Raw genomic sequence first — 72,089 nt, forward strand, 5'->3', positions numbered from 1 at the left:
ACAGTGGGCGTGCATCCCACCACATTTTCAATAATACCCTTTGCGGCCTCTGTACTTGTACTGTTTGTCAATTCGTTTTTGTTATTGCATGTTTTTACAAAATAAACTCAAACGTGCAGTGAATATTAAAACAAAATAACATTCGCGACAAATTGGACGCTTACAAACATGAAAGCCCTTTTTATTGAAAATATGTGATAGTTTGATTTCACCGGATTCGTTGATTGAACCTTAAGTTAATTACTGGGGAACGTCACGAGCAAATGCTTCTAAGCCAGAATGTGCTATAATTTACTTTCTGAAATAGAATACAGAGAGTAAAAGAAAACGTATTGTACACAAAGACCTAGTAAGAATTACTAACAATGTGTAAATTTATAATATACTAAAATTAAAAAGTATTATTTTATTTAAATCATTGTATACAAGTAGGCCAAGATTTCAGTTCATCCGAGTTACGTCACGATTATTACTTCAATGTGCGAGCGCTAAGATGAATTCGGTGTCCGGAAATCTATAACAGCGCGATTTTTAAAGCATTCTTTTCTTTTTCATTTCTGTTTCACACGACGACTTTGTGGAACCAACTTTCGCCAGCGATTGCTCCGAACCAATATCACTTAGAAACCTTCTAGAAAAGAGCCTACGAACGCAACTAAAAACCCCGGTGTCGCAGATGTCCATGTGCGGTGGTAGTCACTTTCCATCACGTGAGTTTCGTGTCTTTACATAAAAAACTGTCTATTACATAAAAAAGGGAATTATAATCACATATTTAATATTCAAAATGAGAAGGCTTATGTTATTCCTATGCTGGTTTTTAAAACCATTGAGGAGAAGGGAATACATTATAGGATTAAAAAAACTCAAATTCCCGTGATGACCGGCTTTGAATCTGCGTTCTCTGTTAAGTTAACATTAGCTCTTATATTTATACATTGTAACTTTATCAACTGAAAGGTGCAGCGTTTTGTGGAGAAGGTTTTTTATAAGTAGCTGCGCTTCGCAGTTTCATCGTTTTACATATAAAGCATAAATTCCTTGTTCTCCTATAAAGACTTACTTACATTTTGATATAAACAATTTGTCCAAATAAAGACAATAAGACAAAGACGACTTCAATTTTAAAATGAATGGTAAGATAAAATTGAGTTGATATAATAACCATTTTTCAAAGCAAAATTACGAGGAAAATCCTTGCTTTTGGCCTCTTTATACACAATCATTTCTCCATTAGTACGCTATATAAATTATGATGTTTCTTTCATTGCTAAAAGAGAGTTTAATGATGATTGCGGAAACGAAAAATTTCACAAATTCACAGTCCGTCAGCCGTGCCTGTAATATATCGTTCATATTCATGCAAAACGTCAAATATAAAATATTAGTTCGAATATGCTATAAAAACTCATATAATTATAACTATTGGCGTGCATATGACGTCATGTAAGCATACTCATACATTCGTACGTCTTAGTGTGTGTGTAAGACGGCTTGGAGTAAAGACAGAAAGAAGAAGAATTTTATGAGAAAATATATAGGTTTGCTGGCGAACTTTAAAATCATTTAAAAATGTTAAATCATTTAAAAGCAAACACTACATGCCAATGAAACTATTAATTACTATTGCTTGCTACAACAACAAAAGTGAAAAAAAAAAACATAAATACAAAAAGAAGTTTGTATATGAACACATCTTTCACTTTAAATAAGACTCTGATATATAAACATTTTTTTAAAGACTAGTAAAAGTTAATACAATTTAATAATATAAAAATTAAAAAGCAAAACAACTAAAGAAGTATTAAAATACAATTATAACTGTATTAGTATATATTATATGTATTATTAGTACGTTAATCTTAATTTAAAGCTTAAGTTAAATTTAAAGTGGCGTGGCGTGCCGTCGTAAGTGAATAGATCTATACCATGTTTAAAATCACGTGCACAATTTTATACGCTAATTTAGAGTAGGGGTTGAATAATTACATTTAACTCGCTAACACTCTGTGAATAGACAGCTGGATTGCAGCGTCGAAACCGCAGCTCTATAAATATTAACACTATTTATGTTTCCGGCTTCAATCCGTTTCAATAAAACACTAAAAAGATCAAATAAAATATGTATTATACGGATACGGGATGTCATAATTATATTAAAGATATAAACATTAATAAAATTCATTTATTTATTTATATAAAATCAATTTTAATATAATATTGACACAAGAACTTCTTAACCAAACAATTATCTCTTCCTTACGCCCAAGCCGACATTTGTACCAAGAACTTTTATCACTTAAGCGAGCACCTCTTGTTTCTTGCTATTTAAAACTTCGCAATTTAATGACCCTAGTTTCTTGGATTTCTGGGCCGGAGTTTTCTGAGATTCTTACTAATTGTGAGAACCGTCCACTAGGAGAAATAATCTCGTAGAGATTATTTTCAAGGTCTCACCGTTGGAAGGAGATTAGACTTATACCATCAACTCTGCGAAGAGAGACTACGCCAATGAGATGCACGTACGGTCTACTAGGGTAATAAAAATTGTTATTTATATGAGAGTAACGAAAGGCGTAGTCCAGATGGTAATTATGTTTACGCGCACACTTATTCACTATATATGTACCGCGTAGTCTCTCTTGAGAATGACTAGCGTGGCCAAAATCGGTCTGGAGGACATCTTTATCATCATACATAGAACATATGTACAGCATCCATATCCATTTCATGAAGATATTTCCTACACATAATATAATTTCCTTGGCTATCAATGGATATCCATTGCCTATAGATATATTGGTGCTTTAAGGAATGTTAATCATTCCTCATATTATAAATGAGCTAACCTTATGAGTTAAGATAATTTGTGTCTTGTGCCTGTAGTTACTAGCTAATTCAATTATTAACAAATTGAGTACGTGAAATCATATCGGTGACGTCACGAAACTGAACTGCTATATTTCCAACGTCCAAAAAAATAAAAAACGATTTATAACACTTCCTCATACTATTGCTACATAAACGCTATTCGCTCGCACATTACTCGTAACGTATATTATAATAAATCAAGCGCTCTAATATCATAGACTGCAGATTAATTTCCCAGCAGGAAATTCCTTCAGAATTTATGTTGAAACAAAGGCATCTACAAAATTACGTCATCGTTACAGCGCCGCCGAAAAACATTACGCCCAATTTCTTGTATATTAAACATTTATTTGAACTCTATTTTCGTATGAAAATAGTATTCGTATAATAAGAGCCAAAATGGTCCAGTAGAAAGAATACGGGGATCTTATTCAAAAGCCGCTGGTTCATATCCGGCCAAGTATTAAATTATATGTCCTTGACTTGTGTTTATAAAAAAAATCGTACTGCTACTGCTATAAGTATGAGGTTTTGCTTTAAATAAAAGTATTTAAACCAAACTATAACTATATATGTTTTACTGTATTTAGGATAATGTATATATTGCAACATTGATAATAATTGTACACGGTATGATATTGAAGTATGACGTACTTCCCTTCTCGTTTGGGCTGCGACAACGTATGTATCGTTAGTCCACCGCGCTTAAATGTTAGCTAGTGTAACGAACTATTATCCTTTTCCTATCCTACAAATAACATCACCTATCCCTTGGCTTGTGTTCTTCAAGTGTGTGAAGACCAAGGGAACGCCCCCAAGAAGAAAGTGTCTTCCAATAAGAGCCCGGGCTTCGAAGTAAAATCTCCCCTTTTTACTCATCTTAATACAGTCCACATATATACAGTACACATGTATATTACTTATATTAAATACGTTTTTAAAATTTTCTTTAATTATTTATAACATTTTCATAACGTTTTTAATAGTGACAACTATTTTTTTTTTTTTAAATTCCATTACACAGATTCATCGAGTACCTTTTGGATTTAGTAACACAACAGTAAAGAATCAAACCCAGTCGAGAACTAACCCAATTAAGCTTTATAAAATAAGAAATCTCGTACCCGAAACAGTCATCCTGATGCAGAGCGATCCAACATCTCTACGCAAAGCCAAAGGATCAAGCAGATCGGAAAGGGCTTGATCGTCGGTAATTCGAGCCACTCTACGTTGGATATGGTCAAATGGAAGGAGCTGGTACTGTGAAGCACCCGCCCAGAGGTGAGAACAGTACTCCATGTGTGGCCGAATTTGTGCCTTGTAGAGAACGTACTTGTCGTGCGAACACATATATATATAAATCATAAATTTCTTGAGAAAAGTTACAATTTTATATAGAAATTAATATAATTTATAAATAAAAATTGTATGAAAATCTTGCGACAAAATTTTACATCATATAAAATTGTATTTCTGTTTAAAGTTTAGTTAAGAAAAAATAACATTAAATAAAACTTGTATATTTAGTTTTTTGCTCTCGCTGGATATGGTTCTAAGACTGTTGTTTCAATTAAGCCATCCTTGCTGCTCGGTAACTAGATCGAAAATCCATTTCGTGTATCGTGCAAGCACAGCATAAAAAAGTTTGTAACATTCTACGTACAACAGCGCTGTGACTATATCTTGCCAATAATTGCAAAGATTTAGACTGACTATCTGATTAAATATTCTTAAAAATGTCATGTCACTCTTAATCGTTGAGTTCCTTTGCCTGAAGCCAACACTGGACAAAATGCGACAAAAATAATCGGAACTGAACAACAACCCAAAATTTCAGACATGTAGGATAAGAGGAAGTGTTATAAATTCAGCTTGCAAGTTTTAACCTAAACAAACTAACTACTCGTAACAAATTGTTCAATAAAACCCCTTTATCTGCATTTGCTTATCTGCCTTCCCAAAATAATTTAAACTATTTCGTTTAGTTTTCAAACATCATATCCCAGAGGTCTTCCTGGAAGAAATGGCTTGTCAATAAAGGCGCCTTTTGTACTGAATGTAATTGCATCTTCGTTAATTTCTCATTCATATCATACTATCAATTTCCAATGTGAAGTAAAATAATCAAATATTTCAGTCAAGAAAGTATTTTGCTTATTATTAAAGATGACATGGCGCTATAAGAGAGCTTAATGTCGTTTGGCGTTACGGCAAACAACTCGATCTTACCCTCAAGTCACGGCACCATCATCATCATTGTTTTACATTAAAAATAAAAAGAATAATTTAGTTAGTGGTAGGGCTTTATGCAAACCCGTCTGGGTAGGTACCACCCACTCATCAGATATTCTTCATTGTTGTATTCCGGTTTGAAGGGTGAGTATGGCACAAAGGACATAACATCTTAATTTCCAAGGTTGGTGGCGCAGTTAGGGATGTTTAATATTTCTAACAGCGCAAATGTCTATGGGCGGTGATGACCACTAAACATCAGGAGGCCCATTTGCCGGCCCGCCTACCTATTAAATAAAATATATATCATCATGATCAGCCTGTATTATTCCACTGCTGGACGTAGGTCTCCCCCAAGGCGAGCTACTGAGTCCGATCTTCGGACCTTCTCATCCATGTTATACCAGCCACCTTCCGTACATCATAGCTCCACCATGCCGCAGGGCGTCCTACACTACGCTTGCCGATTCGCGATCTCCACTCTAGAACCTTCTTGCCCCAACGGCTATCAGTTCTTCTACAATTGTGACCGGCTCACTGCCAATTCAGCTGGCATCCTCTGTGCTATGTCGACCACCTTCGCTTTTTGTCGGTTCACCTCGTTCCGGATTTGATTCTTCAGAGTTACGCCAAGCATAGCTCTCTTAATATATATAAATATATATATTAAACTTTAAATCAATAACCTTATTCATAGAACAATATACTATCTGTTTATAAAGCCCTACAATAAAGTACCGAAACTAAATATTGTAGCGATGTTCGAACGTGTTTTATAAACAAGAGTATAGTGCTTATCTTGGTATCCACAAATCCACGGTCGCGCCGCAAGGGTCGCGGCGCAATGAAATAGGCGGTGCCTGCCAGTTCGCCAGATAACCATAATGTATCAGCGGGATATTCAACCGCAGATAGGGTTACCATCTTTTTTTTATTTCACCATATAAAAACGACTTGAAAATTTTATTTATAAATTCTATTATAGTGTGATGTGTGTGTGTGTGGGTATGTGTGTGAAACAAATGGTCAAATTTAACCTTGAAATTTATAAGATTTCCTTACATCATCATCCTGCTGCCCTTATCCCAATTTTACTTAGGGTCGGCGCAGCATGTCTTCTTCTTTCATACTTCCGTGTCGGACGTCATCTCACAAGTAACATTCTTTCTAGCATATCGTCTTTCACACAATCCATCCACCATTTCTTGGGTCGACAAATATATACTTTTAGAAATTACCTATCTTTATAAAAGTTATTTTTTTTTTAAACAATTTGAAATTAGAACACAATATAACTTATTATAATAAGCTTTACCTGCTTTGCATTATTTTAAACTCAGTAACATTGACTATGGTGTTGAAAAAAACTACAGCTTTGAAATATACATATAAAACTAACACTCCACAATCTCTTTTGGGATTTGTTACGCGCAGACCTGACAGTGGACCTGTACCATACTTTTTAGTGTAAAGGTTATAAATAAAACACATTACAGATTTATGACTAAGATAAAATTAGCCTCTCTACGAACTAAGTTTTTTAAAGTACATACTAAGTATACAAAAAATAGGAACAAATGTAATAACGCCATTATACTCTAAGACTAAAAGAAATTGAATACAATTACAATTATCAAAATAAACAATTCATTAAATAATTACAATAAGGAACAATGACATTTATAGATATGTACATTATAGTCGTACTAAGTTTAAGATACATAATAACCGAATAAATATAAATAAATCACAACATATGAAAAATTTTTCAAAAGCAGAACGACAACACACCGTAACCAAAATTATCTTCATAACATATTGTTTAGAAATTATATTATATAAAATCAGGAATTGAATATACATAAGAAATCAATTAAATATAACAGTAAATCGTAATTTTATATAATTTGGGTGGCCTATTAATGCATTTGCCAAATTATGCCATAAAAAGGTTAAAAAAGTGGCAGTTTATACCACCGTACTCGAACAAAAACCCAATTTTACCATTATATCATAGCATTTCGGGGGACGAGCCGTAGTTCCTTACATACGTGGTGGGTATATTCCAAATGACAATTAAAAAAACAATGATGTTGATTTTTTAAACCGTTCTATAAAAATATGCCCATCAATTGTCGTCCGCACAATTCACAGTGGACATAAGCGATGAAAAAACATAACTATGAAATTTAATATTTTTCCATCAGCATTATTTTTATATCAGCGAGTCATAGAGCTAAAATAACATCAACTGTTGATTATTATAAATCAAAATTTAGGAGATAATTACAAATTTGAAAGAATAATCTAGGATAAAGTCTGATTTTCGGATAGAAATAGCAATATTTTTTGAGAATTGTCACCTACGATTCTTCTCCTCAGGGAAACCTAGGACTATAGTACCACCTAGACTAGGAATATTGACCTAGTAACTTATAGTAAAATCAGTGTGTACTTCATGCCTCTGTTAGATAAAAACTTTTTTAACAAGTTATAAGTTTGTTGAACTTATAGCAGAGAATTGGAGTTTTTTGTCTGACCCTGCGTGAGTTGAATTTTGTAAAATACTCTACCTTGGATGCTCAATAAAGGAACCATCAGCGGCAAATTTTAAGTCGTGTTTTAGAATTTATAACGAGAGTTACTTATTTAGATTATCATTTCACGGCTCCTCGGACCAAGAAGGAATATAATTTTGTAGTCGTCTTTTCGGAGAATATCCTTTCATAACATTTCGTTATTGTAGATGAACTGGAGTATCCGTATCTTTCCTCTCTTCGATATCCTCTTGGGAGTTGACTTTCGGTAAATTCATTCTTAAATATCTTTGTCTTGGGAACCTCATATATGGGGTTGCCATGGCAAAAATATCAATTATATTTTATAAACTCTTTTATCAGATCACATTCGCAACAAATATTAATAAATTAAAAACTTATATAAAGCTCAAGAATAAAAAGGGTATCTTTATTAGGAGTAAATTATCAGGAGACTAATCTTTAATGGACGTCTTTGAAATATAAGGACAGGAATTTGCAGGACACTAAAAGGAATTTTTTTATCTCTCTCCAGCGCCGTGTCTTGGGAGTTGATAACTTTTAACTTACTCGGGTTTTTTTTGGAAATTGCATTTTTATTTGATAACAGATAGCAAAAACAAAATAATTATTTTTTACAAAAAGCACTACGCTCTCGTATTTACCGTAAAATTAAAATCTACCATCAGATCTGATAAAAATAAGTTAGAGCTGAAATAACCGGAAATAATATTTTATTACTATAGATACATACGAAGTCTATACTTAGATATTTTTTATATATCAATGATATTTTAGTATATCTTTTTTTCATAGTATAGGTTGGTGGACGAACATATGGGCCACCTAATGGTGAGTGGTCACCACCACCCATAGACAATGGCGCTGTAAGAAATATTAACCATTCTTTATATCGACAATGCGCTACCAACCTTGGGCCTGTAATTACACTGGCGCACTCACCCTTCAAACCAGAATAGAATAATACTGAGTACTGTCGTTTGGCGGTAGAATACCTGATGAGTGGGTGGTACCTACCCAGACGGAATAACACAAAACCTTTTCCCACACCATCACCACGTGAATATCTGTTTAACATAAATAGTCTTCGACACAGTTTGGTCCTGAAAATTTGCACTTACCTACGTTTTATTTTTATTGAGGGTTATTATACTATCCGTTACTATACGTTACTTTGTTGAAACGTGCCGTTAGATGGCTCTGCAACACATCGATTTCAATAATAGTCGACAGAAAAATTTGTTTTTATATATTGACAGGATGTCTGCCGGATTTCATTAGAATCATATATAAAGAATTTAAGCTTCCGTCAGTTGTAGTTGAAAAAAGAATATTTTATGAATTTACACATTCGTACTTTTTATTCTAGTGGGATTAAGAATTTGATGTGATATTATCAGTATAAAAGGGATATTTAAGCAATTGAATCAAACAATCATTAGATTTTCAATGCTAAATACAGAAAACTCGAGTTATAATCAACTTAATCTCTCCAACCACACATGTAGCACGAAAACACTAGATTCTCATCTCTTTTAATTATTATTTGCTTTCTCGCCAAGAGATGAAATTAAAGCTAAGCCTTTAACACGCTAACAAAATATAGTGACTTTACTGTAACATTTTATTACAAACAAGATTAAAACTGACTTCAAAAAATGGCCACTTCAACTAAAACTTAAAAATATTTTTTTATTCTAGATAAATTATGTGTCTTTTCTAAGGCCTTCTTTTGAGGGAACGGCTTGGACATTATTCCATCAAGCTGTTCCAATGGGAGTTGGAGATTAAACTTGGGTTAAGATATTTTCTGGCACACGCAATTTTCGTCACAAGATCTCCTGCCACCGCGACGTATCATCAGTTATAAACAGACCGAGCACATGAAAATTCAAATCTTCTTGTGCAGGTTTTAATCCGCAATTTTCGATTAAAAATCACCTTTTCTAAGTCTAAGCCATCTTGGCTCTTACTTTACTTTATGTTAACGACAAGTTTCGAAAGGTATCACTAACTTTAGATGTCGGTTTTCATATATTAATAGCCTCGGCAAAAGTTTGCCTGCCTTTAGCTGACACCGACTCTAATATGATGCTTCCTCTATATCTCTTAAAAGCGAAATAAAAGTAAAAAACATAAACATAATATAAATTTAATAAATAAAATGATACCATTTTTATCGAATATAATCAGCTTAAAAAATGTAGTAAAATTGTTAGAACTGGCCCGGCCAACGACGTGACGATGGTAACCCGATTAGTTTCGAACTAGGTGGCGAACTAGTAATTGTGTGGTGTAACAGTCTATTCGATTTAGTGTTTTTGAGGCCGGTGCTCGGCCAAATGATCAGTTAGGTTGTCGTAATAAATAAAATGCATGCAACCAAATGTTTTTTTCAGCAAGGCTTTCCTTACTAATAGGTTTTTTCATGTAATAGATGACATACTAGCATGACGCTCAAGTGTATACCGAGGACTGACCTTCAACAAGAGATTATTATCTACTAATATATATATAATTAATTTACTTGTATTTCATAATATATTTTACATGTATGTTTTAAATTAGGGGTGGAACAATTTCAGGATTTTGTATTCTTGTTTTTATTAGGCAATCATACATAACAATAAATCGTATAGATTTATAAGAAAATATTAAACATAAACCAGCTATGTTTCCACATTAACATAACACATAGACGCGGAGTTTACTCATTTTATAAACCATCAAACTAATAAAAAAAACACATGTACGATTAAATAAATTAAGTGCCATCTTAAGTTTATACTTGATTATTTTCATAAACTATGACCTAGAAACTAATCGCAATTTATATAATAACTATATCTACTGTTTTTGTTGCTAGAATGTGTACTGGGGCGAGAAAAGAGTGTTTCGCGTATATTTTATTTAACTTTAATGTAAGTTTATTATAATGGATCTTTTATCTTCGACTTAGATATAAGAAAAATTAGAACAGCGATCGTGAACTGTCGCTAAATAATAGTCGGCAATACTATTAAAGTTATATAAAAAATATTCCAGGAACAATTTCTTAGCAACTTTTCTCCGGGGTTTGTCGGCGCGTTCAATATTTTAGCTTATTTTATTTTAAACCGCACAATAATCGGAAGTAGTCTCGAGGCTCTCAAAGAAAATTGCTTAATATCTTAGAAATGTAACGGGACACCGAGAGCTTTCTACTATTATGCGAATGGCTGCATCGGTTGGGTAATCGAGTGTGCGAGGGATAAAACGGGGACCCTCGGTACGATCCGACCCGGCCCTGTTCTTGACCTAACAACATAAGCAGCTTTATTAACACGAAAAGTCTTTCAATCTACCCGATACAATGAACATCGACCTCTTGTTCACGAATCTAAAGAATAACTTGCGTGCGATTTAAAACGCAGGGACATAGCGGTTTGTATTTTCTAATGACTGAAAAGCTGCAAACGTTATATATTAAGACATTCTGTAGTATATTTAGTATCAGCAATGCACCCGTGCGAAACCGGGGTGGGTCGCTAGTACACTATTAATTAAACCTATGTTCCAAATATCATCTTTCTATACTCTCTAATTTTGTCTGTGCGTTGATAGTCAGTGAAGAGAAACGATTTTTTAAAAGTCATACTATCACTAATTTTTATTTTACCCTTTTACGATAAAAATATACGAACAAATCTAATTACAATGTTTTTAAATATCACAGGAAAATGTAGATAGAATTAAGTCGGGTAAATATTTAGCAAAAAAACATTATTAATTCTAAAGAAACATAAGAATTCGTGCTGATATCGCTCAACTTATTTCGCTGTGAATAGTACCTAAGCTATTCCAGTAAATTTACCAGTTTTTCAATTGCATGATCGTATACAGAAATTGAGAGTGAAAGCCGACTAGCCGTGGAATCGATGAACGAAAACCTATGGAATTGTTGATGCAGGTGCCGAATCGCAAATTGTTTATGGTAATGGCTCGCCCGCCGATATGTGAAATGTTCGCATTTTATCAGCGTTGTTGTTCCGAAAATTGCTGCTTTCATTTCACAATGAGTGCTTCGATTTCTCGTAGTATTTTTATAATTCTCATGTTATTTGCGTTGCATTTCAAAATCCAATATTTTAATAAGCTCAATCCGGTAAGACTTAAACTTCATAAAAATGTATATTTCTACCGGTAGGGTAGAGCTTTGTGCAAGCACGTTAAGGCTGGTATCACCAACTCATTAATTATTCAACCAAAAAAACCTACCTAATAACCTATTTCTACGTTTTATAAACTTAGTAACACAGTCATAATTCTCACAGTGCAAATAACCTTGCACGGCGCAGAATTGCTCATTTATCTTCCAATAATAGACTTAAAAAAGGCATCTACTGAGACAACTACTGCGTTTCTTCTCGGTAGAATCTACTTTCAGAGCCGGTGTTAGCTTTACATTTAATTTAACTCTGTAACATGACGATTTCAAAGTGATTTTATGAGCCAACTTGAATAAAAAATTTAATTACATTAAAAATATATTTGTACGACTGTAACGAACGACTCGTATAGCGTGACGGTAAACGTTATGTCGCCGTTCTCTGCTCCCTTTGGGATGCTTACGACTACCCTTCATAATACTTCAATCCTACTTATACGCTATATTATTATAATAATACGAAACATATATACATATATATATGATTACAGAAACATTTATTGGTTTATCGGCCGGGCGTCTCGTGATGGCCACAACAGGTATTTTATTCGTTATGATAACATGATCTGTGATTATGTTGAGCCCGGATACACCTATCCCCTGGCTCACGTGTCTGATTGAGAAAGAGTAATATAGATAAATGTATTCCGCAGACACCGGCGAGGCCTTTGATTGGCAAACATCCCACGTCTCTCTCTATTTATCAGCATCAGCGGGCCATGACGCGGAAAGTGATACGTCAATAGCACAGACTCACGTATTTACGAAGAAACTTTACAAATAAACCGCTCTTTGCCAGCTAATACTTATCGAGTAAACTGTGATTTGCGATACAAAGGAATCGAATCGGAGTTCGGTTTTACTACCGGAGTTAATTAATTAGTTTGTTTGTTCACAAATAGATAGCCATTAGTCAAATGTTGTTTTCGTAATCTGGAAACGTTACGCTATGTAAAGTCGCGACTCATAAAAACGAAGTAAATACAAGGAAATCGTGGCTTTAAGTGTGTAGTGCATAAATTGCTCCCTATCTGGCAATCGCCTGACCCTTAATGGCCACGAGGTGGGACAGATCGTTATCGTGAAAATGGGAGTTCTGAGGCTACTTTGTCGATACAAAGAAATTTTGTTACGGTTTTACAAAAACCGTGCGTTCGAAGCAGCTGAGTCAAGTAAAATGATAAGGCGAGATTACCCACTTATATTATTATTAATGTATATAATTATTATTGACATTCACAACAAAAGAGTGAGAAAAAATTGTGATAAAAATGAAATTTTTTTAAACAAGAGAAAATAAATAATATTTGTATAATCGTAACTATGGTTTATCTTTAAAAATTAATTTGACGCGAGATTAAACCTTGCAATAGTTTAGGGGCTACCATATGCCAGTAAAAACCATTCTCAATATGAAATAATTCTCATTCACTTTGAGACTCATCATATTAAATCTATTCAATACTTAATAACCACATAAATTAAAAACAAAATATGAAAATATAATATCATACAAAAATTAATCAATTAATTTGGTGTTTCGCACACCACAGAAATCTGTAGTTTTGAATTTAGAATTGAAAAAAAAAGTTACGTGTTTTTAGACGAAAATCATTTAAAAAATATTTTAAATGCAATTTTTTTCTGTTTCTAAACGAAACGCTACGAGTCTGTTAGGTAAAAAGACGGTCGAGTGAAGTTTTGAAAATGCTTGATAGTAATATATTGCTTAACAACTGAGGCAATGATTCAAGATCTACAAGATTGTTCCCGATCACGCTATTACTTGACATACCCTAATACACAATCGGTTATATCGCTAGCATGTCCGGTTACTATTTTGTCTTTGAATAAAATATATTTTGTCTACGTTGTTGAATATAGAATGCCTGATTTAGCATTCGTGGATCTATATCGGTTGATCATTAATGCAGTTATATGAATACGAGAGTCTCATTAAACTGGAATGCATATGCAAAATTTGTCGCTCGAGTTAATATATTCCATGTTGGAAAACTTTAAGTAGATGTTGAGCCTAGTTAGAATTCATTGGATCAAAATTATCGATAAAGCTAGCTCGCCTAATTATACACGAGTTCGTTTAATCAAACCTGCTCGGTGTTTTTTGCATAATTACAAAAAAATAATAGCTCCTGAGTTTAGTTTAGTGCACAATATGTTTTGTAATAGGTGAAAAAAATGTGACAATGAAAGACGATATTGCAGTCGAATGATGCCGACGCGTCGTACCTAAGCAGCGTCAATTTAGCGAAAAATATTTTGTTTCACTAAGAAAAACAAAAGAGCCTTCATCTACGGACTGAAATTTATGAGATGCGCCGCGGATTAAAAATGTTTACCGGGCCCTCGGGCGCGACTCTGGCTTCATTAGAGCGTGTTTCTGGAATTCTCTGATTATTATTTACCTTACACTTCTTTTGGCCTCTACTCCATCAACCTTTTGTCCAGCAATCGGGAATTAAAATAACAGAACGCGTGTTCAAATATTATTATATAAAAATCTTACAATTAGCTTTTACATTACGATTTATTTTATGTATTATATATTTAATACAATAACATAAATTCAATATTTGATATATAAAAGAAACAAAACTAAACTCAAGATCGTCGATTCAAATCCGAGCATTACATCACAATGTTTTATGGGCTAAATTGAAGTCTCCAAGCTGCTTGAAGTTCGTTATGACTCCTTATTGGCTGCTACATAAACAATTATAAATATTATAAACTATTTATATTACTTGAAAATTTAACGAAGAATTTGCTTCAAGTAATCGACACTAAATGATCAAATTGTACAAAAGATAACTTTAAAATGGTGTTCCTGTTTTAAACTTCAGTTGAATGCTTTGTAACGAAGTACCTTATCTCACACGGCTTACATCTAAATTTTAGTAACCTAATATCAATCCTAAATCTTTTTAGCTATCAACAAATACTCAACACGTGCTTCGATTCTCAACTAGACGTTTAAACTTAGCACGATCAGAATCCGATCATTTTAATAAAATATGAGCGTCAAATTTTAGTGGAACGATAAAATATATATTAGTCTAAGACTAGAAGATTTTTATCTCAAAAATATATATATAACAATAGTAAATCTTCTCATACAATAATGTATCAATGTAAAGTAAAATAACAATAAAACAAAAATAAGAACATTCAAAGTGTGCGCTCCGCTAAATACTGGTTCCACTTAAACGGTATGTTTAGCTGTGCAAATATTTCTTCCGACAATTTTCAAGCTCCGTACATTTAAACTGGCTAGCGGAACACTTACGGGCCTCGTTACATCGTCAAGTGCTAAAACCTTTGTAAGATAGTGCGCAAGTAATGCAACGTAGAAGTGTATAGGTTGCGAGCAAAGATTTAGTGAAGGCAAAGCGTCGAAATGAAACAGAGCTAACGCTTTTGCTCGAGCGACCATAGCTACACTCACTATGACATGATTTAATATGACGTGTCTGTCATACACATATTTTTTCTGACGTTGATGTGAATTTAAATATATATTATTTAAACAAATATATTATTATAGAGCAATCTCATCATAGTGTACGTGAGTTAAAAGTAACATAACATAAACAACTTGTAAATTTCCCACTGCTGGGCTAAGGCCTCCTCTCCCTTTGAGGAGAAGGTTTGGGGCATATTCCACCACGCTTCTCCAATGCGGGGTGGTCCAAACACAAATTAAGCACATGAAAATTCAGTGGTGCCTGCCTGGGCTTGAACCCGAAATCAGCGGTTAAGATGCACACGTTCTAACCACTAGGCCATCTCGGCTCTTGAGACCTGTCAAGTTAAAAGTAAATGTACGCAAATAAAAAAAGCGTACACAATGTAAAAACTTTATCGCCCTTAACGGTAAGTGTCATATTACTTTTGAACGAATATAAGAAAGTGTTAATGAGTAATAAAAGTACGCCATGTTATATTAATCGGTTATTCCCATACAATATAATGAGGCTTGACTTTCTGTTCCTCGTCTTTACCATGACCAAGGTAAACTGACAAGTGCGATTGTTGTACGCGAGATACGCGATAGCGCAGGCACGCCCCGCTGTTAACACTTCCTTGACACGCCACCGTGCAATGACCCGCCTTAGCCCAACTGAACCGCGATCATTCTCAAAAGATTACTCCACATAGAAAATATTGACAAAACGTCTTGACAGAATTCATCGCTAATTATCAACATTAGACTAATTATTCAAGTTTTATTTTGTATTAATTCTATCCATCTATATTAGTGTAAGTCGATTTTATGAAAATTCCTATGGTATTTCTTATGTATATGAACATGTATAAGCTTCAGATAAATATAGTATAAAAACCAATATAGTAAGCCACATTATATATCATAACTCAATTGGTTTCCGCGACGCACGTCACAAAACCAGTCGACATGACTTTGTTTTGTAATATGTTATAAATAAATCCATATATATAAAGAATATAGAGCCGAGATGTCCCAGTGGTTAGAACGCGTGCATCTTAACCGATGATATCGGGTTCAAGCCCAGACAGGCAGGTATTTTCATGTGCTTAATTTGTGTTTATAATTCATCTCTTGCTCGGCGGTGAGGAAAACATCGTGAGGAAACCTGCATGTGTCTAATTTCAACGAAATTCTGCCACATGTTTATTCCACCAACCCGCGTTGGAGCAGCGTGGTGAAATATGCTCTAAACCTCCTCAAATGGAGGACTTAGCCCAGCAGTGGGAAATTTACAGGCTGCTAATGTAATGAATGCAATGTAAATCAATATATGTTTAAAAAATTGTTTGTTTAAAATTTGCTGGATTGATTTGATTTGAAATACGTCCTTCTATTACTAAAACATTGGAATAATTTTTGGTTATTCTATTATTAAATTGATATTTTCAGTTTTAGTTAACTTTCCAATTAGTTCACTAAACGAACATTGTTCAATATTATAATAATTTCAAAGTTGTCTTAATTGAAACTTTATCCCTTTATTTAATGGTTGTAATTCCAATTATGAAAAAACTGAACAAAACTACGCCCTAATTAGTTAACTTTTAATTAAAATTATTCGAGAAACTTGTATTAATGTTTTCATTTATTTATTTCGTATTTGTAAAAGTATATTTACGGGTTTTTTTTAACTCTACTATCAGATTAACCTGACACAAATATGTCCAAAATATTTATATAAAATCAATTATATTTAATTAATAAAAATTTAAATCAATGGGTACAATCCGAGCAAATACCAAAAAGTTTTAATGCTCCTTATTTTTACAAGTCTGCCTGGGTAAGAACCACGCACTCATGACTTACTCCACCATCAGGCAGACATATTTCGGCTGTTATCAGACTGGTGATTTGCGAGCGGGCAACAGGGAATACGGGTACTCTAGCATCGTGCGCGCTACTAAATCGCAACGAGCGCTCAGCGAACAGTTTTCGCTACAAGTGTGTAGCAAGCAATCGGACAATAAAATAATGAAAATCGACCAGAAAAACTGCTGTTAACTGAAGAATAACTGAAGAAGAATCTTAGCCTTGCCTTGAATACTTGCCTGGGGCAAGCACTACTGAATTTTCATGTGCTTAATTTGTGTCTATAATTTATCTCGTTCTTTGCGATGAAGGAAAACATAATGAGGAAAACTGAAATTTAGTCATATGTATACCACCAAACCGCGTTAGAGCATTTGGTGGATTGAGCTCTAGACCTTCTCCTGAAAGGAAGATTAGCCCTTAGCATAGACATTTACATGCTGTTAATAACGTACACCAAAGACAGAAAGCTGATCCTGCTCGGCGGAGACGACGCCTTCGTCGTCTCAGCCGGGATGACGCCATGCTGCCGTACGCACTAGTGACGAGTGCGGAGAGGGCGAGATCACCATCGCCTCCAGAGGAGAGCTCCTTCGACCCACGAGCGGAGCACTGCATGAGAGGAGCCGTGGCTGCGTTATATCTACACGATCCCGCAGCCTCTCCAATCCGTGCCGAGGACGGCCATCGCAGTGGTTTTAATGGGTCGGAATCCCACATTACCCAGGGGCCACGAGGGGAGCCCAAGAGTTCGGGTTTAGGGTACTGAAGGTTTCCACTGCATGAAAAAAAAATGATGCCGTATTGGCAATGTCTGTATGCGGTGGTGATCCCATACTGTCAGATGGCTCGTGGCTTATTTGCCAGTCTTCCTACATACCTTAAATTAAAAAAATAATAATTATATGAGATATTCTGTCATTTATATCAAACAGGATCCCATAGTAAAATAAGCACCAAATCTCCACAGATGAGAAACTAATAGAATTAATTTACAATATAATGTGTCATAGTTAACGAACTATTTCTAACAAAGTAATTTAATTTGTAGTTCAATAACACTGTGGATTTCATCGGCAATATTCAAATTATCCCACCAAAACTAGTATCAATAAAAGCCGTATAATCAAATCTACCATTATAATCAAATCTACCATGTAATTTGTTTTTGAAATTGAAAAACATGGACAGTAGCACAATCCTGGTAGATAATCCCTAAAATTAATCCTATTCAAAAATGAAACATAAATAGTTCGTTCGGTTTTTTTATAGCGAATCTAATGAAACAAGCTAACTTGCGTTTGAAGCTAACTTCAAACTAAATTAAAAAGAATTTTAAAACAAAGACTTATTAATATCGCTTTGTTATAAAGTAAAATATAATGCCCTGGATCTTGCCCGTTTGATCCCTTTACTTTTTTGCCATTTTTCACCGGATAATTGGGTTAGATTACCTTGTTTTTCCGAAGCACAATTAGCCTGAAGGTATTAAGTTTTTCAACCAAAGAATTGTCTTTTATTATCTGTACAAAATTTCACAGATATTATATGACACGTTTACTTCATCGATTCATAATTAGAAACACTTAATAATCCTTTGCAATTCACGCTTTTTCTTCTCGTTCTTGTGGCTAATATATATATATATGGCTTTAATCAAAAACAAAGCGAATTTTTTTTTCAATATAGAAGCGTTATATTTCCTTAGTTATTGTAAAATTCTACCGCCGGTTCGGAAATAAACAACTCGGACCTGAGAAGGACCGGCGTAGTCCTCGAGGATCTGGAGGCTACTAAAAAAATTTCTCTTTAGATTTTTTCTATAATATGTAAGAATTTTATTAGACGCTCGTGGCTCAAAACACCGATTTCTAAGCCTCCCCGATCGTGTCAAATTGTCAATTCAGTTGATGAGAGTCAAGGATTAAAGGAAACGTAGAGTATAGAGAGAGAAAGCTCATCAGAACAAAGTTATTATTATTATTAATAAAAAATATATATTATTCAATACAGGAATATATAGGTGACAGAAAGGCGTGGAGGTAATACTTGTTGACTTCCAGGCAAGATACATTATTCACATCATTATTTATTATTAATTTCTATTAATTGTATTTGGCTAACTAATTTATAACTTTCTATTTTAAATGTTGAAAAAGAGTAACTACTGAGTTTCTTGCGGGTACTTCTCGGTAGAATCTACATTCCGAACGGATGTTAGCTTCACTTAATATTGTTTGTAAAATGACAATTCAAAAGTGTTTATAAAAACCTACTTGAATAAAGTATATTTTGATTTAGATTTTTGAATAGACACTAATTAATTACACAAATAATTTAATTAAAGTTTCTTGTGGAACAATAAAAGATATTTTATATCAATAAATTTACAAGATCATGAAATTCACGATTGTCACGTGAATAGTCTAAATGTAAAGCGAGTGAAACTGCGAAGCGCAGCTACTTTTATAATAGCTAGCTGTCCACCTCGACTTCATCCGGGTAAGACTCATACAAAGTTACACCTGTCACTTCCCCCGTGGCAGTTGAAATATCCAAAAATCCTTTCTTAGCGAGCTTCTATGTAACTGTACAAATTTTACGAATGGAGAGACTTCACAAAATTTCAAGTCAACCAGACAAATACATATATATAAATAATACTAAAAACACCTCGTATAACTTGTATTAATATTGGTTTAATTGTTAGCATTAGCAGCCTGTAAATTTTCCCACTGCTGGGCTAAAGGCCTCCTCTCCCTTTGAGGAGAAGGTTTGGAGCATTTTCCACCACGCTGCTCCAATGCGGGTTGGCAGAATACACATGTGGCAGAATTTCGTTGAAATTAGACACATGCAGGTTTCCTCACGATGTTTTCCTTCACCGCCGAGCACGAGATGAATTATAAACACAAATTAAGCACATGAAAATTCAGTGGTGCCTGCCTGTTTAATTGTTAATTTAAGTCTTATTCACTAGTGTAGATGTTAAAAATTTACATAATGTGTTAAAAGAATATTACACTGCTCAGCAATTAAGCCCAGAAACATTACCGGGGAAAATTGCATGACTGAAAACATTTCGCGTCGAAACTACCATTCATAACGTAGTTAATCATTTACAAATTGATGCTTTTAGGGAACTATTTAAGGCATTAATTAGAAAAAAAATCGAATTAGCTGATTGGTTTAGAAGGTAAATTATTATTGCTTGTATTTCTTTTCCTCTGGTTTCAAGGATATACTACTAAAAGCTGATATAGTTCAAATAGTCACACGGTAGAACTTCAGAAAAAATATTTTCTGTATATTATCAGATCTATACTAAAATTATAAATACGAAAGTCTGTTTGTCTGCCCGTCCGTTATTCTTTCACTATATGTTATTTACTGAACCATATTTAAACCCAAGAAAGGACTTTTTATTCCTAACAACTAACAACTAACCCCTAAAATGCGAGCAAAGTTAGATATTTAAAATAGGTATACTTTTTATATGAAAAATTGAAAATGTTTATGCTTTTACCTTCGGCTCGAATTTTGTAACACTAGATAGATTTTTATCAATAAAACCTTCGTTAAATAAAAATTGCTGTTTGGAATTTTGTAATTTGAAGTGGTACTTCACAAATTCTAACGTGTTTTAATGAAGGTATTTTAAAGAGGCGTAGCTGATATCTTTGCCCTAAAATAATGAATAATTTTAAAACAAATAAATTATTGATCGAATGAAATCGATGAATTTTTTTCACCCATTCTTCTTAAGTTTGATGAGTTTCTTTGCGAATTGATAGTATGTTTTTGAAAATAAATAAACAAGAGTCATTTAATGATAATAAATTAATGCTAATATATCCTTTATAAAATATCTTACTAACGAATAGTTCTGTAGAACTTAAAACCACAACAGTATTCGTGCGAAGTCGTATAAATAACTAATATATTAAACGGTTACACTGAAATTCGCAAATACAATTCAAATGATGCCGGTATTATCTACTCAGTCACGGATAGTTCGTAACAAGGTGTAAATTCAGCGAAATAATATTTGGTTAAAATTCGTAACGGCTATAGTGAAATTGTTACGCGTCCGTGTTAATATTAAAATATTTAAAAGATCCTCTATGAATAAATATGTGTGTAAGATCATTTTTTTAAATATAAGTATTAAGAGTTTTTAAATTATTAGTACGATACGCAGATACTTACTAGTACGAACCGAGATGGCCGAGTGGTTAGAACATGAGCATATTAACCTATGATTGTGGGTCCAAACCCAGGCAAGAACAATTGAATATTTATTTGCTTAATTTGTATTTATTATTCATATCTTGCTTTGTAGTAAAGGGACCGTGAGGAAACCTGCATTTGGCTAATTTCAAAATTTAGCCACATGTATATCCAACAAGCCGCATTGGTTTAGCGTGATGGAATAAGCTCCAAATCCTCTACTCAGAGGAGGCCTTAGGGCCGCAGTGAGTCATTTACAGAACATTACTTTACTTACTAGTACGAACTAGAGATTTATTATAATAGTCTTTGTTTTATGACACTTCAATGTCATTTAGTTATTAAAAATTCTATATCGAATATAACGTAGCAATAGTACTGTTGTAAAATATACTGTATAAAGTAAAAGAGAGTCAAGCATATTTTTTCATTATTAAGTTAATGTGAACTGACCACTGGTGCACTTCTGGAGACATTGACTACACTCCGTTTGCAGTCAATACATTGAAAGCTCGAAGTCATAGTTCAAAAATATTTGTGAATTAGTCTACTGTAAATAACTATTTTTGGTGAAATGAACATACATTACACCGTTCATTTAAGATGGTATGCTCTTTGTTTTCGTAATTACACTGCCTCGCCCACTTTTCAAACGGAAACATAACATTAAAAACTATTAATGTTTTGTGTAACGGAACTGACGAATGTGTGTTACATATTTAGACAGACCTGATTACGTAACATAGTCAAACTTTATTAAACGAGTTCCTGTATGTGTTAATTTGAAACTCACAAGAACACGTATGTGTGTGTTTCGGTAGTGTTTTCCATCAATATTTTACTTTTCGATGAACATCCTCAAAGGGTCGATATTGAGCAGATTATCCCTCTAAATCCGGATTACGTGACGCCCGCAATGTTTGTAGAAATGCCTTTGGATAATATTTATTTTTCTCGTATTAATAAGTATATATTATATATCAATACTGGGTGATACTTTTTCGGCTGAAAAACTTACGCCTTTTTAATATTAGTAAGGATTTTATACGTTCCGTTTATTTACATACACATATTTAATTGACGCATGAACTTTACTTTGTATTACTAAAAAGTATTACAAAGATACAAATTCCACTCGGAATGAACAACGTATTACAGTCACGTAATGTTTCTTAATTCCGTTGAGAAATTCCGCAATATCAGGGATATAAGGAAATGAGCAGCTTACAAATAGATAAATGAACGGGGATACAATTGTAGAAGTTTTAATGACCTCCGAAAGTACCTCTCTGGAAGAGTGACCGATATAAACACGGAAACGGACGCTGAGCTCATAACTACGACGAAATAAATCAATACTTTATATTTCTGAGCGAAAACACGTCGCCCGCTTAGCTGTTATCACGCTGGCTCACTCACGGTTCGTACCGCAGTTTTGATGACGACGATGTCGTCCTCCTGGCTTAGGGTTCCGCCCTTTGGTGTACGAAGAGATTTACATATACAGTTAGTGTCTATGGGTGAAGACGATCTTCAACTTCTAATGGTCCAATAGCTAGACTGCCACCTTAAATTTAAATAAACAAATATGTACGCGTTTGAGACCTACTCCTTCGGCGTAATAGCTTTCAACTGCATGCAAATAATTAATTACTATACAATAATATAATATATAATATTATTGATAGTAAAATTATTATTGTTATTATGTAAATTTAATTTCATCTTTTATCGCCGCCACTTAATAACAAATTTAAAAATGGACATTTAAAAATAATGATAGATAACAACTTCACAAGTTGTCTATTTTGAACGACTTGATACTTAATTGGCGGTTTAGTGAGCAGCTATACCATGTACCTTTTAAGTAACCCTTTGCGCAACCCTCGTGTAAATTCACTCTTAACAACAACAGTAACAAACAGCCTGTAAATTTCCCACTGCTGAGCTAAGACCTCTTCTCCCTTCGAAGAGAAGGTTAGGAGCTTAGTCCACCAAGCTGCTCCAATGCGGGTTGGTGAATACACATTTGATAGAGTTTCGTTGAAATTAAGCACATGTAAGTACCCTCACGATGTTTTCTTTCATCGTGCTCGACACGAGATGACTTATAAACACAAATTAAGCACATGAAAATTCAGTGGTGCTTGCCTGGGTTTGAACCCGTAATCATTGGTTAAAATGCATGCGTTCTAACCACTGGGTCATCACGGCTCAATTTTATTCTGATGTTTTATGATGAAAAATATAAAACAATTTCCGACTATAGTGCTCATGTGTGTACGCAAAGTCGGTGGTAGATGCAATCTCATAACCCGATGGGACATCAAATCCGACACGACGGGAAGAGTTCAGGCACAGGATTGATCCTGTTATCGTTGGCGACTTTACGTTCTTTCCGAGGCACCTGTACACTCCGTACACACTTCCAACTTCCATATTCCAGACTGGTCCTGAGGACTTTTGAATGAAAAACCCAATAACTTTGAAATAAAACTAGTTTTTTTAACGGATTTAATCGCGTATATTAATTATTTTATTTTAACATCCCGACGTTTCGAGCACTTTGCAGTGTTCGTGGTCACGGGCAGACTAAGGTGACATTTGTCTGTTCGAATTAAAAAGAAATATTATTTACAACTACCGCCAACGATTTCTTAATTGGTATCTTGAGTAGCGTTCCGGTTGCACGCAGAAGGCACTAACTGTATCTTTAGGTCTTGCAGTCTGTTGGATTTGGGATTTTAAATTTTTAATAAGTGGATCCCAAGTGTTAGAAAGTCTCCAACCATCTTCTCTATTGAAGTTCGGATGTTTTTGAATTTCAATAGCCTCGCGTATCATTCTAGGAATGAATCTGTGTTCTCTAGCGAGGATCTGTGGTTTATCAAATCGAATAAAATGGTTGGGTTTATCCAGAGCATGTTCACAGACTGCAGACTTTGAAGAACGCCTATTTTTGACATCTCCTATATGTTCCTTGACCCTAGTACCGATGCTTCTCTTTGTTTGACCTATGTAAGATAAACCACACTCACATTCGAGTTTATATACTCCCGCAGTTTGTAAAGGGATATTACTCTTGATAGGTCTCAAGAACTGGCTCACTTTCTTATGAGGCTTGTAAATGGTTTTAATCGAAGCTCGCTTCAAGATATTGCCAATCCTGTCTGTAACTCCCTTCACATATGGTAGAAATGCAGGTTGTCGCTCAACTGTGGGTGGCTTGATACGGCTTCTGCGATGCTGGCGAGGCACGGGCAGCTTGTTCTGGTGGAGTGCAAGCTTGACCTGAAGTAGCTCGTCCTCTAGGTGTTCAGCATCGCAGAGATGGTGGGCTCTCTGAAACAAAGATTTGCCAACGGTAGCTAACTGACTAGGGTGGTGGTGCGAGTCACCATTGAGGTATTTATTGGTGTGTGTGGGTTTCCTATAAACTGTGTGACTTAATGTATTGTCAGGATTCCTGATGATAAGGATGTCAAGAAAAGCTAAAGAATTATTTGCCTCTAATTCCATAGTAAATTGAACGTTTTTATTTATAGAATTGAGATCCAGTATCCCCCGTGGTCGCTGATTTATTCATGGAAGACCTAGAGGAGAGGGCTCTTCACTCCGGACCAATAACACCTAGGTTTTATAAACGGTACGTAGATGACACTTTCACAATACTACCTAGTGATCTGACATCTGCATTTTTAGTACATCTCAATTCTATAAATAAAAACGTTCAATTTACTATGGAATTAGAGGCAAATAATTCTTTAGCTTTTCTTGACATCCTTATCATCAGGAATCCTGACAATACATTAAGTCACACAGTTTATAGGAAACCCACACACACCAATAAATACCTCAATGGTAACTCGCACCACCACCCTAGTCAGTTAGCTACCGTTGGCAAATCTTTGTTTCAGAGAGCCCACCATCTCTGCGATGCTGAACACCTAGAGGACGAGCTACTTCAGGTCAAGCTTGCACTCCACCAGAACAAGCTGCCCGTGCCTCGCCAGCATCGCAGAAGCCGTATCAAGCCACCCACAGTTGAGCGACAACCTGCATTTCTACCATATGTGAAGGGAGTTACAGACAGGATTGGCAATATCTTGAAGCGAGCTTCGATTAAAACCATTTACAAGCCTCATAAGAAAGTGAGCCAGTTCTTGAGACCTATCAAGAGTAATATCCCTTTACAAACTGCGGGAGTATATAAACTCGAATGTGAGTGTGGTTTATCTTACATAGGTCAAACAAAGAGAAGCATCGGTACTAGGGTCAAGGAACATATAGGAGATGTCAAAAATAGGCGTTCTTCAAAGTCTGCAGTCTGTGAACATGCTCTGGATAAACCCAACCATTTTATTCGATTTGATAAACCACAGATCCTCGCTAGAGAACACAGATTCATTCCTAGAATGATACGCGAGGCTATTGAAATTCAAAAACATCCGAACTTCAATAGAGAAGATGGTTGGAGACTTTCTAACACTTGGGATCCACTTATTAAAAATTTAAAATCCCAAATCCAACAGACTGCAAGACCTAAAGATACAGTTAGTGCCTTCTGCGTGCAACCGGAACGCTACTCAAGATACCAATTAAGAAATCGTTGGCGGTAGTTGTAAATAATATTTCTTTTTAATTCGAACAGACAAATGTCACCTTAGTCTGCCCGTGACCACGAACACTGCAAAGTGCTCGAAACGTCGGGATGTTAAAATAAAATAATTAATATACGCGATTAAATCCGTTAAAAAAACTAGTTTTATTTCAATGTGTAATAATCGCGAAAATCTAAGACAACATTATGTGAACCCAATAACTTCTTATCGTCCCTTCCTGGAATTTGAATCCCGAACCTCGGGTCTGCGGCATTATATCTAGTCACGATTAATTACAAAGATAAAATTAATAAGCTTGTAACATTTTATTACTTTCATATTTAGTAGTAAACACGAAAGAAGTTTAATATATTTTTTTATAAATGTATTATTCTCCTTAGTTGATTCGTCTTATATAAACTTAATACATAAGATTAATATAAGGAACGCTTTATTAAAATTGTAGACAATATAAATATTTGCTTAACTTGCTTGCTTCATTTATTCGTGCTGAAATATAAAGAACATACTTATTAATAAGATAATGAATTTGAAATGAACAAGGGAATAAGGTCGCAGTGTAGACGTAGTTCATCCTTTTTTTAAAGTAATTTATGTGTATTTAAAAAGTAAAGAGTTGTACTAAAAAATATCGAATCGCTGTTTTCCCGAAACGCTAAGCCGTAACTATATATTTTCGCTCTACAGATTTTTTTATAGCACACTATTCATAACAAAATTCGTAACTACGAGCACCACAAAGTGCTCGTCGCTTCGCTCGAGATGATAACATTAATTTCGGAACTTCACTTTTATCAAAATATTCATTTATATATGAAATTTCAATTTCGGAGCTAGCACAGAACTTAAATACACACTTACTCCGTGCATGTAATATTGGCTAACACTCTCTGGGTCAGTAAACGGCTATAAACATCAAAGCAATTAGTTAGATATTCGGTTGTTGGTACTATAGGTACCTAAGTTTTCAATCAAAAGTGCTGTAATCGAATATTTCTCTTAATTTATTGCCTAGTCTTTGATATTCATCAATCCTTCATAATATAATTCTTGAATAAATATTATTTCTATTGTTCTAGTTTGACAGCTGAGTGAGTCAGTATAATTAGACACAAAGTACTTGGCATGACACCACTCACAGAAACTTCGTATTACTTATTTTATTAAGTCTTAGAACTAAGCTCATATAAAAATTGTGGTACAAAACGTGTAATATTTAAACTCTGTTGGATTACAAAATAAATAAATCCAAAGAATCAAACAAATCCAAGTAAGCCGACAGCGGTACTTAGGATAAAGCAATTATCTACTAGTTGGGTAGTTTTATTAAGAAACTTTTTAGGATTGTTCTCGAACACTAATTAGGGAAGTAAGCGCACGAAGCAGAATCGATTTTACGCCAATTAGTTCGCGAAGATCAAAACACATTGTTCTAATGTCAAACTTATTTATTTAATAAATTTTATATATAACTATTATTAGCCTATTTACTTTTAATATATTTTTTTTACATCTTTGGCACCAGACTTCTACAAAGGGATTATTGGCCTTCCCATAATCAGAGTCACGGATGACGCAGTTTAGCCTCAATATTTTGTTAGTCTCAACCCAATAGCCCCAAGTCAGATCTCATATAGACATTAAATAAATTATTACGTATATATCATTGATCTTCCTTTTCTGTGTGAAAGGTGTTTGTGATATTGTAAGTAAAACATTTACTTGATGGTAGAGCTTTGTGCAAGCCCGTTTGGGTAGGTACTACCCACTCACCAGATATATTAAGGAATGGTTAATATTTCTTACAGTGCTCATATCTATGAGCGGTGGTGATCATTGACTGTCAGGTAGCCCATTTGCCCGTTCACCTAACCACATTATTTAAATAACAATTCAATAAAACTGTTTACGGAAATACAAGATACTACAACTAGTCACGGCGACGATCTTTCCCTGTAGAAAAAGATCCATGGAAAACGAAGTGTGAGTTGAAGAATCTCTTGTATAAAAAGACCTACGCCAATGGTATGGGAAAAGCACCCGTTCATTTAGAGACGTAGCTTCGAAGATACAAGTTGCCTTAATGATAGCCGACCTCCGAAAGAAGATGGCACTTTAAGAGAAAGAAAACTGTTTACGACAAATGTTTTAGACCTAAATACATAATGTTGGCCTCATCAGAATACAAAATAAGAAACCAACTTTACGTAATATCGATCTGCGTGAAACTGGTACCAAGGTATTTTTAGCAACCACTTTAGATTTGAAACTTCATTGGAATCCTCAATTATCCTGACAGGTAGATTCGGCCTAGCAGCATACGCGGTTAAAAAAGTTAGACCTCTAATTGATGTTGATGCTGCTAGATATTTCGGTTATTTTCATAGTATTATGTCTTACGGCATTTTACTTTGGGCTAAAGCCAAAGATATGAAACTGTTATCCTTCTGCAAAATAGAGCTCTATTTATAATCATTGATCTCTAGAAGGAATATTTGCAAATGCACCACAATACCATAATATTTATATATTTTTTAGAATCGTATCATAAAGATAGTAATATGTATTTAGACTGGCAAACCAGGGAATTTTAGATATTATTACTGGCTCACATACCCTTCAAAGCGGAACACAAAAATACTGATAACAAAATTACTTATTTCAAAAGTACATCCAATCAAACTTTATTGCTCTGGATATGCGGTTTATTCAAACCTCCTCCACGTCAATAGAAATAAATCAAAGACGTAATTATGTAACCTGTCATCTACATATATTGTGTGTACTGTATGCATCAAGCTTGCTTATACACTTACTAGTACCCTATTTAAACAAGGGTGGGGTCTCGGGTCACCTTAAATCGAGGTTATGTGTAATTGTAACATCTATAGAGGATCTGGCCCCTTCAAGCCTTTACTTAAATAGAATATTAATATTAAATTATTGCAAATTATATATTGTCAATTTTTTTTTATAAAATTGATGTATTGACGCCAAGGAAAATTATGTTGAGTATTATAATAACTATTACTCAATCAGTGATTATTTAATTTAAATAGAACTGTTTCTTTCGTAGCCTATTTGTATGTAGTGTCAATAAAAATAAAATTCAAATATAAATATTTTTACAGGGAGTGCAAGAAAATGAGACATAACATTTCCTACACTCCTATTATTAGTCAAGGTTTGAGAGGTATCGGGTAGACGAAAGTATCTACGTCAGAGGGAGCACAGCCACCTCAGACTCACTTTTGTGCAGACCTTTGCGAACAGTGGTCGCTAGACAATCGACTTTATTTTATCATTAAATCAACTAGGGTCGTAATTCGTAACAATTGTTCTAATTAATTAAACGGTTGGATTTTTTTTGTAAGTGTAACATTAGAAATAGTGTTAACGTTTACATAACAGTGATTTTATTATTCTAAATTATAAGATTGTACTCGAGTGTTGTTTTTTTTTATTATGTTACTACTCGTTTTTAATAATACTTTATTTATATACCGATTAATTTGAATTATGAGTATTAGTCTAGACCACATAATTTATAAATAAAAGAAATATGTATATGTAATAACTTATATATACTTTTATTACACAAAAAGAAAAAACAATTTAATGAGTAAATGTACCTCGCAGACTGGCAAAAGGAAAACCTTAGCGTTAATATTACGGTAAGTATTCCACCGCCTGTTGACATCGGCACTACGAAAAATATGAACTATCCGTTACTTGTACCTGTGGTTACACCGGCCCACTAACGGAACTCAAAAATAGTAATTAGTCCTATTAAGCGGCAGAGTATGTGATAAATATACACTCTTACTTACTTACTTATCCAGGTGGACTTTCAGGATTACCTTGCCTGTACAACACTTTATGGGTACTTACCTAAAGTTTGTCAGATTTATTTATGTTTATGGTTACTGTCCGCCCATTAGGGTAGCGTGAAATTGTATTACCTTCAATGTATGGGCTATCTAAAGCAAGAGGATTTTTTTTTAAATCAAGCACATCGTAAGTACCCTTTATGGCTTTACAATATAAACGAATTCGGGGAGCAGCACGCAAGAGAAATATCGGGACTTCGATCCATTTTCTGATGTGTCACAGTACAGCGTGGTTTATGGAATTAAACAAAACCTGTAATAATTATTCAATAATTATATATAATATGTTACACATTTATGAGGCACCTTGTTCAAAGAAGAACATACGAGTATCTGTGATTGAAATAAGAAGTGAATGTAAAGATAAGTGGTGATAGTTAGTGTCGAAGTCTGTTAATTTTATAATTTCATAATATTTTTTTATATATAGGATTTATATAATGCTTTCTCAGATCAATATCTGTTTTCAAAGTTTGTTAATCTTAATTAAAACAAATAAAACGAAGAGTCACTAATAACGTTTCAGTAAATATGTTTATACAAAGTTATTTGATTTTGATTAAATAAAGACAATCTTAAACATAATGAGTTTGCTTCGATCGTTAAATTGTAAATACTTCGCAGTTTCATTATTAAACTATTTTTATAATACATAACAAAGTTACAACGCTATTAAATAATATTTGTTTTAAAACAATTTAACTCTATATATTACATAAATCTTCTGAACTTGTGTTTGTAAATGAACTCCTAAAATTCCCAGGATGATCTCGATTGAACCCGAAGTATTATTAATCGATCGACAGACGGACGTAGTCGAGGCGCGCAGCTAATGTCTTTATAATTTCTTCAATCTATTTTTTACCAAAATTAAAACATTGAGGTTTTGAATTGGTCCGTATATGGTTTTATAAATATCCACGCTGGTCTTTTGTTGTCTATATTACGTGCTATTCAATCTTGCTCGAAAATGTCCATCTGAATTGTCATCGGTACTGTAAAATGTAAAACTTTTATTTCTAGCGTTTTTTATTCAATTCAATATGTGTTAAAGGACAAAATGTAGGAATCGGCATACAGTGGTATGTAATATTAATCATATAATATAGTGAGGAAAAGGTCTGACCCAGCAATTAACACGACATCGCTCACCGGCCGACCTTCTTAAGTGCTACCCAAGACTTTGAAATATTTATTGATTATTAAGACGGCGTTGACAGTATATCATTTTATAGATCTGTTTACTCACAATGGCGTGTGCTTATTAATATATATTTTAGTGATATGTGTTATAGTTATAATTTGAATCTGTTTTTTTATATTTACAGCGTCGCCATGTTTTGATTTAGTTTTCAGGGAGAGGAGCAGCGAATACGCAATGGAGCAGCGAGCTCAAGCTTCTATTATTATTAATATCACATGAATTAGATATGATTTTGGTATTAGTTTACCGTAAGGGTCTAGGAAGAGGGATGGATTTTATTGTAAAGCCCCTCATGCCTCATTGCCCCAATGTTGAGTCAGGCCCGAGTGCCAGGTCAAGAAGCAAAGTACGGAAACGACACTTTACAAATATTTTTACTCACATCGAATAATAAATTCAAACCGTTGAAGTTTTATAAACAAAATAAGTTGAACCTTAGAATACAGTACAGAAAAAAACAAAGCTTAAGATTTAAATAGCTTGTATTATTGTTTCCATTAGATGTAGAGCTAATTAGTTTTTCCTCTGACTAACGATTCCTACACGAGTTTGGCTTGCACAGAGCCCTACCAGTGATGAAATGAATTCATAGAGTTCAAATAAGATACATGTATGAGCTCAAAGTTTAGTTTTACAATGAAACCGCATGCCACTGCAGTATCCGGTTCGAGAGCACGGAGCATAAGAGCACGTCTCAGTACTAAATAAGATATGAGATCTTACAATAGATTCTACGTCTATTTACTAGGAATGTATAAGCGAAGTATATAATACAATGATCGAACGCTAATTCTATCTTCGAAGGTAATCTATACCTGTGTCGGAATCATTTGTTCTAACCATTGAACCGATCATTACGTCAATGATTGAGATGGCTTGAGGAGGGGATATCATTGTCCATCAGTAGAATATATAAAAAATAATATATAAAAGTAAATCACTAAACAAAACCTGTTATGTATGTTACATTAAATATTTTTTTTGTGGACAATTAAAATAATTAGAATTTGTTTCAGTGCAAAACCTTTTAGTGATAAAAATACTAACAAATACCAACATACAAGTTTTTCCATTCAAAACTCCAGTAAATAATATATTTACATTTTCATGCTACTAACTAAATTATAAATAATCAAAATGGCAGCGGTAATAGTGAGAAATACGTACAAAACTTTCCTCTTCCGAAGAGCTAAAAGTAATTTAACTTGATAAAAGTACTATTTGCTAAACCTAGTGTGTTTTGCCGTGCCGTGTGCCCCTAATAAAACATTCAGTTATTCGCATTGTTAACTTTTAGTTTTGATATCATTTAGGGCTATTTCACAAATTACAAAAGTTTTAAACGATACATTTAGGAATGAATAGAAAAATGTTAAAACGCTTCGTTTTACAAAGTACTTACTCTAAGAAATATGACTTCTTGATATCTTCGTGTTATGCAATAGCTTTATCGATCAAAAAATTATATACTTCTTTAAGCATGCATTTGCATTTTTCAATTGACATTTTATGAGTTAAATTAAATAATTGTTAAGCCACATCCGTAATGTACGTTTTTAAGACAATAATAATGTACAATTAAATATATATATCCTGCATCAGAATCAAAAATCACTAACTCTCGTATTGTAGAGAATAATGTCTTATTGATATATTATAAAGAACATATTTTATTAAAATTATTTAGCCTTATATATATAAACTCTAGATATACAATTATGTACATAAATTATAATTTAAATAGTGCTAACTGATGCCAGTGCATTATTTCAAAATATATTCATGGCGTATTAAAGAGAGTCGGCAACTACCAGATGAAATGGTGTCTCACCAATTGCTCTCTTTCATTCATCAGTATTAAGTTATTTGAAAGAAGAAGACAAAGCATTGTTTATCTATAGAACCTCTTCAAAGTTTATTAGAAAAAGGGGTATTTTATTTTTAATATGAATTCTCAGTCAGTCATAAGTCAGGTATTTTTTAAGCCCTAGAATATGTCTGGTGTTACAATACTTACTATTAATGTTAGCAACCCGGTTGTTTACTTCTTTGTCAAGAAAATGTTCAAGTACCGTTATTAAAATACTAGAGTATATCCTGCATTAACCCTTTTATTGCGAATCTTTCCTACCTGATACCTCGTGTAAAACCAAGTTTGGCACCGTCAAGGTCCGAAAAGCACAAACTTTGTGTAAAACCTTTGCTCATAATAAATCGTAGTCTTAGTTTACTTTTTGTCTCTCTATTCGGTTCTGAATTTTTCTTAATCGACTAATATCATCATATTAAATAACATAAGCATTTTTTTTCAACTTATATACCTAAACGTTCTTCGTGACTCATGCTGTTCAGTTCGTTCCGAATATCGTCATAGTTTCTGAGCACATAGTTATATATAGCACGAAAAAACTAACAAGGAGACGTGACCGGCGAAATTTATTCATAGAATGTAATGATTAACAATGTTGGAATTAAATTTACTTGTAGAAAATTCAGTGAAGTTAAGGTAACTTATACCAACAGAATGAATCTGTTCGGAAATACTTCGAGATAAAACAAATAGTAAGTCGGACTTTGTCGGTTATTGCGTTGAATTTCACTGACTGGAAACTTTAAACAGTAAACGAAGCAACAGCCCGTAAACAACCCTCTGCTGAGCAAATGAAGAACTCTCCTAGATGAAGGTTAGTAACTTAGTGGGGAAGTTAGCCGATGTAAATACCGTACTTTCTAAATATTATGGCAGAATCGTTACAAGCAAAGTTTCCTCACGAAATGTTTCCCTCCACCACGGCCACTATATTATATTTAATCGCATGTATTTTATTATGCTTATAAAAGCTCATATGATCTGAGAACTCGAAAATTTCGACTAAAAATACGTTGAAGATATAAAATCGTCAAAAAGTAATAATTTTTAAGAACGGAACACGCTTCACACCTCGTTAAATTGACACGGTTATATTACCGTTGAGTAAAACTTGGTCTATTACGCTATTATCTGTTTGTCCAAGAACACGAATGTTAGTTACAAACTAACAGTAAAATAATCAAATTGAAAAATGAAGAATTATCACATTTTGAAAGGCCTGTGTAAGAAGATATTTCTTATCGGCACAGGAAATTTTTGGTACGAGGATGACGTAATAGGGGATGATAACAGTATTTCTTATAAAATGTTGAAATATATTTTATTTTCCATTTACGGATTTATGACATTGTTAGAGATAATGGCCGCTTTAATTGGAGATTTTCCCGAGGACGAGAAAAGCGATTCGGTTACATTCGCAGTCAGCCATACAATTGTAATGATTAAGATATTCTCAGTATTATCGAATAAGGAATTGGTGAAAAAGTTGATCAGTGATCTTATAAAGGTTTGCGAAGTACACGAGGACGAAATTATTATGAAAGAAAAATACAGAATTATAAAGATAAACGTTACGGCATACTTCGTAGTAGTTTATGGTTCGGCTGCGTGCTTTGTATTTGAAGGACTGAGGAAGGTTTTTGAAGGTAATTAGAACGAAGTTACATGAATATAAAACGCTTAAAACTACTTAGAAAGCTAATCCAATACAAGCGAATGAGATAATAACGATCTACTTTATTAATTAAATAAAACACTTTTTGCAGGATCTCATTTTGTGACGATCGTGACGTATTATCCGCATTTTGAAGATAATTCGATGTTAGCGACATTCGTCCGAGTCTTTATGACAATCGTCCTTTTTATCTTGATGTTAACGATGATCATGTCAGTTGATGGCTTCACGGTAGTTATTTTGATCATATTTAAGTATAAATTCATAACATTAAGAAATTATTTCGAAAAATTGAGCGATGGGTTTGAAAAAGCACTTATAAAGGAAAATTCCACGATTGCGGCGGACAAATTGACGAAAGGCCTTATCGAAGGCATAAAAATGCATAAAGAACTTTTAAGGTAATGAATATAAAATACTATGCGTCAATTTAATATATACTAATATTATAAAGAGGTATAAATTGATCGCTTGTAGGTAGGAGGTAAACTCAGAAACTATTACAATTAAAAAAAAAAACACCGATAGTTTGTTTGTTTGAACGCGCTAATGAATGTCCCAGTCGGATATGAAAAAATATATTGCGTTAGCTAGAGTATTTATTGAGAAATTATATAACATAGCTGAAAGGATATATGGGGCACCTGATGGTAAGTGATCACCACGTAAGAATTTTGAAACATTCCTTATATCACCATTGCACCATTGACTTTGTGCCGGTGAACACAATAATACTAAGTGTTGTCTGTAAAATAACATATTATAATTGGGTGGTACTCACTCCGAACGAAATCGTACTACCAAGTAATTTTTATAAAATATATACTATAACACTCCGACCGACTACGACCCATGGGTGCGGAACAGTAACGTTTAACGTGAGAAGCCGCGCGGAGACGCGAGTCATATAACATATTCCGTCACTTAACCGCTTGATGTATTGACCTAATTATCCTAATACGACTATTTAATCAGATTACGCAACAATGCCATCTTCTTAATAAAGTTACTCAGTAACGTCACATTAATTGTTCTGTTACATGACAATCCCTGGAGGCTTCGCTGTTTTACGATTAATTCTTAATTGCGTATAAAGACTGAGAATCTCCCGACAATGCTAATTGTGTTTAACTTATGACATCATTTGACAACTGATGTGTAATTTAATATCATTTATATATTAAAAACAGCAACAATACAATGTCATGTCAATAGTCTAACTTCAAAGCTATTGAAACTGTGAGGCGCTGTTATATACATACATACTTATATTATAATACAGGTTTTATATACTAAAACCTTCTTCGAAACGTGCTGTATACTCGGTTAGTTTTATATACATTGGTTTTGTAGTTTTCTTAGTGAGATATAAAAAACGTTTCCGTACATATATCTAGATGAAGATACTTGGCGTTAGGGCTTAGTGCATGCCCGCCTGGGTATATACCACCCACTCATCAGATATCACAGTGTGAAGGATGAATGAGCCAGTGTAACTGCACGCACAATGAATATAACAACTCAGTTCCCAATGTTGGTGGCGCTGTAGGGATTGATTAATATCTCTTACTATGGTCACCTCTTACCATCAGGTGGCCCAATTGACCATCCGTCTACCTATTACATTAAAAAAAATGAATAGATTTAACACAACTCAAAACGACTTCGTGTTAATAAAAAGTTTTATTTCTTTTGGTTGAAATTTTAGACTCTCAAAGGAAATCGACAAGGCATTTGGCACAGTTATGGCTTTGCAACTGTGTCAAAGTTCAGGATCTGCCGTCTCACTTCTTCTTCAGATAGCTGTAAGATGTTTTATACAATAATTTACCTACTAGCTCATGTCCGTGATCTTGTTAGACTTTTAAACGACATCAAAAAGGAGGTTATAAGTTTGACGCGTATTTTTCTTATTTTATAAATGGGACCGCTTAACATCAGGTGACCCATTTGCTCACCCGCCTCTTAAATCATAAAAAATATTCTCATCTATTAATCGGACACGACTTGACCGATTTGGATTATTCAAACTTTAATACCTACATAAATATTTCTTCTGTCCCGTCAGTCAAACACTTTCTTATTTTTAATATTTGTAATATTATCGTGACCGGCCAGAACATCTAGAATGTTTGAATGGAGAGAATAGGTAATGTTATTTAAAAAATTTGAATGCTTCTTATCCGAGACAGAAACCGTAAGAAAAGGAATTAACATTTTTTAGAAACAGCCTTAGCGAGTGACAAATAAAATGAAATAAAAAGAAACTGGTGTAGTTAGTGTCTCAGAATATTCTTAGAAACTGAATTGTAGAGACACATAAAGTTGAAGAATTCAATTATTTCTATTTCAGCTTTCAGATCAGCTAACATTTGTCGCAGGAATGAAGATATTTTTTTTCGTCGTCGCCCTGTTTTTCTTATTGGGACTTTTTCTTTGTAATGCAGGAGAAATTACTTATCAGGTACAGCTGTTCGATAACATTATTATATTATACGTTTTCTGTGTAAATATGATTGATTTGATTTATTTATTTGTGCCAACTTACTTGGTGGCTAGAACATGTGAATCTTGACCTCAGACGGCGTGGTCAAACTCAGCATTTAATTCATTCCTGTGTGCAAATCTTTATGATTCATTTCGAGTTCTGCGGTAACCATTCTGAAGAAACCAACTGTCCTCTGATCTGAAATCTATCACGTGTTTATACCGATCCGCATTTTGCTTACTTTTTACAAATTTATGAAGTATTACCATATTTATTATTTTATTTGCAGTCGTTTTCAAATATACATTATGAATTTGCTCGCTAAACTGCCAATTAACTGTCAAGTCATTCGAAATAGACAACTTCGGACCCTTATTTATGTTTATTTTATTACTAGCTGAATCCGCGGCTTTACATGCGTGAATTTTATCAAACTTTACCTGTGTAATGCAAACGTCGACCCTCATTTTACCGCCTCGGGGGTAAAATGGAGTCAAATATAATTTTGATTTTGAAATTGAAAATTATTTTATTGGAATTAATTATTTACATGCAATTAAAAACTATTTTTAATTACGCCGAAGTAGTAGAACTCAAGCGCGTGCACAATTACACGGCCCTTGTAAATTGTCAACAGGCGTCGTTGCTGTCGGTTTCCATCTTCTATTGCGGCTGGCACTTGTGTCCGTCGCAGTTCCCGCAGCAACGCAACCTCGGAATACTCGTGCTCATAGCGTCCGCACAAGCTCAGCGACCACAGGTCATGAAGGCTTTTAAAATGTTAGAGCTAACATATGGGACATTTCTCTTGGTAAGACTTATAAACTTTCATCTCGTGAAATTGCCCATTTACTTAAGTTTTTTTTATATTTACTTAAGTTATTTAATAATCTATTTTACAATTTCCAGGTCATCAGAGGAACATACTCAGTATTTGCTTTGTTTTATGCACAAAATCAATAAATAATTCAAATTAAAAATGAACAACCTTATTGCACGCTGCAGGTAAAGGATTTTCAATCCGGTAATGGAGTAACTAAGCTAACACGAATAAACTCATTTTAATTAATAGATTTCCCTGACTATTTATTTATTAAAATAAAATAAAAAATCCTCAGAAACTACTCCTACTTTTACTCGTGTTAAGATGTATGTTTTTTCGCGATAAGCTTTATATCATATAAAATGGTATTTTTTAACAATATGTCTATTTTCTTCTTATTTAGAAAAATCTTTTATTTACGTTACATTTCTTTCTTATTCGCCTTTCGATAATGTTCATAGTTTTTATATTATTGACTGATAAATAAGATGATTATGAATACATAATTACTTCAAACAGTGCTCTCTCATGTAGAACATTGGTTTAGTGGAATTAACTAACTCTTAAAATACAATGTGCTAGCAAACAGATTCACAGAGTTCTAGTCGATCCGTCGTCGCCTCTAGTAATTGGATAAATATCGAGAAAAACTCCCTAGTGCCAACTGGGCTTCTCAAATGCTTTAGCTGACTTTTACAAACGCCTACACGCCTACTTAAAAATACGTCGAGTGTTTTTCAATGGACCTTTATTCAGGCCAATATAATCTATATATAAACTAAAACTATTAATGCGAAATAACTCTGTCCGACTGTTGCTCTTTCACGGACAAACTACTGAACCGAATGTATAAAACAACATTGAATTCCAAGGACGTTGGCTCCTTTTTATGCTAACGCCTGACGACCAACCCGTAAAACGTGAACGAAGCCGCGCGCGGCAACTAGTTATTTCCATTTGTATAAAATCACTGAGAACGTTTTATTTCAATTTATGTAATAACAAATTTATAGATTACAAGTACTCGCATATCGTTACGAGAGTCATCATACCATCAGGTGGCCCATTTGCTCATCCACGTTCCGATATCATAAAAAACTAAAATATATAAATAATTTCAACGTTTCGTCTATTCATTTGATCATTCAAATTTATTTTCCTTATGTAAAATATGTATTTTAAAATTACATACTGTAACTTAAAGTAAAATATATTAATATGATATAATTTATAAACGAATGTTTAACATAGTTGTTTTTAGATATCAAATCAAGTTGCTCTTGGTCAGAGATGATCAGATCCGTAAACGCATGTAACCGCAACCGTAAATGCTGGTGAACAATAAACTGGCGACGTTAGCGTTCCAACACGCATCAAACAATTATTATCAATGAAATCAAGGATGCCTCTCTCCAATATATTTTTAGTAAAATCTAAGGATACATCTTTACTAATATTACAAAATGCGAAAGGAATAGTCTGTCTGTCTGTTGTTGCTCTTTCACGGTCAAATCAAGGACGACGCAAGCTTGAACTTCAAGGAAGCACTCGACTTCTTATGCCTAACAGCTAACGACGAATGCCTTAAACGGGAACGACAACTAGTAATCTATATATAAATGAGCGAAATACCACTGACTTATCACGAAATCTCCGAAACTATAGTCACCATTAACTAAGCAGTTAGTCCCTTCTCCCCTTAGACGCTCACTAATTGGAAATTTCAACTGAAAGGGGGAATATTTTAGTAAGGAGGAGTAAAAAAGGAGGACAAATAGTAAATAGTAATTTTAGTAGGGCTAGGGTACAAAGGGTAGGGTACAGTGCAAACCACTCATCAAGCCAAGCCTCTAAGCCTATAGTAAAAAATGTTACTGTCGTGTTCCAGTACAAGGTTGGTTGTGGCAAGTGTGCAAATGTCGATAGGTAATGACCACTTATCATCAGATGACCCTGGAGAGACCCTTGATAATCTGGAGCAGATTAATTTATGAACCTGTCTGATACATAATAAATATTTTTATGTTATAAAAATGCGTGTACATATTGGTTTCGTAAGATACACATTACCTTTTTTTATCAATAAAGTATCTAAGCTCGTAAACATGTAACACAGGTCACGCACAGACTTAAGTATATGAATGAGATCTTCGATCCCGATAACTCACAACAGCTTATCGGGTAAGGATTTCTGTACCACATGCAAATGCTGAATATTTCAATAATACGCATTGCGTGTTAGCGATAGGTTACTTCATGAATAAATGATGTTTTAACCTAAGAGGTATGATGTACGCAAAGAGAATGATTTCATTTCGTATAAGATACAGAACCCAAAGGGGTTAGGGTCTGGGAATACGAAATTATATTCTTATTGAAGGAATGTTGCCCTAACATTTAAATATACTTAGAGAGGAGATCGACTTAATTTGGTATAATATGTTCTTTATTCGCAAATTGTAAATGCCTACTCCATCAAATCTTATTATAAAATGTATTAACTGAAAACTGTATAAATACGCATTTTATAAAGAAGAAACTAAATTTGTTTGTATGGGGGGACTAATCTAGAAAACTAATGATACAATTCAAAATAAAAATTCATTGGTAGAAATATTTTTTCTAAGTGCTTTAATATACATTATATTTATATCATATAATATTCTTTATTAATAAATCGAACCCGCGCGAAGTCGGGGCGGGTACTAGTTGCAAATACGTATCGTATTTGTACTGTATTACCCCCGTAGTACTGTGGGTTCGATCTGGGTGAGAACCGCCAACTGTCCAATTATTCTAACATCAAATAGTTATACTTCGTAATGCTGGGTTTCAGTTTCAAGCATTCTAATGACGGGCACAATGGAATAAATACGTACTATTATATTTAAACATATTAATATTATATTTAAATATGGTAATAATAGTTATATTTAAATATTCCTCTTTTGTTATTTCATTCATTGTAAATTGTTACGAAATAAAATTAAAAATAATGAGTATTTCGGTAAGCTCTTCGAATCTTCCGTTAATGAAGTCTTGATTTCAATGAAAACGTTTCGGCTTTTAAAGTTTAAATTATTTAAGGATTCTGAGATGTTTAAATAGTCATTGGCGAACAGGAAACGGAATACGCGCGCCGCGTTACTGCAGATTGTAACGACTTAGTAGGCATTACATAAATTATTTATTAATTATTACCAATAAATAAATTACACGCTATGATTTTTTTAAAACGCACAATATAATTTCGACTTGGGAACAGCCAAGAAAAGCGCTTACTCCTTCCTTAAAGGCCGGCAGTGCATCTGCAAGCCCCCGGTGTTGCAGATGTCCATTGGCGGTGGTAGTCACTTTCCATCAGGTGAGCCTCTGTTAATAATATCATAGTTAATCTGTATAGTAATTATTTTTATTTGTATATAGTTAAGGTTAGGTTTATTTTTAAATATTATATATGTAAATAATTATGTATTAAAAGTCCTGGAACATCGAATTACTACAAATTATCTACGAACGAGGATCCATTAAAACGTGTTCCACGAAAACTTGTAATTTATTTTACTTCTACAATACTCTACCTTATTGTAATTCCATTTAGCACTTGTACAACTTATTAATAATCTTCAAATTATATCTCTTATGTTATGTTATATTAGGACATCGCGTTCGCCGAGACCACCGACGATGGCCTGATACCAGCAACCCTTGCGCAACATCACGCCGCCCAACAACGGACCACGCCGATCTTTCTTTATAATTTCTGTGTCTATTAGAATTAAGAAAAGTATTAATATAAATAATATAATATTTTTTTCTGAGGGCATTCTGTGTTACAACCTCAACACATGAAATAGTCTAATTAAATTAGTATTAATATTTGTAAAATAAGTTTGTGAATTAAAATAAATTCACTTTTAAAGTACTTTCGGTTTTTTTTAAGTCCTTCGGCTGCGAACGACGTAATTCTTATGTAAATAATTTTTAAAGTATGTAATATTATTTTATAAGTCGTTGCCTGACGCGTGTAGCGCGTGCGAACACATAGAACGCAGGGTGGGTTCGAGCTGCGATCTATGTACATCCAGTGTGAACAATAATATATGTAGTCAGGCGGACAAAAGAGCCACCTGGTAAGTAGACATTGGCGCTGTTAGAAATATTAACCGTATTAAGTATTGCTGCTGGGCGGTAAAATCTGATGAGTGGGTGGTACCTACCCACACGTGCTTACACAAAGCATACCACCAAGTAACAGAAAAGTCGAGGCCTTTACCCAGCAGTGATATTGACCTATCACTTTTTCTAATTAGTAACAAAAATGTCCCAAATTTTCATTTTCATTTTGTTAGTTAGCTCGAACACTTGAACGCTTAAATTCAAGTAGAAACTGGCAGGTTAGGTGCAGCTTGCGGTAATTGCTCCAGCAAATACGGTTCTGAGTTGTGTATAGAGAACTTAGAGTTATGATTAAAGTTCCGCTCGTTGACATATAGGTGAAGCAATGGACGCCACGTGCTCCGCACACGTACGCTCCACCGGTCCAATATTACGTTCGCCAAGTACATTTGCGGGTTCAATATGTGAGGCAACGTGCAACTTCGAAAATCATAAATATACATGGAATAAATACGTACTATTTGTTTTGTCAAGGATATTTGTGCTAATATTTATAAGACTTACATTTGTAGTTTTACTTCCTTGAATTGACTTAAAGTAAATGTCGATCAAAAGTCAATTATTATCATTACATACATTACATTAACAGCCTGTAAATTTCCCACTGCTGGGCTAAGGCCTCCTCTCCCTTCGAGGAGAAGTTATGGAGCATATGCCACCACGCTGCTCCAATGCGGGTTGGTGGAATACACATGTAGCAGAATTTCGTTGAAATTAGACACATGCAGGTTTCCTCACGATGTTTTCCTTCACCGCCGAGCACGAGATGAATTATAAACACAAATTAAGCACATGAAAGTTCAATGGTGTTTGCCTGGTTCTGAACCCTAAATCATCGGTTAAGTTGCACGTGTTCTAACCACTGGGCCATCTCGGCTCTTCGGCTCAATTACTATCAATGGTAGAAAAAATAAATACAAACATTTCTCTAATCTATCATTAATTACTCCTGTTAGTCGACTGCAGTCAGTAACTCTTTTGTTGGGCAATGTTTAGATACGGTTTTACAACCGGATCCCAGAAAGCATTAAAAATGCTAATTTTGCCGAATTAATAAAAAAAATGTAAAGGAACGCTCGTTGGCAAAAGGTAATTATACAATCAGTGAGTTCATGGTTGATAGCACACCTTGGAAATTAAATGAAATGTTTTCATATTATGTAAACGTTCACAAATTGACAAACCAAAAACAAAAGAATCCTGCTGAGGTTCATTCATCAGCTTTTCTCAGGTCAGGTGTTTATTACGGGACTGGAGATAGCTTTTAATTTGACAATCAATAAGTTAGTGTCATTTGATTTGAGTCCACTTTATTGCAACACGTGTGGTGGACAAACATGTGGTATTATTTCTTAACACAAATGAAGCTCATGAAAATCATGGCTGCATATCCATTTGAATCAGCAATCTCATGTTAAGATTCGAGTGTTTTAACCACTGGGACACAGATCTAGTTTTACTTTATTCTTTACTCAAGTAGTCTTATAAAAGCACTTTTGAATCGTCATGTTACACTGTGGAATTAACATTAAGTACTGTATACTCGATATTTTTCTAGAGCGACAAGATCCTATCTCCAGGAAACCGACGCGTCGAAATTATATCATTGGTGACATTACTAGGTAAGTTGTATTTTGTTACACATTATCGTAAAATAATATGGAGCAACTACAATAATCACTTATTTATAAGAGATACATACATAGTAATACATATATCATTTACTCATTATTTCCAATGACACAGTTCCATAGTAACAGGCAGCATAGTGTTACTCGGCTTAAGTTACACTTTACATAAAAGCAAAGCACTATTTTATGTTCTTACATCGGTTTAGTAATACGAAATACATTCACGACGTGTTGCGTTTTCAACGCGACATATTTGTCTCGGTATTAATTCATTTTTTACATAAATTTAACAGCTCATCCACCCGTACAAAACGAAATGAAGTCTCATTCAAATTGTATAGTATTCTGTCTATTCCTTAAAAACTTAAACGGACTATCAGTCAAGTCGACATTCGGTCTGTATATAATCCTATCGTCACATACATTCGTAGTGTTCATATCTGATAATTTTTTAATGTGATATTTCAAATAAAACTTTCTCTTATTAATACAAGATATATGGAGATTCCAAAAGAAACCCAATCTCTCGAATAAGTTGGAAGTGAGATGCGGTTTGAACAAATTTTTCGTGGCACCATTTCACCTGAAACTTTTCCTTTAAAAAGGTTTTATCTTGAAAGCAAAAACGGTAACCTTTTACAGAGAGCCTGACGTAAGTTTAACAAAGTATAGAAAAAAACATTTAGTTTCTCTCACGAGTATTTTTTGTGTACTATTTTCTTTTAAATTATGTTCTCCGTTCGTTTCGAATATATCATTTCACTTTTAACGTACTTTACTTTCCAAATGAGGTCTTTATACAAAAGATAGATAACTTCATAGTTACCGATCATTTTCATTTGAGTTGGGCTTGTGGTAGTGACGAACATCGTGCCGTCGGGGAAAGCAACAATAAAATCTTGACGATGCCTATTCAAACTTCTCTTAAAGGCTTTCAATCTAATACATATACTTAGTATTGTTGAATGGTGAGTTAACAAGTTTAATTACAAGCATTGATAGCGTATTAAATGGCTTAAATTTCTTACAGTACTGTCGAAAATGACCACTTAACGTATAAGGTACATTACTAAGTCCGTCCTAAAATTTTTGAAATGAAATACCTAAACTATACGTGACAAAAGACATGTAAAAGAATGTTAATATTTTGACGACCTCTGTGGTCGAGTAGTGTGTACACCGGTTTTCATGGATACGCCACTCCAAGGTCCCGGGTTCGAATCCCGGCCGAGTTGATGTAGAAAAAGTTCATTAGTTTTCTATGTTGTCTTGGGTCTGGGTGTTTGTGGTACCGTCGTTACTTCTGATTTAATAGCACAAGTGCTTTAGCTACTTACATGGGGATCAGAGTAATGAATGTGATGTTGTCCAATATTTATTATATTATCATTTAAGTACTTGTACGATTATTAAATAAAACGTGAAGGTGCAGTGAGTCTGCACAGCCTTAATTAGCCGTATCGTTTAGTGTTTGTGGGCATTAGATTAAGTGCGTTGCGGCAAGCAATGCGATGCTGCTATCCCAGTTTTAGGTTAAGAGTAATTTAAACGTAGTTTATATGAATGTGATAATTACATCGCTACGCGAATAGAATACGTACTTCGTTTGCGAATAAAATAGAGAAATGTGAAAGAGAATAAAACAGTAAAGTCGTGCATTTTAAGTTTTAAATTTAAAATTGCAATATAATTGTGTTGAGTAGCATTGAAAGCCTGCAGCGGTTGTATTTGCTTAGCTTTAGAAACTGGCACGGTCGCATAAAAGATTGCGCGGGAGTTGGGAAATAGTTTGTATTAAAACTTTAAGTAAGGAATTATATAATAGAATATACTAAAGTATCTCTATCTTTATCTCGAATATATTTAATATGAAACGTTCAATTATAAGGGATTTCAAAATATCAAGATAGGTAATATTAGTTTCGGTATAATATAGTCTAAAATTTAAAATTTGTATTGCATATCAATATACTATAATATATATAATAATTATACAATCAATAAGTTATATGGTGCAATGTCTGTGTAAGATTTTTAACCGACTTCAAAAATAGGAGACGTTTGACGCATTAAACTTACGCATTAAAGCGGTACATTTATAGATAATGACGTCTATTTTGTAAGGATCAGTTCAGTAGTTTCTTTATTATATTACTGTTGAACGAAAACTGAATGACGTGGTCAAGAAAGTGACGTCACCGTTGAGACGTACAAAAAGAAAAGGGCTTCCATCTTGGGTAGTCATGGTAACAAGTTTGTAACTGTCAGTTGCATTCTTGATGAATTTCATAATATTTGGTTGATATAAAACTGAAACTTAGATATAATCAGTGTCCGTCAATATTTATTTTAAACGTTTTAGTGAATAGTCGATTATAATATAGTATTAAAGCTAATATTAGCGCACACTTACTAACGTTCGCAAATTTCAAAGACACTTGAGGTTGAATTGTTTGATACACAAAATCAAAGATAAAATCTTAATTAAATTTAAGAAGGCATCACAAATAGTTATCACTTATTGATTATCCAAAAACCTGAAGGCCCATGACGTGCAGATAAAAATTGCCGGTGTTCGTAACTTTCCACTAAGAATGGTTAATTATTTTTACACTGCCAATGTACTATGTCTTACCTTATCACCTGTTCCATTTGCTCAAAATATTCATATATTATTTATAAAAAAGAAACTTATACGTTTCTAAATTACAAATTGCAATACAGTTTAATGCTTTTACTCTTCTAAGAGCAGCATGCACTTAAAAAAATAAACTTTACTAATAAGCTAACTTGAATCACTATAATAAAACTGCACTTTGCTTATGTTACATGTAAGACAGCTTACTTAGACCATACTCGCTTCTACGCCTTTGGTTAAAATAGGAAAGAATATTACCTGACTTCAAAAAAATATATTTTTTTTATTAAAATCTGTGCCATTTTCTTGTCAGAATCAGGTACCCAAAATCTATTGTATATTAAGTATTCGTAGTAATGTAAAAGTTTGAAGTCAAACGCATAACTAAAGGTCTTATTTAAAAGTTTTCTATGTACAAGAAACAATGTTGAAATGTTGAAAATACTAAAGATGTTTCAATATTCTTGAGTGAATCTCTCCGAGTAAAGATCGAACTGTTTGTATATATTCGGGCGAGCATGTATTGCTTATATAAGTTTTCTTGCGTTTAGAGTTTTATATACACCATTCACATACACGAGGGTTCGCGCGGATTGCGAATCTCTTGTGCCGCGAATAAAAACTTTCTGAGTCATAAAAGTGTATGAGTTCGTCCCAATACTGCGCCGATGACTTCCAATCTCTCTGGAGCGTGTCCCGACCCGACCCTGAAGATTACTTTTTCGCCTTCATCCAGTAAATTGAATTAAAATGAAAAGCAAACGGATAAAGAAAAGGGTGAGTCAATTTTCACGAGAGTGTCGCGATTAACATTTCTTCGTCGATGATTTTCTATTTCTATTGAAAAAAATTAACAGAAGGCTGTCCCAGTCTTGAGCCTTTTACTCAAAACATAACACTTATATTCTACACTTCTCCAGTTTATGCAATGCAATGCCAACGAGCACGACAGCTTAGCGATGCTTGGCTGGATTTGAACTTACTATTTTCTGTTAAGCTCCACCTTTTCTATCAGCTGGTTTGTCTCGACTCTTAATTTTATTAGTTTGTATTGAAATTTTCAGAAAAACAATTATAAATTTTAGAAAAATATTTTTTCATATTTGTTTTTTTGGGATGTTAGAATTCCAAATAAGATAAATACAATTTTTAAAACCTAACAATAACATACAATATCCACAGCACGAGAGGTCAAATTTACGACTTTTAAAGACCACGAGATTGCACGAATTGAACTCAATTCGACAAGACATAAATCTGACAATACTGATTAACGTACCCTCAGTTATGCGGTGCCAAATATCGGCTTAATCTATCCAGCTGCAATGATTAATACCAGATACTTAATTTAGGTCGTCAGCGTTCGCTTGCCTTTATGGCACTTAAGACAATCATTTGACAGTCTTACGATTAGCCTGTGGTGACAACTGGTGTGTGTATTCATATTTTAAATAAACAGAAGGTGGCCTATTATGACACCTACACATTGAGACAGGGTGACTATTCTACTCCACCGGACGCCATCGACGTCACTTATCGTCATAGTTACAGCTACATGTAACAAAATATCAAAATATTATATTTCCTTTCTTAGAAGTCTTCTAACAAACGCATAAGTTTATTTTATGTTATAAATCTTAACATTGCGCTCTTTGATGCTTGTAATGAATGGAAGACTGACTTTAAGAGAACTCTGCTTCTGTAGATGTAGAAGTTTTGAATTAGAAAAACATTCAAAGCTTTCACTTGCATAACTATATCTGAGAAAGACAAAACTGGAAATAGAAACTAGGAGATAAAATATAACTTTCTGAATTAGGTGTGTTAAATAAACAAAAACACACCTAATTCAGAAAGTTAGACTTTACTGTTACTTATCGTAATACCGATGTACATGAACGGATTAAAGATTACTTATTTCAAGGAGGCAGACAAGCAAATTGAGCACTTGATCTAGAACTGTACGTGGTATATATTTCGTCCTAGTTCTTAAATGATAACATAATTAATAAAATAACACGTCTTCTCGGTTTTATTTAGAGAGTAACTAAGCATTCCAAGAATCCTTACAACATTCTTCGTTTTTATAAGTCACTAATTTGTAACATCTTGGAGTATAACTCAACTGTTTGGTCTCCTATCTATTACACTCACTGCGATAACATCGAACGTGTCCAAATAAAGGTTTATTTATTTCTAATTTCATAAATTGGGATTACAAATTAAGTTAAAAATTATGTGACGACAAAATAAGTTGTTGTAACAAAGTCTTATATGTGAAACTCTTGAATATATTCTTATCGTATATTAATATCAACAGTTAGATCTCGTCGTCCACTCTTGAATAGTTTTGTACTCAGTGTTCAGATTAATAATACATCATATTATAATCCAATTGTAAAAACGATTTACTTTTAAAACACAGGGACATATTGGACATATTCAATTCCGATATCCCGAAATTCAAGAAAGTTGTAAGGCATATTATATCTACAATTGACTTTAAACGACCTTAATTGAAGGATATTTCTGAATTTATAAATTTAATTTTAGTTCGATAATAGTATCGTTTGAATTTTATTTATTATCTTAGTCGAATAATATAAATGGATGAATGAATGTATTGTTATTGTTTCACTATTAAATCGATAATTTATTTATTAAGTAATAATAATACATGATCTTTGTTTATTTATCTACTACAATTTATTAACTTTTGATTATATTTAATTATGAGCAACACATGTCATGTACAAGTGTGAAACAACACAACCACTCTGTAGAACCAACTTTCGCCGGCGGTTTTTCCGAACTGATACAACTTGGGAACCTTCAAGTAAAGAACATACTCATTCTTTAAAGGCCGGCAACGCACCTGCAAGCCCCCTGATTTTGCAGATGTCCATGGGCGGTGGTAATCACTTTCCATCAGAGCCTCCTGCTCGTTTTATAACATAAAAAAGCCTGTGGAAGTCAAAAAAGGGATTAATCTTGAAGCTCAAGTCCATCTACGATGTCTGTCTACCTGAAGTCAATATAGACTTCTGTGGATGTTCTCAGAACCATAAAGAGGACGTAAAAATTTAGTCGAATAAGTCATGAATAAGCTTCATTATCTTTAATAAAATCTTCATTACGATTTAGAGTTCGAAAAATAAATATAACGTAAAAAAAAAAATTGTGAATTAAAAAATCATAAGTCAGACATCATTAATTAAAATAGTTACATACTTATCACACTCCAAAGTATGTTTTTGTCTAGACGCGCCACTTCATTAAAGCATATTTGATCTCCCCTTATGTTTCCTGAGGGGAACTTTTTCCCCTACGTCGCGGTTTGCCTCTTACTCTGATAAACGTTAAAAATCGCTTACGGCAACGTAAGTCGTAAAATCAGCGTTTTTAAAACTAAGAAAATTTTCTTGTCGAATCAAAATTATAAATAACTATCTGTTCCGCGTGGTTCGATCTGCGCTCATTTTCAATAACATGTGTTCGTTTGTAATAATTTCCTATATTATTGTTTTTTTAATGATATAGCTTGGCGGAAAAACAAATGAGTCACTTAGTGGTACGTGGTCAACATCGCCCATAGAAAATGGCGCTGTAAGAAATATTAACCATACATACATACTACAAGCCAATGTACCAATATCTTTGAGAACTTAGATGTTATGTCCCTTGTGCCTCTAGTAACACTGGCTCACTCACCCTTCAAACTGAGTACTGCTGTTTTGCTGTAGAATATATGATGAGTGGATGGTACCTACCCAGGCGCGCTTGCACAAAGCAAATTATAGGTATAATATAGTTACGCCGCATCGTGAGGTTTAAGTGTTCAGTTTGTGTTTATATAAGTAAAACCTTTCTCAACAAACGGATAATCTGTCACGCATATTATAACTTAAATTAAATTGGACTTGTTAATACTGAAATTAGCGCTCAAGCATATGAACATTACGAGTACAATTGTACGGTATTAACATTTCAATTCAGCCAAAGTATATTCAAGACAAATACTAGCTTACGAGTGCGACATTTTCCTGTTAAAGTTTAGTCTGTCACTCCTTGACAGCTCTCGTTCCTCGGGTACCTTATTTTTCGTCGACTCCCTCGGTCTAGTGGCTAGCTTGCTTATGCTAATCTTAAGATCATGGATACAAGCTCTGCGTCAAATCAATTGTAAATTATTGAGTTTTTCTGTCAAGAAACTCTGAAAAGTATTTTTTTGCTCTTCCTCAATACAAACACTTCAAATTATATACATAAAAGAAGTGTTTTCATTCATCATATAATTTTATACACATGATGAGGTTACATAAGGCTACAGGTTGAATAAGGCTACATAAATCGTTTTTTTTTTTTCGTATTACACATCTCTATTAGTTGACATGATTTTTTCCTACGTCTTCTAACCGATTATATATGTTGTTTATGAAATAAGTAGGCGGACTGGCAAACAGGCCACCTGATTTTAAGTGGGCACCACCTTCCATAAACATTGGCGCTGTTAAAAATATTAACCATCCCTTACAGCGCCAATGCGCCACCAACCTCGGGAACTAAGATGTTATGTCCCTTGTGCCTGTACACTGGCTTACTCAACCTTCAAACCGGAACAAAACAATACCAAGTATTGCTTCTTGGCGACAGAATATCTGATGAGTGGGTGGTAACTACCAGACGGGTTTAAACAAAGCCCTACTACCAAGTGGTCTTGTTGGCCAAGTGGTCCAAGTCTTAACAAAATTAATAATAAATAAATAATAAATATAAAAAACAACTATTTAAAAATCAATAAGAAGAGTTTTAATTTTTTGTACCAACACAGATTGTAAACAACGCACATATATGATATATTTAATTAAGTGTGCCTTTGTTTGAGTATAGACTCTCAATATATTATCATAAAAATGAAAATTATCTTATCTATTGACCTTTTATATACTTTCTTCAATATAATACTAAAATATTGTTCTAAAAATTATTAGTTTGAACCTACGCAAGGAAAATGTTTAAGGTCGGTATTTATTTATATTTTTTATATTGAAATTTATTTTGATGGAACGTAGCTATACAGATATATATTCAAATAAGACGCAAATCAAAATAAAAGTAAAGTAACGTAACAGTCTTTAAATATCCCACTGCTGGGCTCGGGCCTCCTCTCCATTAAATAGGATTGTAACTTACTCCAACAAGCTGCTCAGGTGAGGATTGGTGTTTTCCATCACCGCAGAGCACGTGATGAATCATTAACACAAATTAAGCACTTGAAAATTAATTGGTGCTTGCCTGAGTTTGAACACGCAATAAACGGTTAAGATGCAAGCGTTCAAACCAGTGGGATTTCTCGGCTTTTAAATTAGAAATATAATTATAATATTTTGTTATGTAGATGTGTGACGTACTAGCTAAGCGCCCCGAGTTCTTACGAGTAGAATAAGGATAATAAAAAGTTTATATTGTAGAACAACATATGAAAGAAAAATATTTTACTTTGGACACCGTCTTCGCTCGCGTATATAGAAATTCCCAATCAATTTTAATCACAATTATCGTGAATAGTTTACGAATGTATACTGGTCAAACCGGTAAACATTCAGTAGCTAAAAACAGACGGAGGCTTTATATTTCTTACATTTTGTTACCTCATATATTCCATTACATTACATTAGCAGCCTGTAAATTTCCCACTGCTGGGCTAAGGCCTCCTCTCCTTTTGAGGAGAAGGTTTGGAGCATATTCCACCACGCTGCTCCAATGCGGGTTGGTGGAAAACATATGTGGCAGAATTTCCTTGAAATTAGACACACAGGTTTCCTCACGATGTTTTCCTTCACCGCCGAGCACGAGATGAATTATAAACACAAATTAAGCACCTGGAAATTCAGTGGTGCCTGCCTGGGTTTGAACCCGAAATCATCGGTTAAGATGCACGCGTTCTAACCACTAGGCCATCTCGGCTTATCTCCGATCTTCATTATTTATTATTTTATAGAAAAATATTAAATAACTAACAAAAACATTGCAGAAGTAACAAACGATCGGGATAAAATTATTAATAGCTAGTCGTCGCCTACAGCTTCGCTCACGCTTTAGGAATTTGTCTACAAATGTCGACATAGAGTTCAAGCTTCGTCATCATATCAAATTTCATCAAATTCGGTTTATTTGCTTTTGCATTTGTGAACGAGCTACAAACAGACAAATAGGCAGACAGAGTAACTTCCGAATCTATAATATTAGTAGAGATTATAAAATAAAATTGAGTGATACATTTCACTCAAGTGTGCTGAAATACAATGGCAATGTTTTTTATAAGATTATTGCGTCTACTTGTGACAGCAGGGCTGGTCCATTTTTTGCTCCGAGGATCGAAATTGCGATTCAACGGGAAAATGCGGCTGGCATTCTTGTCACCATTCCACGCGGTCATGATTTGTTCAGTTATTATTTTTATTTGTATAAAGTTAAGGTAATAGTTCAATTAATTATTATATTTAAAAAAAAGTATTGGTCTTAGCATATCATATAACTGATTAAATAGATAATTATTTGGGATGAGCCGAAATTCGTTTTACATTCAGTTTAACAGAATTTCGGCAGCTTAAACCGAACTTCGACATTTGGCTGCAATTCGGTTCAAATACCAACCATTCGGTGCAAGAAAGAAGTGAAATAAAATACCTATTTTGATTGAAATTAATGGATATCACACTACCTACCATAACCTAAGCCTTTATATACTCATGGTCATTTACTTTAGTAAATGTAACCCTTAACTTACAACGTGATGATAAGAGATTTTAATATCGTCCCCATACAAAAAGTTGTTAATTTAAACACTATAATCAGCATCTAGGAGGTTATTAATAATTTTAGATTTACCTGTATATTATATAATAAATTGCAGATGAAGATAATTCTATTTTATCATATTGTATGTTAAGGTTGTACTTGTACTTCAAGACGTGTCGCTCTCGAGGCAGCTCGGCGATATTGAACCGAGGTTCGGTCGAATATCGTATTCGATTCAATCCACATTCGGCCCATCTCTAACAATTATTAAAAACAACGTCTTATCAAAAGTATACAGTACATTTCAAAGGCATTGCAAGTTCATTCAATGTTAGGTGGTAAAGAAATCTTTAGTGAATGCAATGAAAGTCTATTAGACCCGATCGACAATGTAAAGACAATAAAGAAGAGAATTTATGTAGTTCATAGATAAATGAGGTTAACGTTTCGAAGATTTATTTGTTTGCGTTCGCAAACTAAGAGCTTCTCTTGAAATAGCAAGATTCCGTATTTTACATCTCATTTGCCCACAAACAGCCCGGGGCGGGTGTTTTCATCGCTGTAGACGAACTAAGTAATTTTATTTCAGAGTACAATTGCAATTTCATTATCAACGGCTAGACAGAAAATAAATAATCACTATTTACTATCGTCCAATATTAAATCTATTCGATAACGGGGCTTTAAAATTAGTTTAAAACTCGATAGTTGTATCTTTATCATGTTATTGAGTTGATTATCTTTTGATTTGTGTTATAATTATTGAGCGAATGAGAAAGTGGGCTCGTGGTGTATGTTTATAATTGAAAGGTACTCGAACACGCTATTTCGTAAAATTCAGGTTGACTGATGATGATAAATGACATATTGGGAGGTAATTTGTAAGCGTTAAGTGCTTACATATTTTGTGAGTGATAGCGAATGTAATGGACTCAACGAATGACCTTGATAATATTATTTGCCAACTTAGTAAAGAAAATATCAGTAAGGCTAATTGAGTCTAATTGAGCTTATAAAATTTAGTTTGTTACGAGTGTGAATACTATATCTGTGAATTTCCATTTCGAGACTTTTGCCTAATCCTAAAGATGCCTCGATGTACTAAGAAAACAACTGACTTCATTTTTTAATGGGATCAAACGGGTAGACACTCTGACAACAAAAGGAGATTTTTCCAAATTATGAACGGTTCATAAAAAAAACGAAAACGTAAAAAATACAACCGAATTGATAACATCCCTCTTTTTGAACTCGGCTTATAAAGAAAGTAAGCATATCTACAATTTAAAATCGGCTGTAAGTACTCATTATTATTTATGTAAGATTTAACGTGTCTTACTCAATTTATATTTTACTAGCAACCCGCCCCGGCTTCGCACGGGTGCATTGCTGATACTAAATATGCAACAGAATGTCTTTATATACAACGTTTATAGCCTTTTCATTAAACAATACAAACTACTATAACCCATCATTTTAATTTTACCGCGGATTTTTTGTAGACCTTTTTATACACAGGGACATACAGACAGCGAGTAGAGACTTTGTTGTATACTGTCTCGTGACCAAAACAAGTTAAATTCGACTCAAAACTGCGAATTCACACACGAGCACACTGAATGTTCGTGTTCTTAATTTGTGTTTTTAATTCATCTCGAGTTCGGCGGAAGGTAAACAACGTGAGGAAAACGGCACGTGTCGCTTGAAATTCTGCCACATGTTTGTGCAGTGGAATAAGCTTCAGACCAGAGCGATGGCACATTTGCACACTATTATTTTTGGAACGAAGTTCTTTTACGCGGCTTACAGTACAGTACTGTACAGTACAGAAAACGTCACGTAAGGAAAAGGGTGCATAACACCCCCCAGGCGACCTTTCCCTTCTCCTTCCTTTCTCTCTATACTATTTAAAAAAAATTATATATTTTTTTTAAATTGATTTATTTCAATGTCTGTTATTTTATTGATATTTAAAAAAAAATGCAAAAGCATCTTCGTTCCAACTTGGTTATTCTACGACGCCCTTTTTTTAAACTTTAACTCTATTTTATTGTACTTGCAACTGTATAAAATACGAACGTAGTGTCATAAAATTAAAACACGTAACACAATTCAAGTAATGTACGTACGTAACAATAAGTTGGCAGTAGGTTGTAGAGAGCTATTTCCGCGGACACTCGTAATACCAGCGCTCACGTCCGGGCTCGGTATTAGTGGCTCGAAGTGGGCGGCTGTTTGATACGCCGCCGCTGACAAGGACCACTGACTTGTATTTTCCTATCACGCGAATGTGTTTTTGCTAACTTACTTGTAGTTTAGTTGTACTCGTATTTTATTTGCTAATGAATATTTGAAAATATATAAAGAAAAAATAAATATATATTCAATGAATTTCTACGACTGTAAAATACTAGTATAATCAACTAAGTGGTTAAAAATTTAATTATTTACACACTCACACTCATAAAATATATTTAGCTCTTTCTAAAATAATTATATGCTTTAGTTACCGATGTAATTAAGCTGTCTTCTGAGATATTTTTAAATGTCATTTAAATATTTTCCGTTACTAAATTTTTTGTTAAAAGATTGTAATTCGTGGCAATCATTTAACATAAAAATCTATAAATTGTATAAATCAATGTCGCTTTTGATTCTGTCTGTGTCTTCGCTTTGATCTTCTAAGCCACGGATTTTGATAAGTTTTAACTATGACGCTGTTTTATTCATTCACACGACTACCTCTGGCTAAACCTTAGGAATAACATCAAAATATTGCACTAGAAAATCGAAGGTCTGAAAAACATCCTTCATAGAAGTACGCAACATTTTTAAGGTAAGCTTATAACCATTCTTGTATAACAAATTAATAAAAAACTATTCTCTAATTCATTTTTAATCTTCGTTTTAATAAATGTCTAATTTTAATAAAGATTAAATTTGTCTTCTACGCTATAAAATTCGATTCCATGAATGAAAACCGTATCAAAATCTGCTGAGCTGATTCGGAGACATAGAATCAGACGATTTTTTTATTATCCTATTTATCGAAATATTTGATAATAAAAATGAATAAATACAAAACATATGAATAAAGTATATTATTACATACATATGTATATTCCGGTAACACAGGCTCTATAGTACATATTGAAACAATAAGCTTGATTTACAGATCCGAACATAAGAAAACGCTTACTAAGATATCATATCGATGAAAATACATTTTATCGGGGCCGTATTTCTTAATGATACTGATAGATGAAGAAGAATATGATTGGACCGAATGATGAGCCATTGGACGGAGACGGATGGCGTGCATTATTCGTGTTACAGATAAGGAGGACGCTTTCGACGTTTACAGCAGATCGCATTAGAAGATAAATAGGGGGAGACCTCTGAGGTTCAGACACTTTCCCTGAGTAACATAGATGGCGATTCACTAACGAAGGTCTCAGATTTATAATGAATCCTATTAATATCCCTTTAAAAGGCAACTTAAATTATTATTTAACCTACCTATCTAAATGAGTTGGCTTTTGTTTTATTTTATTTTAGCACGATATGAGCATTAAGATCACCTTATGGTAAGTGGTCACAATCGCTGTAGTCTGCATTGTATGAAGCCTAAATAACATCTAAAACCGTCAATTTATTTACCAAGGTCTATCTTAGGTATATATTGTGTGTTTAATTGCACTGATTCACACCTCACTGTAATACAAGGTGTTACTATTTAGTGATGCCATAAATGATAAAAGTCTCTAGCTTAATTGCTTATTTGAATATGAAAATAAGAATTATATTTTAATGAAATTTTTTCTAGTAACAGCCTGTAAATTGCACTTCTGAGCTGTGGTTTTGATTTGAAGCTTAAGCCGCGCTGCTCCGATGCTGGTCAGTGGATATACATGTTCAATCGACACTAGCAATTATCCTTCCAATGTTTTCGTGTTCGTGAGATGAAGACAAATTAAGCACATCAAAATTCGGTAGTACTTTGACTGCAATCCGTGCTTCAAGCCAGCAATCAGTGGAGGACTAACAGGGGGGCGGAAGGGGCGGCCCGAACCTCCAGTCTTGAGGGGCCGCTAATGTATCCGCGTTTCCCTGATCAAATCCTAAACAAGACTTTAAAAATATGCTCTTAGTATCTACATAATTTCATCAAGACACACACTTTTTACACATAAACACTTTTGAAATGTAAACTGAATAAAAAGATTATAAAACTACATGTTTTTAAAGTTGGGGGCCTCATTCAGCTTTGCCACCCAGTGGCGGACTGGCTTAGTCCGCCACTGCCAGTAATATTTAGTGAAGACTAACGTAATCTGTATTCTAACCAATAAACCAAATCGTCTCATCTATTCTAAGATTGTTTAATATGTAGGAAAATATGTAAGCGCCTCCGACGATCTGTCAGCCGACGTCTCAGTCCACGATAAATAATTATTATTATGTACACGACCACTGCTTTCAGAGCCACTTAATTACTTTCCGCCCACGCAACCTAATTTGTTAATAACATAATATTATTTTTACTGAAATATATTACTTTAATAAACGGCCTGTTTTTTTTCTATATAGCAGCTATATCTTGCAAAAATACTATATAAATAGTATATAAATACTTATTCAGTGTCGTGTAGCTAATATTATAAGCGTATTTGAAATTTAGATTCTACCAAGAAGACCTGACAGGTAATTCAAGTATATAGAAACTCTTTTCCAATTTATTAAGTTTTCTTAAATTATATAAAAAAAAAACATTAAATTATAATTAATAAATTGAAATTAAATTTTCGTCGATTCGCATTGTATATGATGAAAGGCCACACACCGAAACCTTTTCTTTGTCTTGTTCTTTTGTCTTTGTTCTGCAGCTAAATATTTTGTTAGGTGAGTTTTGAATGTGTAAATGATTGAAAAGCGAAAAAAAATTAACGAAAGTATGTGTTTAATGTATATTGGAAGCTTATTGTGTTCCTTCTAAAGATAATCACAGGCACAAGGGACATAACATCTTAGTTCCCAAGGTTGGTGGCGCATAGGTGATTTAAGGAATGGTTAATATTTCTTACAGCGCCTATGTCTATGGGCGGTGGTGACCACTTACCATCAGGTGGCCCATATGCTCGTCCGCCAACCAATGCCATAAAAAAAGGTACGATACCTTTTTTTTATGGCATTGGTTGTTAAGGCAAGACCATGCTTGCTCGTCCGCTACTAAGTTTGTTAACCTCCTACATGCTTAAGTACATTACTTTAGTACATTAGGCTAACATAAAACGTGCACAGAACGCGCGATAGATATCAAAAATCAAAAATGATGGTTATTGAAAGAATTTATTATTCAAGAAAACTGCTATAGATAAAACAAATTAAAATAAGTTATCAATAAAAATAATAATATCAAATAATAGCCCCTGTATATAATAGTACTAGTGAAACGCCCACATAAGGGATTGGGAACGACGGCGTAGGGGCGTCATGACAAGACACAAGGCAATGTAATCAGTACACAAAGCAGAAGTCAAACTTTTTGCGGTAAAAACATTAAAAATAGAAACGTTTCAGTCAAATCCGACTTTGATGCTTATAACGTAGTAATATGTTGATGAGTATCACAAGACATGTGATTTACATAAAAGCGCGGAACTACAATGAAGTCATCAAAAACGCGGAGAGAGCTGTAGGTCTAATGACAGCCATTAGTAAAATTTGGTGAATTCACGGCTTACCCCGTTGGCCGACGTGAGCTGAAAGTGGAAACGGAGGAACGGATCGTGAGCCGCATAACGTCTCTACGCGATATTCACACTTGCGATGAAAAATATTGTAGGAGGTGTTTCCCTTACAAAACTACAAATGTTTCAGTACACTCACGATCTCGAGTCTTATTCAAAGGAGGTTTTGGTCAAATGCATTATAATTAAAAACTGTTTTAGTTTGCTCTACTTGCAATATATTACTTTATGTAAATTTCAAATTAACATATTATATATCTCAGTGGAAAACGTGGGTGTATGTTTGTGTTTAATGCAAACATCGTGAGCAAACTTGCACTTTGAATGAAATTCCACCATCCGAGTATCCACTAACCCACACTGGTACCGCACGATGAAATGAGTTCCAAGTCTTCAATAAGAAAACATAAAAATATTCACGATATGATTATATTAAATGTATAACATTTAATTATTTAATGATATGATTATATTAAATGTATAACATTTAATATAATCATATAAATTGTCAAAAGATCAGTTTCCATCTGATCTCGTAAACGCATTAAGCAACCACTCCAGAACGCAGACCGTAACACAAGGGCTAAGCTAATTAATTACCCAAATGTTAACGATTATCACAGTTAATGAAGATAACCGACGACAGCTTAATTACTCCCCGAGGCGCTCAGAGTTAACAATGAATGCAGAAATTGGTTTGCGACGCCTGTTGGTCGCACGTTCATTCTTTGATGTAAGGATAGTTTCTTTCTTATCTAATATAGATCTTAGAGGAGCTCTTAATAATACAAAATTACTTATTTTAGAAGAACACCCTATCAACAACAAATTTACATGAAAATATGCTTCAAATAATTTTAATCTTTTTTTTTCATTATATACCTATGTAGGTGGACCGGCAAAGGGGCATCCTGATGGTAAGTGGTCACCACTTAGAAATATTAATTATTCCTTACATCGTCAATGTACCACTAAACTTGAAATGATATATTATATCTTGTATATTAAACTGGCTCACTGAAACCGGAACACTACAATACTAAGTACTGCTGTTTGGCGGTAGAATATCTGATAAATGGGTGGTACCTACCCAGTCGGGCTTGCACAAAGCCCTACTACCAAGCACAATGTCCAATACGAGTGATATTGAGATAGAACCACGTTGGAAACATGCTGAATTCATCTCAAATACAATCAACATTATCGGTTTATAATATATATACTCCTCAGACATATAAATTAACCACGGGGTCTAATTTATCATACTAGTTTTATTAGGCTCAGCTAGACTATACCTTGTTATTATTACAACTTACAAAAAAAAAAGTTGAAATATACTTAATTGATTTGCCACGACGTGTTGAGAATGGTAGTATGTAAACTACGATTTTTTAATTATATCTCATATGTATTTGTTACACATATTACGTATAAATTTTAACTTTCTGGACTCCTCCTTGCATATTAATACGTATTCATATGTATATCATTTCGTTAATATATTGTGTTAGAGACTAGCCCTAGCCTCCAATACGGTGCTACGTCATAGGATATCATAATTAATTATATCATTAATAATATCACATTATTATTATTATTAAATATTATAAAACTTTAGTTAATATTATTTTATATGGAATAACATTTAATACTGGCATGTAACACTATTTCTTATTTTAAAAGTGATTGAGCTGTCATAAGGAAAACAATTGGATGATTGGGGCATTGTAAAAATATAGAGAGAGATTGCAACATCATTGTACAACATAATTTTATTTTGCCATCCCGAACTACCGAAATTACAATTGTAGTACGTTAAAATTTCAAAATAATAGCTTTCCAGCCAGTCTCCATAATCCTAACTAAGTTATTAAACGAATATAACATTCAAGCCGAGTAATCGTCTGATCATTTAACATAGCGTTTATAAGATCTCGGAATGATGTTTAATTAGTAATCCATCTCTGTCTTTTATCTTAGAGCGACTTATTCCGTTTAAAATATCAATAGCTGAATAGTGTCGAGGAGTCGGGATCGGGTAATTTCATTTAACTATGCACTTTATGTCACGATCGCAGTAATTATATTTATTTAGTTAAAAGTGTTTAACTCTGTGACTCTGTCTTAGATAAAGATTAAGTTCCTTTGATACTACTATTACACGTGACTTCACCTACTTGCTATTTAATATTTATATTTGTATCAAAGGGAATTTTTTTTTTGTGATGTGTAATTGAAAAAAACACTATTTCAATATAAATAAAACTTACACGAAGAGTTATTTCGGAGAAGGTTTCAGTAAAATATTATGATATACATGTATGCAAGGCGCTGCAGTATGCAGTTTCATCCGATTATTAACGCAATAAGCGTGAATTTTATATTCTTTTATAAATATAATACATATATGAGATGAGATTACTCGACTTACATTACACTAGATGGTATTACTAATACTTACTAGCACTTTACTAGTACTAGTTTTAGTATTATTATTGGTTGTGGTGCAACTATTGTGCAAACCCACCTGGGTAGCTTTAGCCAATACAGGCACAAGGGACATAATATCTTAGCTCTCAAGCTTAGCGTTCAGTTGGTGGCGTATTAGACATGTAAGGAACGATAATACTTCTTACAGCGTCTATGGGCGGTGGTGACCATCTACCATCAGCGCACCCATTTGCCCATTCCTATATTATAAAATAACAAAAAATACTTCGACATCGTTTGACGACTTAACATAAAAGTTGGCACGTATTTTATTAGAGACGGTTAACTTAAATCTTTAAACGAAACACTGAAAAATGATTTTGATTTCCATGAAGTCCGTTTTATTTGACAGTTAATTTTATAACATTTATATTGAATATGTTTTAAGGCATTGCCATCGCGGCCGCTGTGGCTGGCTCGTGCGTGGCGTAATCTGAAATTCCAATTATCACACACTTGGACGTGTAAAGTAGTGACGTAAGACGGACAACTAGTAGGCGTATATATATCACCATAAAGTTCTAAATACCGTTAGATTATAATCTACCTCGCGCAATTGTAAACGGTTATTCAACTTACAATGAAACGTATACAATTTCGATAGTTCATAGTATTTCGCTTAAGTTAGAGTTTTTATAATATATCTTTAATTAGCTTCGATAAATTATAATCTACCGAAAAGTAATGCGTTAAATTGTAAGCAGTAAGTTTCGGTTCACAATCTTTCGAAAGTTTACAATTTTACAAGATAGATTATAATCTGACGGTATTTATAATAATTATACGGTAACATATACACTGATAAGATAAATTCGTCCGCGATTCACTGATAGCATATACCATCTATACTAATTTTATAAATGCTGAAGTAAATCTGTCTATCTGTTGGGCTTTAACGACTAAACCAAGTGATACAAATTTGATGAAATTAGGTATAAATCAAGCTTGAACTTCAAAGAAAGACATGTAGCCTAACACATGATGATCAAACCCCTAAAATGCCAGCGAAGTCACTAAGTTATTATAACTTTTTGCATAAATGGGCTATCTCACGGAAAATGTTGAAGTAAGTGACTTCAAACAAACAAAAAAAACGAACAATTTTTTCAGATTTATATTAGCATAGATGATACTGAGAGTATATCCGTGTAATTCGTTGTTTTTCAAGCGAATCGTATTAAATTCTAAATACAACCATCGAAAATCTTTACACTTTAACTTTTCCAATTCCACCTAACATTCCTCGGGGACACCCTCAACTCGCATTGGTCACAAATTTTCTAACAAATATTCCAAACGTTTGGAAATCTCACGACGGACTAAAAGAAAAAAAATCTCCGTCGAAACATTTAAAAAATTCATGACAGCTGTGGCCATATGCAGATAACCGTTTCATATGAGGCTGTAGATCACGAGGTCATAGGTTCAATCCCTGAGTCAGACCAATAAAAAATAGTTGTATTTTCTGCATCCCTTGCCAATACGCCAGCAACCTTCCAAATTAAGATGTTATTTGACTTATGCCTGTACACAACAATACTAAGTGAAGTGGTACCTTGCCAGACCATGCATGCACGGGCATGCACCAAGTGGCACTTGTCTGGTACAATAATTGTAATTAGTGTGAAAATGTTTATTTTCATTTGTATTTAACAACAAACATTGAAAAATATTTTGCGTATTTTTTTAAATTCTTACTGCTATTTTTATATCTAGCAAATCCCGTCTCGTTATAAAGCATCGAAATACGCCAGTTTAGATGATGAATGGAGCTTTTAGGCTTTCTAATTAATTAAAACTGTGAATCTCGGTAATTTGAAATTTTCACGATCCCTCCCGCTGACAATGAGTTTTTATATAACTCTCACTAGTAGTTCTTCCCGCCATTTCACTCCCCGCATTTATCCGTGAAAGCGTATTTCACCCTCCGACCTATTAACACATTTATAATACTACAATAGTCCATATAGTCGGTTCTATACATATATCTATATTTTACTTGACCAACAAACGTTGAAAGTTATTGAATCGATTTTTGCTCTTAACTATTTTTAATGATACGTACATACTTATTAAAACATTACTATACTGCTCATTTCAAAAAAACTTCTTATAAAGTAATGTACTATATTACACACCAAGACAAAACGAACGAAACGAAACGAACAAGTAAAAATAAATAAATCATAATATTACAAACGACGGTACGTACTTTTATTAAAATTAAAGAGGAAATAATAATGAACAGGAAAATAGCCTTACAATTTTATGTATAAAATATTGATCCCAACTAAATATAAGCTTAGTTGACTCAGCGGTTAGAACGAGCATCTTAGCCGATGATTTCAGGTTCAAACCCAGGCAAACACCAATGAAATTTCATGTGCTTAATTTGTGTTTATAATTTAACTTGTGCTCGACGGTGAATAAAAATATCGTGAGGGTACCTGTCTGTATGAAATTTCATTTAAATTGTATTGGAGCTTATCCAATAGGGGTTATATCACTAACCCCTATTGGATAAGCTCCAAACCTTGTTCTCAAAGGGAGAGGACGCCTTAGCCCAGCAGCGGGGTGTTATTTTTACTTTTAACAAAATATACTCAGCTAAGAAAGTAAAATATAAGGCCATAAAAGTCTTACAACTATGAAAAGGTACTATTGCAACTCTCTTACTGGAATCGGACCTTACGCTAGACTTCCCATTTTATAAATGTCCATGGGCGATGGTAGTCACTTTCCATCAAGTAAGCCACCTGCCAGTTTGCCACATGACCATGTGTCATAAAAAAAACTCCAACAGACTCGTACAGATTTTCTCACAACGTTTTCTTCCGTGGCAAATCTTGAAATTAAACATAATCACATATGAATCACCTGAAAAAGGTGGTGCGTAATTTAGAACCTCAGATCTCTGGTTAAAATACAACATTACTCGTACATTATTTTATTACTACAGTTTTTATCTCAGAGCCGTTTTAATTTGCGTAATGTGGTCTTGTGATAATTAAGCAAATTACACATAGTGTTAATTTTGTATGTGTCTTGGCGCTCACTGTCCACATTGCGGACGCATCACCGTGATTAGAGGACAATTTCTATGTATGTACAATGTACATAGAACCTACTTAAACATATTAGTACCGATTACCTTACATGTGTGTAAAGCAATTTGTAATGGATTGTTATAATAACCTTAAAAGGGTCTGTAACTAAAAGTTAAAAATAGAATATTTACACAGAAGGCTCTTTGCTCTTTTGCTGTCGGATTTTGTCTGTATTTGTATCTTTATCAGTTTTATTTGATACGATTTTCATTAATAAAGAGATGATATACGAAAATAGTGTTGTATTAATAATATTAAATGTATATTGAACGATATGGCTGAACTGCGAGGGATTTTTAATCCAAAAATGTTTACGCTTATATGGATAACAGGACATACATCAAACGAATGTACCAGAAAATTGTAGGTCCTAAAAAGGCCCACATAAAAGTCACTCAATAACTCACATTCTTCTTCTAAGCATCTTTCTCGTCAATCCGTTATTAAGCCTTTTTAGACAAATATATTAATTACCTTGGTCATTTAATCATTAGCATTAGCAGCCCGTAAATGTCCCACTGCTGGGATAAAGGCCTCCTCTCCCTTTGAGAAGAAGGTTTAGAGCATATTCTACCACGCTGCTCCAATGCGGGTTGGCGGAATACACATGTGGCAGAATTTTCGTTGAAATTAGACACATGCAGGTTTCCTCACGATGTTTTCCTTCACCGCCGAGCACGAGATGAATTATAAACACAAATTAAGCAAAATTTCAGTGGTGCCTGCCTGGGTTTGAACCCGAAATCATCGGTTAAGATGCACGCGTTCTAGCCACTGGGCCATCTCGGCATCATTTAATATTGATTAAAAATGTATATTACACTATTCTCGAATCAACACGAACACTATTCTCGAGTACTCGAATGAACACGTTAAAAGATTCAGATCACCGTTCGCTGCGAAACGGGTGGTCGCATAACTGGCTGCAAGATAAAAAACATTGACCTTCGCAGTTAAACCTATCCACTTTAGAATCTATAAACCGAATTTCCATCTGTGTCACAATAAAATTATTATTTATATTCTAACTTATGACATACTTATATAAACTAAAAAATGAATAACCTTATATAATATATTTACTTACTTAATATATTCTTGTTTAGTGCACTTTTTTTACTAATAAATTGCACCTGTACCAAGCCGACGCAGCTGTCTAGTTATATGCGAATTCCTTAAGACTAAAAATCAGATAATTCGAGACAACAGACGGACACAAAGTTATTTAATAACAGTTCCATTTTTTTATCGCATCCTGACAAATGTTAATTAAAATCCGATAACCCGATTGTTAATTTCCAATATTGTAAGACCGCGGCGTGCGTACAATCCGAAATTGCCCGTTTTTTTGCATCCAAATTGGATATTTTAGCTTTTAACTATTCTAATTAAATGCAGAAAGTGTTTTTATTTCCAAATCAAGGATTATATTACAGTTTAATTGAGATTGATAACGGTAGTACCACTTATCACTGCTATGAATTTTCACGATAGCTGAGTCTTCGTAGTCAATGTTAAATTGAACTCGATAGATATTATTCTAACTTTTTTAGTGTAGTTACCTACCCTCAGTCAACCCCTTCTCAGACGTCAATATCTGCCACTTAAAACACGAGTCGTATCAAATAAGCAATATAATTATTTAATTTATAATTTTCAAAACATAATAGGTAAATACTTAAAGTATTCTATACATAAAACAATAGCACCTAAACTAATTGTAATTGTAATATATGCACTGAACGGCAGTATTGTGTGTGAGTGAATGGGTTTATGTGAATTGGGAGTACATTGTATCCGAAACTACAAAACATAAATCCAGCGGATTGTCGACAGCGTCGGTTAACTGATACATTGTTATAAAGCGATTCGCAGAAAGAGCCATGCAAATATTTGGCTAAATAATGATACTTGCCGACACTAGCCAGTGACCCAATTCCGCTTAGCCATACATTCAAGTCGGCCTACGTTCTTATTCAAGTAAATGAGAATTTAGATGTCGTAGTTCGTTATGCTATTGTTATATGTATCGCGCGGTTTTACTTGCTTTAACACACTATGTTACACTAGTTGCTTCCCTCGGCTTTGCTCGCGTGGAATTTGAATATATTTACAGATTAACTAAAAATATTACGTTAATTGAAGATCTCTTTGTATACCACACAAATATATACGCTTAAATACAAATCTACTCATTTTCTACTAAGTATACCCAAAATAAAGTTTCATGTTTCTAACTTAAAAATTGTCGGACTCCCATACAAACTCTTAGGGTCTTAGAATTCCCAAAATTCCTTCCTTAGTGAGTGTCTATTCAATAAAATTATCCTACTCACCAAATTTCATGGCCCTAATTTTAATAGTTTACGCTCGGCGATGATGAATCAGTCAGTCGGGACATGTTATTTTATAAGTAGTCCTGATGCTTCTCCTGCTGCTGCTCCTGCTGTCCGGCTAGCGCAGGACATATCATAGTGCATTTCTGTGCGACAATACAGGTGCACTCTATTATTCTTCACTATCGTAATTTGATAGGACGGTAAATCCGACACAAATACATATTTAAAGTCGCAGACTAATATCAGATACGACTCGCAGCAAAATATTCGCCATGCTCATATGTATCAATTGTCATGGCGGTCGGTTGAACCACAGCATTGAAGATGTTATGCGGCGCCATCTATTGGCAAGATAAGGAAGTAGTTTGTATTAAAAAACCTTCTTCAAGAAAATGCGTTCAGGGTGATAGACCTGGTTAAGTTTATTAATCTAAAACAAACCTAGCTAACTAACCTAGCATCTTTATATGTATGTATCTATATATGATGTACTCAAGAACGTGACATTCACGGTTTTCACGTCGATCGTCTAAATGAAAGCGGGGGAAACTATGAACTGTAGCTACTCGTATCATATTTAATACTAAAAACTTCTCCGATACGCGCTGCATCTCTTGGTCTAAGTTTTATTTATGTTGGATTAGTAGTAAACGATGAAACCTTTTTTAAATGTTTTTTTTTACTATCCAATAGTATGCATTAGTTCAGTTACAATGTTTACGTTTTCAGTTTTTTTCTTATACAGCCGCGGTAGTACCGCTCTCTAACCGGCGAGTAACTTTTTTCTGCTCTTTAAAATTAATTCTTTGTTAAATCGTAACAGTAACGTATTTAGTAAACTGCAATCACGAACCCTCTTTAATATATTAGAAGATTCATAAATATTACACAACAAGTAAGTGAAATCGCGTTTGATCCTAGTTTCAAAGGAACTCAATAATATTAACAATCTATGACAGAGACGCTGCATTGTTATTATTATTATTTTATGTTATAGGTGACAAACGAGCAGGAGACTCACCTGATGGAAAGTGCCATTGCCCGTGGAGATCTACAACACGGTGCGGCTTGCAGGTGCGTTGCCGGCTTTTAAGAAATGATCTTCTGGTATAAGTTCTATGTACATTGTTTGAGTATATTTTTCGGTCAGGCTTTACAAAAAATCCTCTGCCTATTTATTATTATAGATAAATATTACAAATTTATTTAACGCTATTAATACACTTACGCCTCCATCAAGACAACCTCCTTTCATTCATTAGTATCCTTAAATTATAAAGGGGCTTATAAATATTTTCTCAAGGGCACATATAATTTATTCTGATTATATTAACAATTTTGACTTTCGAATAGTATTAAAACGTACGTGCTTAAGACTAGTAAGATTCTCAAACTAACATAGAATTATATTATTTTTTACGAGTATCTTTTTAAACATACTTCACTCGCTGGGCATTGTAATCAGTACCTATTTATTTTATTTTTAAAATAATTGGTCACCACTCCCATACACATTAGCAATGTGAGAATTTTATTAGTCAAGATGTGAGGATCTTCAATGCGCCAGCGACCTCGGAAGCGAAGTATTTATATCCCTTGTACCAGTACAAGTGCCTACTTAAATACTTGGCTTCAGTTTCAGCCAGTGTAACTTCTGAAAATTACACTGCCTGAAACTTCCAATCGGAATACAAAAATTATAGAAAATGGTACGTAGGCTACCTACCTAGACGGGCTTGCACAAACCTCTTACCAACGATTAACTACAAACTCATTGCTAATTAAATCTTTATATATTTATTTTTTTATTTATTGCAAACTCATAACTTTTATTTATACGCCAAAGGTATTTAATCCTACACAATTTCAATATCCAGGAAAATGGGTTCCTGAGGGACGACGCCGTAAGTTAGCCACAATAGTAATATAGTTACCCGGTTGAGTTTAAAGTTAGGCATCGTAGATTTTTATTGATTATTCGAAGACATATTTACGGGCTAATGTTAATCATTTCATGTATGACCAGCAAATTTCAGTCTTAGTTGTATCCCTTGTGCCTGAAAATTAAAATCTAAATCAAAAACATATCTAGTTAATTCAAAGTGGGATTTTCTAACTAAATTTAAAATCGTCTTTATACGCGAGAAATTAAATTAAATTCTCAAAGATCTTTCATATGTAATAATATATATATATATATGTATATATTATATCATCTTAAAGAAGCAAGAAATTGTACGGCCTACTCCAAAGCTTTCTTTATTAAAATGGTTTGATTACGCTGTCACATCCTTATAGCCGGAACAATTTGAATACGAGTTATTGCTATTTGACGTAAAACAAATGACGAGTGGGTACCCTGAGGGTCTTACACAAAACCCCACCACAAGTGATTTAGTTCATACCTCATGTCTTGCTATCAAATGAGTTCATTAGTCATGTCTATCAGATGAAGGTCTGAATCTATTACCGTTTCCTGTATTTAACGAACCGTTATTGTAACTAGCAACCGTTCGTTTACGATTTACAAATACAGCCCATTAAAGTTGCTGTAGTCATAAGTTATTACGTCACATGTAACTTCGAAACTCAGCCTATTTTGGTTTTTGGAACGCTTTTGATAATTCTACCTCTTAGATAATTCTACCATCCGTAAACAAAACGAATCGTTATATAGCAGTTGGACGTTAACGTCTAATCTATTTATTCCTAAAATAAAAAAGTTACTTAATATAAAAAACCTAATTGAAAAGAATGAAGTCTTACTAAGAGACTTATTAAATGAAATCGTATAATGTTATTTAAATTAATATTCCTATTATGAGCAACTGGAAAACTGTACCCGAGAGTGATAGTAAAGACAAAGTTCCGCCGAAATCGTATTAAAGTATTCGTAGGAGGTACCATATTTCAACCATAACAAGAAAACGAGCATTCAACCTCAATATGTGCTCAAGGTGTAGTGAAGCGAAGTTAAAGGAGCCAACTTTGCGAATTCGCCCCCGGGGCCGATCCAACTTCTCTGTTGCAATAAATAAGGATTTTAGAGACAAATTACCGGCAGAAAGTGTTTTACCCTTCTGGGGAAAGTTTTCAAATTCTAGTTATAGAACATGTGACTGACACCAGCACTATTAGAAAACTAAATATTGTTTAACGAAAACATTTATTATTTTTTGCTGGCTTGAAGGAGATTATCAATTCAGATATTCAATTGTTAATACGTTCCAATTTCAGTAGGAAATGATTTATCTAAAATTGGAAAAGGGTTAAAACTGTTTTTCTTTGTTCATTAAATCCCAGGTAAAATAGAAGAAAAAAAATCCACCAATAAAGCTCGGGCTATATCTAATAAATCTTAATACTTAAATATTTACAATAACTAAACAGTTATTTTTGTAATCGAAAGGAAGCAGGAAAATTTAGTTTCAAAGTTTAAGTGTACACGCAGCCTTGAATTTACATTTCGTTTTCAAGTGTTATTTTTTGTATTATTTAGGCAGTAGATATATTTTTCTCTTGTGTACTCATTTCTTAAAGGCCGCCAACCCACCTACTAGCTTCCGGTGTTCAAGGTCGATGGTAGTTACTCCCTATCAGAAGAACCTCCAGTTAGTTTGCCTATGCTAAAAACATCAAATAAAAAAAGAAACGATTGTACATACACACGATGCGATATGATTGAATAATATACAAATTAATAAAGTTTTATCGTTAACAGTAATCCAAACACATATTTAACTAATAATTACTTTAATTATTGAGCTGGGAATTTGACCGATTGTTGCGCTAGCTGACGCAATAGTTACTATTGCTATTTCTGTTCCATGTGTTTCTGTTCCATGAATTAACTGGAATCCGGCCATGTTGTTGATATAAGTTGTAGCTCAGTAATCATCTATTAAATTATGAATCTATACGGTAACCGCGTAAAATTAAAATTACTCCTTCCTTAGATGTTTTCCTTGCCTAGGTTATGAAAAAATACATAAATTCATTTAACGCCCGCGCACTTTTACGAGTTGATAATCTTAATAGCAAACGTCAATGTAAGAATGATAAATTCCTCATAAATGTGCAAATCTTTTGTTTTTATAATAATATATTAACAGTACATACATTTATATAAAGAAGTTTTTATTTGAATGCTCTAAAGAGGAGAAAAAATACCAAAGCCTTATTGCAGGAGTCACGTCATGGAAGAACTTCTAACGGGCTCTCAGAATTAGCACAAAGAAGCTCCTTCGTATAGACCCAATCCTGGATGAAGTATCAGATCTTGCTTACCATAAAAATCCACTGTCACAAGAATTCTACACTCTAACGAGTTTGCAAGATTTGACTAACCTAACCTAAACAAAACACTTCAAGATTATTAAAAGCGTTTATAAAATGTATGCTCGCCAGATTTTTATAACCATCAGTTTGCCAAGAATCTGCACTATAAATATATAAAAAGTAAGTATGAATATCACTCTGACTATGGGAGTTTGCAGTCACGATGAATATTAATAAAATATAAACATAAAATCTGCAATGAGTTTTTATAAATGACGTACACAGTTACGTTACATTTTTAAACGTAATCAAAATGACTGTTTTTTGTATATTTCAAACTTTTTTACCGAGCGTCGCATGTTGCACAATGCTGAATACGTTCAACCAAATACGTTATATATTAATGTACAACATTTACAATATATATTGCTTTCGTTTAGTTTAAAAAGAAACATTTGCCTTGTTTATAATCAAATACTTACGACTTTTTTAATGCGAGAATATATCCGAATTCGTTTTGACATCAGCAGTGCAGTTCTATAAGATTTTCTAACCCTTGAAATGTTTACAACCGACTTACTATGACACGCAATTTTGACACGTGTATGCTATATTATTATTAGAGTCACAAGTCTATGCCGCATATTACATTTTGACTTTTCAGGATTTCGAGTTTTTTCTTACAAAATGCCTCTACTATTTGATATAAGCTAGATAATTCTGTTTAACAAATAAGGAAACAAGATAGATAAAGCAAATGGGCAAAAAGTCCTTAAACATCTTAAGATTACGGGTCAATTTATCCAAACCGCTTCAGTTTTAGTTGGTGTATACTTATGCGGCAGAATTTCATCATCATCGGACATAA

The 72,089-nt window shown here is 33.8% G+C and overlaps 1 protein-coding gene across 1 annotated transcript; it reads left to right on the forward strand.

Annotated features, from left to right (window-relative positions):
- The first annotated feature begins 34,214 nt into the window (after window positions 1-34,214).
- On the forward strand, window positions 34,215-38,177 carry LOC125067769. The gene is made up of 6 exons (XM_047676522.1): window positions 34,215-34,668; window positions 34,789-35,098; window positions 36,406-36,502; window positions 37,051-37,161; window positions 37,823-37,996; window positions 38,095-38,177. Exons 1-6 carry the CDS (start codon window positions 34,215-34,217, stop codon window positions 38,146-38,148), a joined length of 1,200 nt encoding a protein of 399 aa, XP_047532478.1. The 3' UTR covers window positions 38,149-38,177.
- Window positions 38,178-72,089: the final 33,912 nt, after the last annotated feature.

Source organism: Vanessa atalanta, chromosome 12, assembly GCF_905147765.1.
Source record: "Vanessa atalanta chromosome 12, ilVanAtal1.2, whole genome shotgun sequence".
In the NCBI taxonomy this organism is placed as follows: Eukaryota; Metazoa; Arthropoda; class Insecta; order Lepidoptera; family Nymphalidae; genus Vanessa; species Vanessa atalanta.

Coding starts and splice junctions, on each gene's coding strand:
- LOC125067769 (XM_047676522.1), top strand. CDS start 34,215: ATGAAGAATTATCACATTTTGAAAGGCCTGTGTAAGAAGATATTTCTT. Junction 35,099..36,405: donor ATGCATAAAGAACTTTTAAG/GTAATGAATATA, acceptor TTGAAATTTTAG/ACTCTCAAAGGAAATCGACA. Junction 36,503..37,050: donor CACTTCTTCTTCAGATAGCT/GTAAGATGTTTT, acceptor TTTCTATTTCAG/CTTTCAGATCAGCTAACATT.